At 50.7% G+C, this 70,067-nt stretch overlaps 3 protein-coding genes across 4 annotated transcripts in view; all 3 read left to right on the top strand.

The window, feature by feature from the left end:
• Positions 1 to 1,634, top strand: part of LOC110126405 (mucin-12) — a 64,586-nt gene extending 62,952 nt beyond the window's left edge. Inside the window, exons 11-12 of the mRNA XM_070460677.1 lie at positions 1,058 to 1,146; positions 1,317 to 1,634. Of these exons, the coding sequence (XP_070316778.1) occupies positions 1,058 to 1,146; positions 1,317 to 1,358 (131 nt within the window). The 3' untranslated portion in view covers positions 1,359 to 1,634. The remainder of the gene's footprint in view (positions 1 to 1,057; positions 1,147 to 1,316) is intronic.
• A 28,570-nt stretch (positions 1,635 to 30,204) lies between these two features.
• TRIM56 (tripartite motif containing 56) lies at positions 30,205 to 35,935 on the top strand. 2 transcript variants are annotated; one of them, XM_020876049.2, is made up of 3 exons: positions 30,205 to 30,362; positions 31,243 to 31,364; positions 31,476 to 35,935. In XM_020876049.2, exon 3 carries the CDS (start codon positions 31,477 to 31,479, stop codon positions 33,742 to 33,744), a length of 2,268 nt encoding a protein of 755 aa, XP_020731708.2. In that variant the 5' UTR covers positions 30,205 to 30,362; positions 31,243 to 31,364; position 31,476; the 3' UTR covers positions 33,745 to 35,935. The 2 variants fall into 2 exon arrangements, with proteins under 2 accessions (XP_020731708.2, XP_070316389.1); XM_070460288.1 differs by lacking the exon at positions 31,243 to 31,364.
• Positions 35,936 to 61,286: 25,351 nt separating this feature from the next.
• Positions 61,287 to 68,172, top strand: SERPINE1 (serpin family E member 1). The gene is made up of 9 exons (XM_020876060.2): positions 61,287 to 61,439; positions 62,083 to 62,354; positions 62,999 to 63,232; positions 63,776 to 63,970; positions 64,594 to 64,792; positions 65,932 to 66,032; positions 66,157 to 66,243; positions 67,300 to 67,383; positions 67,722 to 68,172. The coding sequence occupies exons 2-9, from the start codon at positions 62,084 to 62,086 to the stop codon at positions 67,757 to 67,759; spliced, it is 1,209 nt and encodes a 402-aa protein (XP_020731719.2). The 5' UTR covers positions 61,287 to 61,439; position 62,083; the 3' UTR covers positions 67,760 to 68,172.
• Positions 68,173 to 70,067: the final 1,895 nt, after the last annotated feature.

Here is a 70,067-nt window from a genome sequence, read left to right as displayed (position 1 = left end):
CCAACGGTGGGTTAGTGGGACGGGAGGATGACAGAGCCAGGTCAGGACTGGTCAGTGGACCGTGGTTGCGGGGGGAGGGGGACCCATTGGAGGAGCTTGAAGGGAGGGGGACCAGACATGCATTTTGGGTGGCTCATTCAGGAGGATTTGAGGGGGCTGCATGAAGTGGGGAGTTCAGAGAGGGAACAGCACAGTAATGCAGGCCAGGGATGATGAGCCTGAGAGGGGGGACAGTGGGGACCAGGAGGTGTGGACAGTAGTCAGCTTGGTTCAGATGCCAGTGAGCTAGCTGGGCAGGGCCTGTTGTTTGCAGGCTCTGGGAGGGGATGACGGAGACGGGGTGCAGTGAGGAGAAGCCGCAGGTGGGGCATACTGGGGGGCAGTTAAGTGTGGAGGGAGAGATACCCCAGATCTGGCCAGTCTGAAGTCTGCAGAGAGGCCTGTGGCCTACGTGCAGCACTGGGGAGTCAGCTCAACTCAGCCTACACTGGGGGCAGAGCGAGCCAGGAGTGCAGACGGTGGGGGAGGATCTTGAGGGAGGGAGCAAAGGAACATTCAGTAAGATGCCAGGCGGACCTGGAACCCGGTTCTGAAGGTTGAGGAACGAGTTTATCTGCATGACGGAGACAGGGGGTGCTGAACTCATGCCAACTCACACAAGAAGATTTCAGGCACAGCTGCTTCTGTCTGTTGTCTCTACCGTTGCTATGAGGAAGTGTGCCCGTTGACCCCAGGCAGTCTCGCCCTCCTACCCCACCTAAACCAAGTGACTCCTTGGGAACCCACTCACCAGGCCTTGACTTTTGACCGTGGAGCATGTCGGAAGGCAGCTCCCGTCCCCTCCTGTCCCTGCGTCACCCTGGGCCACCTCCCCAGCCCCTCTTCCGCATCCCTGATGAGCTGGGCTGGGGGGAGGACGGACAGGCAGTGGGAAAGGAGTTTAGGCAGCTCCGGGGCCGACTCCCCAAACCCATCCTTTTTACTGCGAACAATCCATCCTGGGTGTCTCTTCGGCTTCCCCCAGGCTCACTCTCACCCCAGTACCTCTCCTTAACAGGTCAGGATCTGAAGGGGGACACGTTTGGCCTTGAAAACATCTACAGAAACTTCCAGCCCTCCCTGAGGAGCGTGGACCCCACTACAGAGGTGACTCAGGAACCCCCAACTCCCCAGCTAGGGGCTTCTCCCCTCCGTCCACTGCCTGGGGCTGCCTGGGGAGGGTGGGCTCCCCTCGGCCCAGAAGCAGCTCACTCCCCCAGACACGACTATCACTGGGGCCCCCGTCCGTCTCACCTCCTCTCTCCCACCCTCCCCAGCTCCACATTCAGAGGCCCACAGTGGTGACGACTGCTCAGTGATGGGGACAGGGACTGCCACTCCTCACTCAGATCTGGGTGACGAGGCTGCAGCCAACAGAACCCTCCGCCGGCCCCAGGCTGCCAAGAGGAACCTGAAGTTTGGAGTCGTTGGGCCTGAGGATGGCCCTCTCAGAGCGAGCGGGCTGGCCCTGTCCTCACTGCTGTGAACACTGCTCCCTTGCCCTCCAGCCAGGAGCCCCGAGGCATCTTGTTTACTCAAATTGTTTCAAATTGTTTACTCCACCTGTGACAACCGTGCAGGAATTTCCTGCCAATAAAGGAACAAGTTTTATAGAGCTGAGCGTGGCCCGAGCAGTCGCCTCCCCTCCCCTGCAGGGGGCCCTGCCAGTCTGGGCAGGTCCTTCTCGGAAGAGCACTGCAGGCTTGGACGCCATATCTGGGCCCCTTCCCGTGCCCACGTGTGGAGCCTGGGGCCCCTTGTCTGCTCCAAGCCCAGGCCGGATCAGGCCCACCTCTGCCCAAGGGTTCTGCGGCAGCTGAGCTTGGGGTCACATCCGGGAGTGCACCTCGGGCCAAGGGAAGGAGGAGCGGGAGTCCCCAGAAGGTGGAAGAGCGAGCATGTTGCCCTGCTGACCTTGAGAGGGGCCAAGGTCACTCCAGATGACCCCAGGGGCTGTGCTTATCTGCGAACCTCCCAGACCCGAGAACTCTCAGCCCTCCTGGGGCTGGTCACTGGCCTGTACCCATGACCTGGTGGGGTACCCAGAGCAGAAGTAAAACCAGCTCGAGAAGAGGGGGGGGGGACTCCACTCCGGGGACTGGAGTCAAAAGCAGGGCACCCTCTCCTCCACCTTCCACTTCCCTCCAGGGCCCCCCTAGTTCTTCCAGGCCACTTTAGGCCCTGTGCCCGACAGATCTGATGGCCTGTGTGCCTGTGCGCTGTTTGACCAGGGAGGGCCTCCCCTTCCCTCTGCCCTTTGACCTGAAACAGGGCCTCTCACACTCCCAGTCATCAGTGAAGCTTCCCATGCTGCCTTAGGTGGGCCCCAGCTCTCCAGCATCTCCGGGATCAAAGGGCTTGGGGCCCGTTTATTTCTGGGGTTCCTTGACCAACGTTTGTTTCACCAGTTCCCCGAAGGGGGAAGGGCAGGTGACAATGACGCTCCTCCTGCTGCCTCTGCTCCTTCAGCTCCTGCCCCTCTCCAGGGTGACTGACCCCCACCCCACCCCACTGCTCTCACAGCCTCAGCCCTGCGGGGTCCTGGACCTGCCCATGCCCAGGGAGGGCTACGTCCTGGGGGCCCAGGCGGGGGTATTCTCAGCCTCCTGCCCTTCTCCTGCTCTCCTCTCCTCCCCAGTGAGGTCCAGAGCAAGAGCCAGGGCTTTAGGCCTCGTCTGAGTTGGCCTCGCGGAACTTCAGTTTCCATTCCAAAAAGGGAGAATAAGAAAGCTGACTTGTCAGGACTGGAGAAGCAGGCAGAACCCCCCAGACAAAACCCCAGGCATGTGACAGATGCTCAGCCAGTGGTGGGACCTGTCCTTACCCTGTGGGTGCTCCCCTTCTCTCCCCTCCACCCTGCCCCAGATGCCCAGGTTCTCTCTTTCATTGTTGTTGTTCCGTGTCCGACTCTTTGTGACCCCATAGACTGCAGCATGCCAGGCTTCCCTGTCCTTCACCATGTCCCGAAGTTTGCTCAAACTCATGCCCCTCAGGCCGGTGATGTTATCTAAACATCTCATTCCCTGTCACCCCCTTCTCCTTTTGCCTTCAATCTTTCCCAGCATCAGGGTCTTTTCCAAAGAGTCGGCTCTTCAAATGCCTCACAACTCTGCTCCCTCAAACTCCTGGCTTGACCATTTATGCATCACCCTATCCCCACCTGGTGCCCCAAGGATGTCACAGAGCTGTCAGACAACCCAGAGCCAGCCAAAAGGCTACTGCTGCAGCCAAATGGGCACAAGACAGGGTTTGGGAGCAAACCCTAAACTTACCTAACCTAACCCAACCTAACCCTAACTCTAATCCTGCCTAGAAGCAGCTGTGTGCCATGGGGCAACTCAGGTTGTCTCTGGCCTCAGTTTCTCCCCCTGAAAAACAATGGTTGGGGTCTCTAGGACTCCTTCCAATTCAGCTTTTCTGGGCTCCTTGGCCGTGGAACTGGGCTCAACTCAGCAGATGATCATGGGTCCTAGTTGGACCCTCCAGGATCCCCTCTGCCCCTCGCCTGCTCCCAGAGAAAGAGGGAAGGGGACAAAGGTCAAAATCAAACTGTGGGCTGCAGGACTCCCACCCTCCTTGGGTTGTCATCCTGGGATTGCCTGGGTGGGGAGGAAAGGGAGCTCGGGGCTCACGCTGGACCCTGTCAGTGTCATTCAAGCAGCCACGTCCTGGACTTTGTCCTGTCCTCAGCTCACTGCCCCAGAAGCAGGGGTTGGGGTGGGGGCCTCATGTCCCCTTGCCCCAGACTGTGGACAGCTCTCCTTCAAGGCGGAAATGGAGTGGGGAAGGGGGAGAAAGTACCCCTGAGCATAATCAGGGAGACTGTGGCCTCCTTGGTCCAAACCTGCCCGCAGGAGGCAAGGTGTTCTTGGGGGCCAACCTGAGAGCTGAGGGGGCCAATGAAGAGGATGGAGGTGGGAAGAGGGGGAGGGAGTCTGGGCAGAGCGGGACAGTGGCTTGGCTTGCTCTAAACGGCAGATTCATCACTGATTTGAACTCTGCCGTCCCTTGGCACAGATTTTCCCGGGATAACGTCATCAGAAGCTATCTTATCTGTAGTAAGAATGACACCGTCTCTCCCAGTCCCGACATTTTCAATGACTTTCAGACAATGGTGGGTCTGGGGCCCCGTGATACGCCCTAGGGAAGATCTTTCCGGGTCCCTCTCATCCCTCTGCCCCCTGCCCTTTTCCTTTATCCCTGCTCCTCCATGCCCTCTTTCTGGCCCTCTCTTCCCTTCCCTCTCCCTTTCTTCTTTTCTTCCCACCTTCCCCCGTCACCCCTTAGACTCTAACCACATTCTGGACTCTGGGACTCATGGCCTCTCTGGCTTCAGTCTCCCTCTCTGTAAAATGGAGCCTTTCAGACTCTCTGCTCCTGGATTCTGTGGTCCTCTCTCTGTGCCCAGCCTCCACGGGTCTGGAGACCCCTGGCCAGCTTTGCGTGGCATCTGATTCGCCCATGTTTTTTCTCTGGGGACCCAGAGCCACCTATACTTCCTCAGGCTACAGGCTGAGGCAGGGCCTTAAGCAACATTGTAGCGGCCTCTGCCTGGCCTTGCCCTGTCCCTGCAGACACACCCGCTCCCACTGCCCTGCCTTGCAGCACACCCCAGTTATATTGGACATAAGACACAAGGTCCTTTCAGCCCAGGGCAGGCATGTCCAGGCTTGCCAAGAGCCTTCTCCTTGCCCACACCCGGCACGAATGGGCCCCAGGACTGGTTGCTAAGGCCTCTGCCTACAGCAGGCCCTTCTGTCTTTTCCACCCTCCCCCTCTCCTCTCCCTGCCCACCCCCCATCCTGCCTGGGCCCTCTCATTTGCCCATGATCCCTGTTTCCACTGCTGTCCTACTCTCGTACTCCAGCTGAGAGAGTCTGGGGAAGTTAGACTCAAGCCTCTATTGCTCCCACACCCCCACCCCACCCGGAATAAGGCCCTCCTCCTCTGAGGAGCTCCCCTGGGGATCTCCACTAACTTATCTCCTCTCAAACCCACGCTGGCAGCAACAGGTGATCAGAAAGGGTGCTCACTTCCCGTGACTGCCTTAACCAATTGCCACAACCCGGGTGGCCTAGAACAACAGGTATTTATTGTCTCAGTCACAGAGGCCAGAAGGCCAAAGCCAAGCTGTCAGCAGGGCTCTGCTCTCTCTGAGGTCGGCGGGGAAGGGTTTGTTCCAGGTCTCTCCCCTGGCTTCCGGTCGTTGGCTGTCGATCTTGGCTTGTGGCCACATCACCCTTTACCTTCACGTGGTCTTCTGTGTCCGTGTTCAAACTGCCCCTTTTTACAAGGGCACCAGTCATTTGGGATTAGGATCCACCCTACTCCAGTGTGACCTCATCTGAGCTAATTTTATCTGCAATGACCTTATTTCCCAATGTCACCGTCTGTGGTACTAGGGGTTAGGAATTCACTGCATGGATTTGGGGAGGGTGGACACCTTGCAACCCGTAACAGAGGCCCCAAGGGGTTTGCAGCATAGAGGTCACTTGACAAATGTGTTTTGAAGCCATCACTCTGGCTCTGATGTAGAGGACTGTTCGGGGTGGAAGCCCAAACGGGAAGCAAGGAGGTGGGTGGATGGGGATGATGCCCAAAACTCAGCCTCTTTGCCCTGGGGCCGAATTGAAACTCAGAGACAGACTTTGGGGTAAATCAAAAAAGAACAGCTTTATTGCTTTGCCAGGCACACAGGGAAAAGGTGAGCTTCTGCCCTTTTAAACCATGTCCCAACCTGGGAGGGATTTGATGAGAAGCTTTATAGAAATGAAAGTGCTAGTTGCACAGTCATGTCTGACTCTTTGCGACCCCATAGACTGTATCCCATCAGGCTCCTCTGTCCATGGGATTCTCCAGGCAAGAATACTGGAGTGAGTTACCATTCCCTTCTCCAGGGGATCATCTCAACCCAATGATTGAACCTGGGTCCTCTGAGCCTGAGCCTGGCAGGCTACAGTCCATGAGGTCACAAAGAGTTGGACAAGACTGAGCAACTAATACTTAATAGTAATGATTCAGGGGTGGGGTTGCTGATAAGGTTTAAGGTGTGTGCAGGTCTGTACTCCTTTCATGTGGTCTTTATTGATTGATTGATTCAACTTAGGTTCTTAGTTTCATCCCTTGGAATCTATGTTGTGGTTTGTGGGCTCTCTAGTTGAGGTGTGTAGGTTCAGTAGTTGTGGCAAGTTGGCTTAGTTGCCCACCCACCACCCTCCCAGCATGTGGGATCTTAGTTCCCCTACCAGGGTTCGAAGAGGCAAAAAAAAAGATCAAACTACACAGCAGTCCTATCTTTAATCCATTTCCTGGTTCTACCAGTTTCCTAGGGCTGTAGCAACGAAGTATCACAAACAGATGACTTAAAACAACAGAAATTTATTGGCTCACAGTTACAGAGGCCAGAAGTCCAAAGCCAAGGTGTCAGCAGGGCCGTGCTCCCTTCAAAGGCAGTAGAGAAGGAGCTGTTCCAGGCCTCTCCTCCTGGCGCTTCTGGTGATTTGCCAGCGATCCTAGGGTTTCCCTGGTGGCTAGACAGTAAAGAATCTGCCTGCAATTCCTGGATCAGGAAGATCTCCTGGAGGAAGAAATGGCAACCCACTCCAGTATTCTTGCCTGGAGAATCCCATGGACAGAGAAGCCTGAGCCTGGTGGGCTACAGTCCTTAGGGTTGCAAAGAGTCAGACACAACTGAGCAACTAACACTTTCACTTCTGGTGTTCCTTGGCTTGCAGCCATATCACTTTGATCTCTGTCTCCATCTTCTTGTCCTTCTCCACATGCATGTGTGTGTCCAAATTTTCCCTTTTGAGAAGGACACCAATCATTTTAGATTATGGTGAGAAATGGGTGAAGCACAAGCTGGAATCAAGATCACTGGGAGAAATACTAATAACCTCAGATATGCAGGTGACACCACCCTTATGGCAGAAATCGAAGAGGAACTAAAGAACTTCTTGATGAAAGTGAAAGAGGAAAGGAAAAAAGCTGGCTTAAAACTCAACATTCAAAAAACGAAGATCATGGCATCTGGTCCCATCACTTCATGGCAAATAGATGGGGAAACAATGGAAACAGTGAGAGACTTTATTTTCTTGGGCTCCAAAATCACTGCAGATGGTGACTGCAGCCACGAAATTAAAAGACGCTTGCTCCTTGGAAGGAAAGGTATACCAACCTAGAGAGCATATTAAAAAGCAGAGACATTACTTTGCTGACAAAAGTCCATCTAGTCAAAACTATGGTTTTTCCAGTAGTCATGTATGGATGTGAGAATTAGACCATAAAGAAAGCTGAGTGCCAAAGAATTGATGCTTTTGAGCTGTGGTGTTGGAGAAGACTCTTGAGAGTCCCTTGGACTTCAAGGAGATCATTTGTCAATCCTGAAGAAAATCAGTCCTGAATATTCATTGGAAGGACTGATGCTGAAGTGGAAGCTCCAACACTTTGGCCACCTGATGCCAAGAGTCGACTTATTAGAAATGACCCTGATGCTGGGAAAGATTGAAGACAGGAGGAGAAGGGGATGACAGAGGATAAGATGGCTGGATGGCATCACTGACTCGATGGAAATGAGTTTGAGCATGCTCTAGGAGTTGGTGATGGACAGGGAAGCCTGATGTACTACAGTCCATGAGGTTGCAAAGAGTCAGACATGGCAGAGTGACTGAACTGAACTGAAATGAACTGAGAAATGGAGTATTTCCTGCCATATCAGTAAACAAGGATGTCACAGTCATCAGAGATAGCAGCTCTCAGCTGTGAGCTCCTGAGTCCTCGGGAAAGGGAGGAATACCTGCTATCAGGCCGCCATCAGACTGCAGCCCTCCCCACCCCTACAGTAAACCCTGAGAAAGGAAGCACAGGACACTGGTCCCAGTAGCTGAGATGCATATGAAAGGAATGATTTTAGTGAGCCCAGACTCTTGCATCTTCCCATATGTGCTCTGTGGCTCAGTCATGTCTGACTCTGTGATCCCATAGACTGTAGCCTGCCAGACCTCTCTATCCATGGAATTCTCCAGATGAGAATACTGGAGTGGGTTGCCGTTTCCTTCTCCAGGGGAGCTTCCTGACCCAGGGATACAACCTCTGTCTCCTGCGTCTCCAGCACTGACAGATGGATTCTTTACCACTGAGCTACCTGAGAAGCCCTTCCCATACATAGTGAAAGTCGCTCAGTCGTGTCTGACTCTTTGCGACCCCGTGGACTGTACAGTCCCTGGAATTCTCCAGGCCAGAATACTGGAGTGGGTAGCCTTTCCCTTCTCCAGGGGATCTTCCCAATCCAGAAATTGAACCGGGGTCTTCTGCATTGCAGGCGGATTCTTTACTAACTGAGCTATCAGAGAAGCCATTCCTATACATAGAAAAGTGCTAAATTCCTTAACTTGGGATATCTGGTTTTCTTTACTTATCAATAATCTTTTGATGTTCAGACTAGCTGCCCTTTGCCACAAAACTTCTGTACAGCCTGGCTCCTGCTCTCGTCTCCTCAGAGCAGTTCTCTCAGGGTTACTGGAGATGCTGCCTCCCAGACTTGAAGTACTAAAAATTCCCACCGAATAAAACATAACTCTCAACTTTTAGGTTGTGAACATCCTAAGGACCTCATTTTAACTTCATCACTTCTGAAGACCTGTCTCCGAAGAAGGTCACATCCTGAGGTACTGAGGGCTAGAATTTCAATATATCATGTTTTGAGGGGTGAAGGGACATTTCAATATATAATGGTTGCCAAGAATAAAAAAGCTAGCTAGCATATTGGGTGTAGGAAACATCACCCCCACAGAGGGCTAGAGGGAGTGCATGTGGTACCATTCTACAGAAAAAATAACACAACATTACTTACATTCTTTCAGTGGGCAATTCCGATGTTTAGGAATTTACCCCACAGGTACATTCAAAAACCCATCCAAGGTCGCTTGTACAAGGAAATTCAGATTCCCTTCAACAAAGAATAAGACCTGACTCTATTGGTTTTCTACCCCACCCTGACAGAGTACCACACATTTAGCGCAAACAACACCCTTTGGTTATCCAATAGTTTTGTGGATCAGAAGTCTGGGCACAGGGATGGTTCTGCTAAGTTCTCAGCTTAGACACTCCTCAGGCTGAAATTAAGGAGTCAGCCAGGCCACGCTCATTGCTGGGGGCTCTGTGGAGGAATCCACTTCCAAACCGATTCAGGTTATCAGCAGAAGCGAGTTGCCAGGAGGTCCCCTCACCCGCAGAGCCAGCACTGGCATGCCCTCACGCTTCAAGTTTCTCTGATTTCCTTTCTGCTCTTTCCTCTGCTTTTAAGGACTCAGGTGATAATACTGAGCCTGCTCTGATAGTCCAGGATAATCTCCCTATTGTAACTGATTAGTCAGCTGACTAGTAACAGGAATCCTGTCACTCTATTTTGGCCAGAAGCAGGACAATCACTTTGGTGAAAGCCTTTGATTAGTGTTTAATCTATTTTACATTCTTGGGCTTCCCAAGTGGCTTAGTGGGTAAAGAACCTGCCTGCAATGCAGGAGACAAAAGAGACAGGTTCGATCCCTGGGTCAGGAATATCCCCTGGAGAAGGGCATGGCAGCCCACTCCAGTGTTCTTTCCTGGAGAATCCTGTGGACAGAGGAACCTGGTGGGCTGAAGTCCATAGGGCTGCAAAGAGTTGGACATGACTAAAAAGACTGAAGCAACTGAGCACATTCTTGGCTAGTCAAATTCCATGAAATATTTTCAGTTGCATTTATAAAATTAATGCATTAAATTTCCTATTTAAAGATTTCCATCTTTTTTGATGAATAAACAAAAGCTTTCCAACTACCTGAGAAACTCCATAAATTTAATTCAATTAAATGTGTTTTTTAAAGCTTTCTCCACACTTAATTTTACAAACCCAATAAATTAAATGCACCTATATGATGACCCCTGGAGAAGGAAATGACAACCATTCAAGTATCCTTGCCTGGAAAACCTCATGGACAGAAGAACCTGGCAGGCTACAGTCCATGGGGTTGCCAAGAGTCGGACATGACTGAGCACCTACACCGCACAGAAAAACGTGATGAATCTCAAGTTCTCTTAAGTGTTCTAACACTGTGTACAACCTCAGCAAGACTTTAATGTAAAATTACAAGTCTAAATCAATCACTCAGTTATATGCTTTAAATCAAGGTGGACATTCCAATAGGCCAAATTTGCTTGAGTGTTATAAACATATTAAATCCCAAATGTAAGGAGATTATTTGATCCAAAAATATTAAAACTAAAGATCTGAACTTCTTTAGGATGACTGATGGTTCAGCAGGAAAAGAATCTGCCTACAATGCAGGAGACACAGGAGACACAAGTTCAATCCCTGGGTCAGGAAGATCTCCTGGAGGAGGAAATGGCAACACACTTCAGTATTCTTGCTTGAAAAATCCCATGGACAGAGGAGCCTGACCAGCTACAGTCCAAAGGGTCACAAAGAGTTGGACATGACTGAGGACAAGACAAGTGTAATTCTATTAAATATCTGTTCCTGGGATTAAACAACACCCTTCCCTGTAGCAGTTAGGATATTCTAAAATCTGCTGTAACAAATATGTCCCAAATGTATAATGGCTCAACCACAATAGAAGACTTTTTTCCTTGCTTATATAACTGTGCTCCTGATTGGCAGGTAGCTTTTCTCCATGTGGTGATTCAGGGATCTAGGTTCCTTCTTCAGAGGCTTTGCTATTCTCTTAGGTCTCCTCACCATGTGTCTCTACCTGGAAAGGCAATCAGTACCATCAGGGACGTTGTATGGACCAGGTCTGGAAGTGGCATCCATCATTTTGCTCACATTCCATTGGAAGGGACTTAGACATGTGTATTTACTAACTTCCCTGAAATCCAGCTCCTGAATTGAGTGTGAGCTCCCTTTCTTACTGCTGCACAATTGGACATTATCCCCACCTCCCTGAACACTAACAGGACCTCATCCCCTACCCCTAACTTCTTGCTTCGTTTCTATGTGTATTAAGTCCTGATGCCAAATTTCTAGGCTGTGAGACAAGCAATGTGGTTGAGGCACCAAGGCCCTTCCAGAGAAAAGTGGGTGAACTCATAGAAGTTGTGAGAGAATGAAGGACCCCCTAGAATGGGAAGGAGAATTATAGTTTCAGGAGACTAACTTCCCTTTCTCTCCTTAAGATCTCAGGGAGGACAGGGTGTCTGGGATGGAAGAGGCTGTGTATCCCAAGAGGACCCCTAGTGCCAGTAGCTATGGAAGAGCTATAAAGTGAGGTACTGAGGCTCTGGAGGTACTGAGGAGGGGGCACACTCATGCAAAGCAATTGGAACAACCCCCAGTAGGCTAGCAAAGGAACCAGATTTTATAGTCCAGGACTACTTGTATTCTGGGGCCTTACAAAGATTCTTCAAGGGTGGAAGGGAAGCAACCAGGGTCTGTGGAGGGGATTTCAGGCTCATCTCAATTCAAAACAGATTAGAAGAAAAGGAAAGAGAGACCCAAATATTCCTGGAACAATTACTCTCGTGGCAAAGGCCATGACTGCAGGGGCCACAACTGGTGTTGGTCATCTCTCTGAAGGTGATGGTCCGACCTGTCTTTCTGTTCTCCACTTGTACTTACCAAGGGGGAAGAGGAGACAGACCACAGTGCTGGGAAACTCTCAAACAGAAACACCTTGGAAGCTCCGATAGGTGCAGCCCTGTCTCTCATTCCAGGAAGCTAGTGCCACCTGCCAGCTCAGTTTCAGCACCAAGGACAGTGCCCTAATCACTTTCGGTTGGAGCTGAGATCCCCTAAAACACTGGACTGAACTTGCCATTAAACAAAATGCTCGTGTAAGATTCACTGCATCCCATTGTTACAAAAAAACGTATGTTTTTAAGCATATAGAATTTTCTTTTAATATACAGTGTTATGAGTATCTCTAAGTTCTTATTTTTATCTGCAGGTTCTGATTTGTTAGTCCATATCATCTCTATCTAATAAATAAAAACAAGAAAAACAACTTCATTAAATTTTTCATGGTTCCAAGACCTTTCTCCAGTTAATGCCCTATGCAAGCTTCCATTTCTCACCTGCCAGCCTCTCCCTCCTCCTCTCCTCTGGGATATAGATTCTGATAAGTTTGGCCTCCAGATGACAAGAGGGAAGTCTGAAGCCAGGAAGCATGCCAGTCCCTGACCTCCCCCATCATCATTTGCTGAGCCCCAAGGATGCCACAAGTGTGGAAGGACCGCACATGATACAGATACGCACTTCCTCATGCAAGAGAACTAAGTTCTCTTTCTGGATATGGGCTCATGTGTCTTTACATTGATCTGAAAAGATAGAGTTTTGGGTTCTCTTTCCAGCTTTCTCATCAACTCCCTGAGTTACACTTGGGAAAAATTATATTTGACCGTTTGGACACAATTTTGCCTTCTGTTGTTTAAAAACTAGGTTGCTTGTAAAGCATCCCTTATGGATGTCATTTTTAACATTTTTAGGATGTTTTATTACTGTTCCTTCCGTGCAGCTCAGGATTTATTTTGTTCTGGAAGGTGTCTCCTATAGGCCATCCGAGTTAGACCTTAACGTAAGGAAGAGGCTAAGCTCTGCTGCCCCCTCATGGACATTTGGAGCATCTGCAGGCATCCTTCAGCTTCTCCATGAGAAATCTTTAGCCTTCACTTGCTACCCAGATCCTAAAACTGGGCTGTCTTAGTCCATTCTGACTTCTATAACAGAATGCCAAGAACTGGGTGACTTAAAAGCAGCAGATAGTTATTCTTCACCATTTTGAAGGCTGGGGAATCCAAACTCAAGGAGCTGACAGATTCTGTGTCTCGTGAGGGCCCACTTCCTGGTTCAAAAACAGCTGTCTTTTTGCAAACCTCCCCACATCTTCCTCTCTAGGACCTGACTCATCCTGGAACTCCAGTTCCACTTCCTTCAGGAAGTCTTCTTTGATACAACTCTTCACAATTAGTAGCTCTCATCTATGTTTTCCTGTCTTAGCTCTGGCGGCTATAACAAAATACCATACACTGGGTGGCTTAAACAACGAATTTTTATTCTCCCACAATTCTGGAGGCTGGAAGTCCAAGATCAGGGGGCTGACAAGATCGCTTTCTGGTGAAGGCTCTCTTCCTGGCTTGCAGAAGACCCCTTGCTCGCCATAGGCTCACAGGACCTCTTCTGCTGTGCATGCCCACCCCAGAGGTGGGGGAGGGGGCAAAAAGGCAAGCTGTCTGATGTCTCCTCTTCTAAGAGCTCGAATCCCACCGGGCCAAGGCCCTGCCCTCATGACCTCATCTCACTCCACCTCCCAAAGGCCCCATCCCCAAAAACCATCACATTGGGTGTGCACAGGTTTTCAATCCACAGCACTCCCTAACACCGCTATATATACTTCTTACATCACATTCATAATTTTCCCTTACGTCTGTCCCCTCAGGGTGAGGTCTTGTCTTTGTTCCCCTCTCTGCTCCCACAATGCTTGACATAGTGCCATGTACACAGAAGATGCTATTAATGCTTGTTAAATTTAATTGAATCAAGACTCATCTCCACAAAGTCTTTAAAAGCATCTCCTGCCGCATTCATCCATCCTTCTTCAGCCTCCTCCTGGGCTGTGTCAACGTGACAAACCAGAATTCTTATTTGTTCTCTAATCACGTCATACATAGGTATCTCCCATCCCACAGAAAGCACCGTGTTTGAAGCCCTAGAACCAATTCAGGCCATGCAAGTACAGGGCACTTGTACTTCCTTCCCTCTCATAGCCAAGACTTGCCCTCATTGGAAAAGAAGGAACGGTCAGAAGAGCTTCTTCTTTCATCACGGCGGGGGCTGGGATTTGGGGATAAGTAAACATCCTCATCTTCTTCCTTCTCCTTCTCTGGATCTTTCCAGATCACTTTCAGATACTCAGAGACCCGGAATGGGTCAAGTATAAAATAAAGCTGGAAGTTCAAAAACTATCTCCTGATGATAAACTAAGACTAATACCACTAGCCCACTCTCAAAATGTGTACAGACGAGGGAGATTTTCCAAAGCTTCCCCTAAAATGCAGCTCTAAAAGATTATAGTATAATCTTTAGAATAATATCAAATGTCTGGGCATTTAGAACCCGAGAGCTTTTACTAGACCCAGGAAGACGTGACAGTTGTGTTTTGCTGCTGAGAGTGATGTGACTGTCGATGGCGTTTAGATTACACCCCCGGGTTGGGCAAGCCTGATTCATCTGTGATGATATGGCAGGCGGCAGGCAGGGAGCTGGCGGCTTCCTAAGTCGGGCTGCCTGACAAGAGGCAGGGCTCACAGGGGAGCCTGGCGGCTGAGGAAATTTACTGTGCGTCGTAGCCAAGAAAAGTGGAATTGGACCTGGGCAATAATCAGCCTGATTAGCTCAGTGCCTCCTGGAGAGAGCCAAGGGCGGGGAGGCAGTGCGGGGTGGGGGTGGGGAGGACAGGTCAGCCAGCACCAAGGTGGAGCCCCAAGGGCTGGGGTTTGCTAAGGTCAGGAGCAACTGGGGCCCAGAGAAGTGTATGGAGCAGGAAATTCAGAGAAAACAAGCCCCAGGCCCAGTCGTGGGAATGAGGGTGACTCAAGAGCAGCGATCAGGCTGAAGGCGAGGAATGGGGATGTGTGGGCGTGGTGGGGGGAGCCAGGATGGAGGAGGAGGGTAGTGGGCAGAGCCGGGTACCCACAGCACCCTCTCACTGGGCCCTGGTCGAGGGGTCGCTCCCGGCCAAGTTAAAGGCTGACAATCCACCATCAGCCTCAGACCCCACCCTCAGAGACTCCTGTGTGTGTTCAGAGCAGAGATCAGCAGCACTGATCTTGGGGGAGGTCACGAGGTTCTTGTGCTGTGACTGCAGGAACCCCAGCAGCTCTGGTTTGCAAGATAAAACGGCAGGCTGCGGACTCTGCCCTCTCCCTCTCCCACCCTGTTTCTTGCCATTGTTTAGTTTTTCAGTCGTGTCTGACTATGAAATCCCAGGGACTGCAGCATGCCAGGCTTCCCTGTCCTTCACCATCTCCCGAGGTTTGCTCAAACTCCTGTCCATTGAGTTCGTGATGCCATCCAACCACCTCATCCTCTGCTGTCCCCTTCTCCTCCTGCCCTCAATCTTTCTCAGCATCAGGGTCTTTTCCAGTGAGTTGGCTTTTCACATCAGGTGGCCAAGGTATTGGAGCTTCAGGTTCAGCACCAGTCCTTCCAATGTACATTCAGGGTTGATTTCCTTTAGGATGGACTGGTTTGATCTCCTTGCTGTCCAAGGAACTCTCAAGAGTCTTCTTCAGCTGCTGGCTCTCTCATGCCTGGGGCTGAGCTTCTGAGGTGGGGAGGAGGGGGAGGAAGGTACAGATACTCAGCTGTTTTCTCATCTTCCTCCCTTACTGGAATGGGGCTGTCTGCACTGCAGAGACTGATGCTGAGAATATCCAGACCTGGGATTCGGTCCAATAAGTCAGGGACGCCTGATTTGATGCTAGGGCAACCAAGCATTTCCTGTGCCTTCCTCCCCTCTTAAACTTGGAGAGCAGGCTGAGCCCAGGAAGCCTGATGCTCTTCTTGGGAACAGCCCCTCCCTCAGCCTGGTTAATCCCCCCAAGACTCACTCACCAGGCACCGGATCAAGATGCCTCCCCACACACACTCCAAGGAGAGGCTAACTCCCCTGCATTTGTTTCCCGGGGCTGCCATAACAAAGCACCACAAAGTGAGCAGCTAATGCACAGAAATGCATTCTGTAGCAATTCTGGAGTTCAGAAGTGGCTTCAAGATCGCGGTGTCGGCAGAGTTGGTTTCTTCTGCGGGCCTTGGGGAAGAATCTGTTCCCTGCCTCTCTCCTGGTTTCTGATGGTTGGCTGGCAATCTTGGCATTTCTAGGCTTGTAGAAGCATCACCCTTTCTGCCTTCGTCTTCAATTGGCATTCTCCTTATGTGCACCCAAATTTCCCCTTTGTATAAGGGCACTGGTCCTGTTGGATGAGGGCCCAGTGGACTCCACTGTAACTTCATCTCAGTTTAGCTAACTATATCTGCAAGACCCTATTTCCAAATAAGGTCACATGCTGGGGTAGTGGAACTTAGATCGGAGTCCAAATAGGAATGGGGTGGAGGGCAAAATTCAATCCACAGCACGGCTCTCCTCTTGCAACTGTTCTTACACTTGGGTGAGGATCAGAATCACCATCGGGGGCCTCCCATTCTCATAATCGTTGCCTATTTTTCTTTGTGTTGCTTGTCATTTTAAAATTGATTTGCAGGAGCCTATTGATTATGAATCCTCCATCAATTTCAGATATTGCAGGTGTTTTTTCCAGCTGGACACCTGTATCTTAATTGCCTCTACAGTGCCCTTTGTTGAACAGAAACAATTTTTTTTGTCTTGTACATGGTTTGTGTTTTGAGGCTCCAAAAAGTCTTCTCCTAAACAAAAATCTCAAAGATAGTTTTCTGCACAATCTTCTGTTAGTTTTGTAATTTTTTCACATTTAGGTTTGGACCTAATGGGAGTTCACTTCTGTATATGGTGAGTCAGAGGTATGCATTAGCTTCCCATTGCTGCTGTAACAAATTACCGTAAATTTAGTGACTTAAAAACCATGCGCATTTGTTATTTTACAGTTCTGGCGGTCAAAAGTCCTAAATGAGTTTTTTTGGGGGGCTATAATCTAGGTATTAGCAGGGCTGTTCTCGTCTAAAGATTTTAAGGAGAATCTATTTTCTTATATTTTCCAATTTCCAGAGGCCAACTGCATTCCTTGGCCTATGGCCCTTTCCTCGATTCCAAAAAAGAAAAAATGATGCTATGTTTCTCTCCCTCTGACCACAGGTAAGGTTTTCCACTTTGAAGGAATCATGTGATTAGACTGGAAGCAAGATAATGAAAGTAGCTCAGTTGTGTCCGACTCTTTGTGACCCCGTGGACTATTCAGTCCATGAAATTCTCCAGGCCAGAATATTGGAGAGGGTAGCCTTTCCCTTCTCCAAAATAATCTCCCCCTTTTACAACTTAATCACTCTAGGAAATCCCATCTGCCATAGAAAGTAACATTGTCACAGGTTCTGGGTTTTAGGATGTGGACATCTTTGAAGTGAAAGTGAAGGTGTTAGTTTTTCAGTTGTGTCCGACTCTTTGCAACCCCATGGACTGCAGGCCACCAGACTCCTCTCTGTCTATGGAATTCTCCAGGCAAGAATACTGGAGTGGGTTGCCATTCCCTTTTCCAGGGGATCTTCCTGACCCAGGAATCAAACCCAGGTCTCTTGCATTGCAGGCAGATTCTTTACCATCTGAGACAGCAGGGAAGCCCATGGACATTTTTGAGAAACCATTATTCAGTGAGTATGGGATCCAGCTTGATTTTTGCTCCATTTGATGAGATGGTGTTCCCAGTGGCATCTGCCAACAGCCAACTCCCCTATCGATTTGTGGTGTCTTATCTTCCATATGCCAAGTAGCTGCATTCACACAGATCTAATTCTGACTTCTCACTTCTGTTCCATTGCCAGCACAAGTATCAGTGTGGTGTTGGTTGTTGTTTTTTTGTCTTTTTTTTTTAACCTCAGTTTTATTTTTTTTTCCATTTAGTTTTATTAGTTGGAGGCTAATTACTTTACATCATTGCAGTGGTTTTTGTCATACATTGAAATGAATTAGCCATGGATTTACATGTATTCCCCATCCCAGTCCCCCCTCCCATCTCCCTCTCCACCCGATCCCTCTGGGTCTTCCCACTGCACCAGGCCCGAGCACTTGTCTCATGCACCCAACCTGGGCTGGTTTATCTGTTTCACCCTAGATAATATACATGTTTCGATGCTGTTCTCTTGAAACAGCCCACCCTCGCCTTCTCCCACAGAGTCCACAAGTCTGTTCTATACATCTGAGTCTCTTTTTCTGTTTTGAATATAGGGTTATTGTTACCATCTTTCTAAATTCCATATATATGTGTTAGTATACTGTAATGGTCTTTATCTTTCTGGCTTACTTCGCTCTGTATAATGGGCTCCAGTTCCATCCATCTCATTAGAACTGATTCAAATGAATTCTTTTTAATGGCTGAGTAATATTCCATGGTGTATATGTACCACAGCTTCCTCATCCATTCGTCTGCTGATGGGCATCTAGGTTGCTTCCATGTCCTGGCTATTATAAACAGTGCTGCGATGAACATTGGGGTGCACGTGTCTCTTTCAGATCTGGTTTCCTCGGTGTGTATGCCCAGAAGTGGGATTGCTGGGTCATATGGCAGTTCTATTTCCAGCTTTTTAAGAAATCTCCACACTGTTTTCCATAGTGGCTGTACTAATTTGCATTCCCACCAACAGTGTAAGAGGGTTCCCTTTTCTCCACACCCTCTCCAGCATTTATTGCTTGTAGACTTTTGGATAGCAGCCATCCTGACTGGCGTGTAATGGTACCTCATTGTGGTTTTGATTTGCATTTCTCTGATAATGAGTGATGTTGAGCATCTTTTCATGTGTTTTTTTGCCATCCGTATGTCTTCCTTGGCGAAATGTCTGTTTAGTTCTTTGGACCATTTTTTGATTGGGTCATTTATTTTTCTGGAGTTGAGCTGGAGGAGTTGCTTGTATATTTTTGAGATTAATCCTTTGTCTGTTGCTTCGTTTGCTATTATTTTCTCCCAATCTGAGGGCTGTCTTTTCACCTTGCTTATAGTTTCCTTTGTTGTGCAAAAGCTTTTAAGTTTCATTAGGTCCCATTTGTTTATTTTTGCTTTTGTTTCTAAAATTCTGGGATGTGGGTCATAGAGGATCCTGCTGTGATTTATGTCGGAGAGTGTTTTGCCTATGTTCTCCTCTAGGAGTTTTATAGTTTCTGGTCTTACATTTAGATCTTTAATCCATTTTGAGTTTATTTTTGTGTATGGTGTTAGAAAGTGTTTTAGTTTCATTCTTTTACAGGTGGTTGACCAGTTTTCCCAGCACCACTTGTTAAAGAGGTTGTCTTTTTTCCATTGTGTATCCTTGCCTCCTATGTCGAAGATAAGGTGACCATAGGTTCGTGGATTTATCTCTGGGCTTTCTATTCTGTTCCATTGATCTATATTTCTGTCTTTGTGCCAGTACCATACTGTCTTGATGACTGGCTTTGTAGTATAGTCTGAAGTCAGGCAGGTTGATTTCTCCAGTTCCATTCTTCTTTCTCAAGGTTACTTTGGCTATTCGAGGTTTTTTGTATTTCCATACAAATTGTGAAATTATTTGTTCTAGTTCTGTGAAAAATACCATTGGTAGTTTGATAGGGATTGCATTGAATCTATAGATTGCTTTGGGGTAGTATAGCCATTTTGACAATATTGATTCTTCCAATCCATGAACACGTTAACCTCAGTTTTATAAAATATTTTTTTTAAACTAGTAGATTGAGTCCTCCTTTTCAACATTTTCTTACCCATATAAGGACTTTATTCTGCCATATAAATTTAGGATTACACTTAACAGCTTAACTTGGGGAGAATTGTCATCTATGCAGTGCTAAGTCATCATATCCATGAGGATAGTATATTTTGCCTTTTATTCAAAACTTTAAAGTCCCTCAAGGGAGTGTAAGCCTTTTCTCTAAGGAGTAAATGTTTTGATCATCAACCTCCTGTGTGTGTGTGTTGACTTTTCCCCACATCAACAAGCAATTCTTTGACACCAACTGGGTGTGTCTTACTATTCAATTCAATTCTGACACTGTCTACCTGGAGTCTGATTCTGCAAGTAAAGTGTTCACTCCCACAAGGCTGCCCTCCACTTCAGATGCTAATCCCAAGTCCAGGTTGTCATCTATACTTCTCATCAACTAGGTATAAATCAGAAGTTCCCATGACTTCCTCCTTAGGTTCAATTAACTTGCTAGAGTAGCTCAAGGAACTCAGGAAACATTTATTCAATAGATTACGGGTTTATTACAAAGGATAATAAAAGATATGGATCAATAGCCAAATGAAGAGGTACACAGGACAAGTTCCTGAATAAAGGAGCTTCTGTCCCCATGAAGTTTGGAACTGGCCCAGCAGCATGTGGAGAAGTTCTGGTTCACCAACTTGGAAGCTCTCCAAGCCATGCCCTTTGGGGCTTTTAAGGAAGTTCCATTACGTAGGTGTCATTGATTGAATCACTGCCATTGACAGTTGATTCAATCTCCAGCCCCTTTCCCCTCCGGAGGTCAGGGAGGTGGGACTGAAAGTTTTAACCCTTTAACCACCTGGTTGGTTCTTCAGGCAACCAGCCCCCAACCTTAGGTGGGGTCCAAAAGTCACCTCTGGAATCTAACAAAAGACACTTTCAAGGCTCTAATCACTTAGGAAATTCCATAGATTTTAGGAGTTCTGTCCCCAGAACTGTGAACAAAGATCCAATATATATTTCTCGGTCTAATCACATTGCAAGAGGTCACATAGGTCTCACTGATGGCAACATTGGGCGGGCATTCCCCACTTGTTTTTCCACTAGGTACTTTTCCTGGATCTTACCACCTTCTCACACTTGGAATGGTGAGTGACAGCTATTTGTCTGAATCCCTTGAATGATCTGGCTAACCTTAAAAGGCTTTAAATACTGAGATTTATGACTCTTCTCCCTCTGCCCTGGGCAGTGTGAGGGAATGGTTGCAAGTGTCTCTGACGTTTAGGGTCAGGAAGATAGGATAATCCAGAGAAGATGTGGGGAAGGGAATAGGAAGACAGCTAGGGATCCAGGAGGCCGACACGCCAAGAGGAAAGAGTTTCAAGGAGTGTGGATCTCCTCTGCCAGACGCAGAATAAGAGGAGCACAGACGAGGTGAAGGTCGTTGGTGACCTTGACCAGAGCCGCTTCCCAGGGAGCATTGAGAACAAAAGCCCAATTGTAGTCAGTTCCAGAGAAAAAGGAAAACAAGACGGAGAATGGTAGGGCAGGCGAGGTCAGGCGGGGGACTGGTTTTCTTTTGTTTTAAGACAGGAAATATGCTAAAGAAGCATCCAGGGGCGAGAAGAAAGGTGATTCTGCAGGGAAGAGGCAAAAACAGAAGCCACGTCCTTGACTAAGTGGTGGGGGGTGAAACCCAGCCGTGTCCGGCTGAGCCAGATTGAAGCCTGAGACCAAAGGAAAAAAATCAGTAATACTGATTCCGTCTTGACTTAAATTTTCGATAATTTGTTCATGATGTATTTTTGCATTCATTATAATTATTAAAATATCATATATGTTGATTAATGACATCTGGGGGGTTCTTTTAGATTATGCACCTGAGAAAGGAATCTTTGAGAGAGACATTCTAGTATAAGAGGGAGTATGCAGGAAGGGGGTGTATAAGAATAAGAGGGCAAGGGCCTCTGATGATTGGCAAGGGCAGCCCACAGGTTGACAGGCACCAGCAAAGCCCAGAAAGAAACAAGGAGAGGTGGTTTGTACCCTCCGTAAGGCGATGGACCGTGTTCCAGAATGCAGCTTCAGCAGGGATAGAGCTCCCCCTGATGGGCCTAGGAGGGAACGACAGCTCAGAATGGATGGGGCGGGGAGCCTAAGGCTCGCCCTGGCTCGCTGAGACCAGAATGGACCATCCCGCTCCCTCCCCGAGAAGGGGCGTGGTCCCAGAGGGAGAGAGGAGCAGTCGAGAGCTGAACAAGTTTCCAGAAAGGAGTGATCAAGAGTTTGAATAGTCAGAATAGTCATAGGTGCCTCCTTGAATTTTGGCCTGACTGTTTGCATAGGTGCAGCAAGAGGTGAACATTTAAGCCAGTCAGCCTCTTCAGGTATGCAGTATTGCACAAACTAAGATGAAAAGCTTACCTCTTATGTGCAAATGTTCTAAAGGAATCTTGGCTTGGACCTTTAAAAGTCTTGATTATTTGCCCTTTTCTCCTAAGTCTAGGATCAAGGCCAAGAAAGTCCCTTCATACATGTCACCTGCAGCACCTATGAGTGGAAGTGAAGTTTTATCTCAGAGATGCTCCCAACATTTTACAAGGCTCTGACTATCAAGGAGCAGTCTTCTTTACCACTGTGAGGCTGGGATCTTAAAAAAAAACAAAAAACAAAAACGATTTAAAAAAGTATTACTGAAGTTGAGGAGTGTGAAAGATAAAAGGAACCGACTATCAACCTGGGTTGCCAGGCAGGTTTTGCTGTCACTGGGCATCTGATCCCAGGGTCTTTGGTGCTGGCTATGACGGCTGGCTGATCAGAGATCAGATGGAGTTTGAATGACTTAGAGCAACTTTAGTTGCTATAAGACTGAGTGATTCCAAGACTCACAGCAACAAGAAAACTGGGACTGCGTTGCCAGCTTGACATACAGAAGGTGAGCAGGCATTTGGAGACTGCGACCTGACTTGCTTGGACAGTGGGAGGTAGGATTCCTTTGGAGCAAGAGATAAGCATCAGTCATGCCTCTCAGAGAAAGTGGACACCTCCAGCCTGATGGGTTTAGGATACATACAAACCTAAAGCAGCCAGCCAGCCCATGTTGTCGCAGGGCCCCAGCTGGGGTCTGCCTCTATAATTTTACTTTTAAGTGACTATTATCTAATAATTTCATTTGAAAATATATTGGAAGCATAACTACTTCCAGAATGTAATGGTTCTTTTTAAGAAATTAAGGAAACGATACCATTCACCATTGCAACAAAAAGAATAAAATACTTAGGAGTATATCTACCTAGAAAACTATAAAACACTGATGAAAGAAATCAAAGAGGACACAAACAGATGGAGAAATATACTGTGTTCATGGATTGGAAGAATCAATATTGTCAAAATGGCTATACTACCCAAAGCAATCTATAGATTCAATGCAATCCCTATCAAACTACCAACAGTATTTTTCACAGAACTAGAACAAATAATTTCACAATTTGTATGGAAATACAAAAACCTCGAATAGCCAAAGTAACCTTGAGAAAGAAGAATGGAACTGGAGGAATCAACCTGCCTGACTTCAGACTATACTACAAAGCCACAGTCATCAAGACAGTATGGTACTGGCACAAAGACAGAAATATAGATCAATGGAACAGAATAGAAAGCCCAGAGATAAATCCACGAACCTATGGTCACCTTATCTTCGACATAGGAGGCAAGGATACACAATGGAAAAAAGACAACCTCTTTAACAAGTGGTGCTGGGAAAACTGGTCAACCACCTGTAAAAGAATGAAACTAGAACACTTTCTAACACCATACACAAAAATAAACTCAAAATGGATTAAAGATCTAAATGTAAGACCAGAAACTATAAAACTCCTAGAGGAGAACATAGGCAAAACACTCTCCGACATAAATCACAGCAGGATCCTCTATGACCCACATCCCAGAATTTTAGAAACAAAAGCAAAAATAAACAAATGGGACCTAATGAAACTTAAAAGCTTTTGCACAACAAAGGAAGCTATAAGCAAGGTGAAAAGACAGCCCTCAGATTGGGAGAAAATAATAGCAAACGAAGCAACAGACAAAGGATTAATCTCAAAAATATACAAGCAACTCCTCCAGCTCAACTCCAGAAAAATAAATGACCCAATCAAAAAATGATCCAAAGAACTAAACAGACATTTCTCCAAGGAAGACATATGGATGGCAAAAAAACACATGAAAAGATGTTCAACATCACTCATTATCAGAGAAATGCAAATCAAAACCACAATGAGGTACCATTACACGCCAGTCAGGATGGCTGCTATCCAAAAGTCTACAAGCAATAAATGCTGGAGAGGGTGTGGAGAAAAGGGAACCCTCTTACACTGTTGGTGGGAATGCAAATTAGTACAGCCACTATGGAAAACAGTGTGGAGATTTCTTAAAAAGCTGGAAATAGAACTGCCATATGACCCAGCAATCCCACTTCTGGGCATACACACCGAGGAAACCAGATCTGAAAGAGACACGTGCACCCCAATGTTCATCACAGCACTGTTTATAATAGCCAGGACATGGAAGCAACCTAGATGCCCATCAGCAGACGAATGGATGAGGAAACTGTGGTACATATACACCATGGAATATTACTCAGCCATTAAAAAGAATTCATTTGAATCAGTTCTAATGAGATGGATGGAACTGGAGCCCATTATACAGAGCGAAGTAAGCCAGAAAGATAAAGACCATTACAGTATACTAACACATATATATGGAATTTAGAAAGATGGTAACAATAACCCTATATTCAAAACAGAAAAAGAGACTCAGATGTATAGAACAGACTTGTGGACTCTGTGGGAGAAGGCAAGGGTGGGATGTTTCAAGAGAACAGCATCGAAACATGTATATTATCTAGGGTGAAACAAATCACCAGCCCAGGTTGGATGCATGAGACAAGTGCTCGGGCCTGGTGCACTGGGAAGACCCAGAGGGATCGGGTAGAGATGGAAGTGGGAGGGGAGACGGGGATGGGGAATACATGTAAATCCATGGCTAATTCACTTCAATGTATGACAAAAACCACTGCAATGTTGTAAAGTAATTAGCCTCCAACAAATAAAAATAAATGGAAAAAATAAAGAATGTAATGGTTCTTTTTAATGATACTTGTCTGGGAAATAATGCTAAGTATTCTGTGAGATGAGATGGTTAGATAGCATCACTGACTCAATGGTCATGAATTTGAGGAAACTAGGGGAGATTGTGAAGGAGAGGGAAGCTTGGGGTCATAAAGAGTTGGACCCGACTTAGCAACTGAACAACAATGTCCCGGGAGACCTGCATGTCAGTTTCCTCTGGAAAACTGAGGGGAGCTGGCAGAAAGTAAAAACCAGGGGAGACATCTTCATATTTCAAAAGGTTATTAGCTTTTGCTATTCAACAAAAAATAATAATAATAAAATCTTCATAACTTGTTTGGAGAATTTCAATGTTCTTCGTTTGTCATTATAAAAATCAAGGGCCATTTTGTAACTTTTTAAAGTATGTAGTTGTTACATGTATGGCATTTTGTCTTTAGTGAGAAACTCCTTTTAAGGAAAGGTTTTCTCTTTGAGTTAAACATCTTGTTTAAATAAATTTCTCATTTAAAATTTAATTAAAAAAATAAAGACATTCTCAGATAAATACAAACGGACGTCGTTGCTAGTCAACCTGTTTTACAGAAGGAAGTCCTTCAGATTGATAAGGAAGGAACCTGGATGGTAGGTTTAAGTCACAGGAAAGAAGAATAAAGGGAATGGTAAACTCGTGGGTAAATCAAAACACTGATCTATATCTTTCCTTCCCTTACTGTCTTTTAAAAATGAAGTTGTTTAAATAATTATTATAGGGCTATATTGTCAGGTTTGTAACACACGTAGATGTAATAGATTTGACAAAAACAGAATAAAGAAGGGGAAGAAATAGAACTACATTGCTATATTTTATTGGATTTAAGTCATTATAAATCTGAAATAGTTTCTCATAAGTTAAAAATTCATATTGTAGTTCCTAGAGCAATCACTAAGAAATGAGCTTAGAAACATAGAAACAGTGGAATTAAAATAATACAATAGAAATATTGTAAAGAATTTATCAGTTACACCTTATATATATATATATATTCTGACTGATCTGTGTCTTTGTTGCAGCATGCAGGGGCTTCTCTGATTGGGTTCTCTAGTTGTAGCCCCTGGGCTTAATTATCCCACTAAATGTGGGCTCTTAGTTCCCTGACCAGGGGTAGAACCTGTGCTCTCTGCATTGGAAGGTGGATTCTTAACCACTGGACCATCAGGGAAGTCCCAATAAAAATATTTTTAACACAAGAGAAGGCAGTGTAGAAGGAACACAGTTTCTCTGTGTTAATGGGACAGTTCTGTGTTGATTGTTGTGGTGGTTGCATGGTGGTTATACTTGTGATAAAATTGCATAGAACTAATACCCAGTAACAGGGGGCTACCCAGGTGGTGCAGTGGGAAAGAATCCACCTGCCAATGCAGGAGATGCAAGAGATGGGGGCTCTGTCCCTGGGTTGGGAAGATCCCCTGGAATAAGAAATGGCAACCCAATCCAGTATTCTTGCCTGGAAAATTCCATGGACAGAGGAGCCCGGCAGGCTACAGCCCTTGAGGTCATAAAGAGTCAGACGTGACTGAGCGACTGAGCACACACATACACAACATATGCACACACACTTGAGTACACGTGAAACCTGTGAAATCTGAATGAGGTCTGCAGTCAAGCTCACAGCATCACGCCAATGTCAATTTCCTTATTTTTATATTGTACTATCGTATAGCATAATTGTGTTGGTAATTATTTAACTGTATACATTGGCAAGACTCATTGAGCTCTACATATAAATTGATGATTTTCATTGGACGTAAATTATACCTCAGAAAGCTAATTTAAAAATATAAAACAATTTAAAAAATAAACAAAAGAAACTATAAAACAGTAAATACTACAGTCACCTAAAGAAGGAGGAAGGAAGGGAAAGAGGGGGGAAGGAACACACACCCCACCAACCACAGCCATGACAATAACAATACTATCATTTACATCCTCAGAGACATAAACGATAAAAGGAACTCATGAATTAGCATTGTGGCAGCAGATTTGAAAAAGCACAAGGACTGAAAGTTTAAGTTAGAGAAAACCTCCCATAAAGTAGTAAAAAAAAAAAAAAAGAAGAAGAAGAAAGAAAAAAAATAAGATTAAATATAAAATTAGAAGACCATCTGGGAGATGCAACATCTGAATGATGAAAGTTCCAGATGGGAAAACGGAGAAAGCAGAGGGGAGAGAATCAACAAAATACTTCAGGAGAATTTCCCAACCCTAAGATGCATGTGTATTGTGATTGACAAGTAGACAAAAAGTACATGTACTCTATAAATACAACTATGTCAAATATGTATAAATATATGTATACAGTTGTGTAAAATATACTTACATGGACAGAGACCAGAGGAAATACACATAGGAAAAAAAAAGTTATTTTGTTATAATGATGATATGAGTCTTTTAAATTTTATTTTAAATTATGAATATTTATATAAATTAAGATAAAAAACCATTGCTTTTAATCTCGCCCCCAAGTGCCTGCAGAACCAAGTCCAAATTTGCCTAATAAAAATTCTATAATGGCTCTCCATTACCTTAAGTTCTTTCAGGATTGTCAACAAGAAATTGTGAAGTTTGTTCTGCCTGCATGCTCCCATCTCCTGCCACATCCCTCCACCCACCTGCGACTCCCATCTTATCAGAACAGCCAGCAGCAGAGGCTTCTTGAGGAACCCCCAGCATCTGGAAGGAACTCCTCCTTCTCGCCAGGTCTCCATGGTAACACTTAACCACTTGGTTGTAAGCTGAGTTATCCCTTGATTTGGATGCCTGATTTCAAGCAGAAGAAACCAATTTCCGGGGTCTGCTGCACACTGTAGGCACTTTAAACAATTGTTCAATGTTTGGGGTGAGGGAAGGGTGGTGATTATAATGCTGCTTCTTTCATGAAGACTTCCTGATGGTGGCTGACCACACAACCACCACCACCTCCGCCATTCCAGGAGAAATCAAACTTTCCCTCTGTGTTGCCACAGCATTTTGTGTGACCTTGGGTGACTTATTCTATTATTCAGTTTCCTTATCTGTAAAATTGGGGCAAGAATGCTACCTACCTTATGAGGTTACTGTGAGGATTAAATCAGGTTACGTTTGGTGCCTTAGGGGTAAAGAACTCACCTGCCAATGAAGGATATGTGAGTTTGATCCCTGGGTCGGGAAGATCCCCTGGAGAAGGAAACGGCAACCCACTCCAGGGGTATCTTAATTCCCCAACCAAAGATCGGACCCGTGCCCCCTGCAGTGGAAGCACAGAGTCCTAACCACTGGACCACCAGCGATTATAAACTGCCCATGGGTGGGGAAACTATCTTGTTGATCTTCGTATATTGCAGATATATATGGCATGCTGTCTAGCAGCTGCTGTTGTTGTTTAGTTGCTGTCATGTCTGACTCTTCTGCAGCCCCATGAACTGTAGCCCACCAGGCTCCTCTGCCCATGGGGTTTCCCAGGCAAAAATACTGGAGTGGGTTGCCAAGCTCTCCTCAGGGGGATCTTCTAGACCCAGGGATCAAACCCACGTCTCCTACATTGGCAGGCGGATTCTTTACCACTGAGCCACTAGGTACCATCCAGAAGATCTTCCTTGACTGCGCACAGACAAGCACACACGGGGTCTGTACGCATATGCAGGTGTGTACACACACTTGGGGACACACGTGGTCAGCATGTTTTTCTGTGCTCATCATGGCTGACCGTCCAGTCTGCAGCATTCGGCCGTGATGACCGCCTCCCCCTTCTGGAGGTGCACCATCCTGCAGCCAAGGCTCATGGGACCTTCCCTCTCTTGGATTTCCACCTGCGTCTCTGGAAGTACCCCTCAGCCTCTTCTCGCCCCAGGCCCTTCCCCCACTTGCCCTTGAACATGTTTTCCTAGTGCATCTCAGCCCTGCTCTTCTCACTTTGGACTCTGTTGGGCAAACTTCATCAAAACCAGGGATTCATTGGAAAAGTCCGGAAAAGTCACAAGCCTGGGTTATCACCTGCCGAGCTCTCTGTGCTGACCTCCGGGCCTGCAAAACCCAAAGGACTTCCTACTCTCCTTCTGTCATCTCCAGTGCAGAGCCAATTACAAGACCCCAGCTGTTGTCACCTGCACCAGCTTGCTCACACCTGAGGCTCCCCCCGCCCCCGCCCCTAGTGGCGCTGTGTCAGCTCAGATCCTCCGCTTTCCACCTGGAAAACAAGCTCCCCTCTGTTCTCTTGGCTGATGCCAGAGTAAGTTCTCACCGGTTGTGTTTCTTCCTGAAATCCTGTCCCTGGGAATAAACGGATGCCTACTTGGGTAGCTGTGTGATGAATCAACTATGGCAAGGTGTTAACTGCAGAAACTAGGGGATAGACATGGGGGTGTTTGCTGCAATTCTTTCAACTCCTTTGTGCTTCACAATTTCCAGAAGGTGTTGGGGGAAATATCCTTCAGTGGCTTATTTTGGCTTTGGGGATAAATCTCAAACTCTGTCATGTAGACCATAAGACTCTGTGATCCAGCCACTGCTTCCTTGGTGACATCATCTGCTACTACCGACACGTTCCTTTCCCACACATCATTCCTTTTCTATTTTTTAACTTTTTAAATTTTGTATTGGGATACAGCCGATTAGCAATGTTGTGTTATCACAACATTGTGATAACAGGTGGACAAAGGGACTCAGCCATAAATATGCTCGTATCTGTGCATGAGTGCTCAGACATATCCAATTCTTTGTGACCCCATGGATTGTGACCCGCCAGGCTCCTCTGTCCATGGAATTCTCCAAGCAAGAGTACTGGAGTGGGTTGCCATTTCCTACTCCAGATGATCTTCCCTGGAAGATAGAACCTGCATCTCCTGCATCTCCAGCATTGGCAGGTGGATTCTTTACCACCGCTCCACCTGGGAAGCCCATATACATGTATCTAATCTTCCCTAAACTCCCCTCCAATCCAGGCTGCCACATAACATTGAGCGCCCTATGCTATACAGTAGGACCTTGTTGGTTATATATACATGGCAGTATATACATGTCCCTCCAAACTCCCTATCTCTTCCCCCATCCTTCTGCCTGGCAACTGTAAGTTCTCCCACAAACCATCCTGAATTACTCGGGAACCCCAGCAGAGTATGTGGTGTCTCATTCCTCTGGGTCCACGAACCTGCTGTTTCCAATTCCTGGAATGCCCTTCCCTGCATTCTTCTCTGGTGATCCCCAGCCCCTGTGCACTCTTCTGACTCATCTCAAGGGACACCTCCTCCAGGGAGCCCTCGTCCATTCCTCATTTCGAGCTCCCTCCCGAATCTCAGCAAAGAATTGTGGTAGAAGGGTCTCAACTAGGGCTGGATTTGCAAATTTGCGGCAGCCCTGGAAGCCTGGCCTGAGGCCGGGGCTCTGGTTACCCTGCGTCTCCGAGAATCACCTAAGATCTCTCATTTCTTCCCTCGGAGGATATATCCTCAGGCAGCTGCCGTGCCCTTGCGACAGACACACTTAGCAGGCTGAGCAAATCCCCAGGCTCAAACGGACAGGCCGACCTCGGAGACTCCAGCCGCGAAAGCTGACCCGGCCCCCTTCACGAAGCCCAGGAGCCTGCGGGCGGGGACTGCGCCCCGCCGGTGGGGGAAGGCCCCCCCGAGGAAGAGGTCCAGGCTGGGGAGGGAAGAGGGCGGGGCCTGCGGCGGTTCTAGTCCGTGTCCCGGGCCTGGGACGGAAGTTGCAGAAGTACAATTAGTTTCAGTTTTGTTTCTCTTTCAGGAGCCCGGCAACAGCCGCATCAGGGCCTCCGAGGGGCGGGGCGGGGGGGTCCCCCAGCTCTGGGTCCTGGAGCCCAAGCTAGGTAAGGAGGGGGCTTGGGGGGCGGCTGGAGGGAGGGGTGGACTGGAGGGGGTGGGGGAAGGGAGCCGGCCGGAGGAAGAGGAAGGGAGGGGAGGGGGACGGAGACCCAGAGGGCGGGAGCCGAGGGGAGGCTCCTCTCTTCGGGGCCAGAGAGCTGAGGTCTCCTTGGGAAGACCCCCCCCTTCCCACTCTCTCAGCGCTGCCCACCACCCTCCCCCGGCCCCTACTTTCTGGAAGTTTGGGGAAAACGCCCCAAGTTTCTTTATCAAGTATTTCACTGGCCACTGTGCCGGATGCTGGGGGCATTCACAGACGGAGCCTCACGTGACTCCGACCCTCCAGAGGCTCCTCGGAAAGGAGGAGGCCTCCGGCAGCAAGACGGGCGGAGAGAAAAGGGCTGGGGGAGCCGGGGCTCGGACCCAGAGTCCGAGGAGCTGGAAGGAAAGAGCCTGGCAGCCCCTTCCCCTCGGCCTCCCCTCTGACTTCTCCAGAGCCCATTGCGGGGCAGTCGGGGCAGGAAGTGGGGGGGCCCCCAGTTCCTGTGATGGTGCTGCTGCTGCGGGGAGGTGGGGGGGGGGGGGGAGAGTGGTTCCAGGATGCAGGTGTACCCGACCCTGGGACTTGGGGCCCCAGCAGTTGAAGCCTGTTGTTCCGCCCCACCTGTCAGGAATCAAGGGGACTCTGCCCACCTGGACCCTCAGCTGTGTCCTCCCTGCCCCCCCACCCCAGCCCGGCAGCTCTCACCCAGCAGGGTGCCCAGGGCCTGTTCACACCAGACTCTCACCCCATGTGCCACAAGGCCTGTCAACAGCGGGGCGGGCAGGGAGGGGCACCCATCATTACCCCGTGGGCTCTCTAAGGCCCAGCCTTTTGGTCTCCAGATCTCACAGGGCCTGACACGCGCCAAGGCAGCCTTTACTTTTTCGCATTTCTGAATGTCTGTACGGAGGAGGGAGGCAGTTCTTTAGCTCCAGAGACGGCAAGAAAATTCCCAGCCATTCAGGTTAGACCCCAGACCTGGTGGGGCTCTTGAGTATGGGGGAGAGGTGGGAGGGCAGAGGGTGGCCACTTCAGGAGTGCCCTCTGACCTCTGACCTCGACCTCTTGCTTGCAGAATGGTTTCCCAGGGCTCCTCACCCTCCCTCCTGGAGGCCCTGAGCAGCGACTTCCTGGCCTGTAAAATCTGCCTGGAACAACTGCGGGTGCCCAAAACGCTGCCCTGCCTGCACACCTACTGCCAGGACTGCCTGGCACAGCTAGCCGAGGGCGGCCACCTCCGATGCCCCGAGTGCCGTGAGTCTGTGCCCGTGCCGCCCGCGGGCGTGGCCGCCTTCAAGACCAACTTCTTTGTCAACGGACTCCTGGATTTGGTGAAGGCCCGGGCCGGCGGCGACCTGCGGGCAGGGAAGCCGGCCTGTGCCCTATGCCCCCTGATGGGGGGCGCCAGCGCCGGGGGGCCAGCCACTGCCCGCTGCCTGGACTGTGCCGATGACCTGTGCCAGGCCTGTGCCGACGGGCACCGGTGCACCCGGCAGACCCACAGCCACCGAGTGGTGGACCTGGTGGGCTACAGGGCGGGGTGGTACGATGAGGAGGCCCGGGAGCGCCAGGCGGCCCAGTGCCCCCAGCACCCCGGGGAGGCCCTGCGCTTCCTGTGCCAGCCGTGCTCCCAGCTGCTGTGCCGAGAGTGTCGCCTGGACCCTCACCTGGACCACCCCTGCCTGCCCCTGGCTGAGGCTGTGCGCGCCCGGAGGCCAGGCCTCGAGGAGCTGCTGGCCGGCGTGGACAGCAACCTGGCCGAGCTGGAGGCCACCCGGCTGGCCGAAAAGGAAGCCTTGGCCCGGCTGCGGGAGCAGGCGGCCAAGGTAGTCATGCAGGTGGAGGAGGCGGCCGAGGGGGTCCTCAGGGCCCTCCTGGCCCAGAAGCAGGAGGTGCTTGGGCAGCTGCGGGCCCACGTAGAGGCTGCCGAGGAGGCTGCTCGGGAGCGGCTGGGGGAGCTGGAGGGCCGGGAGCAGGTGGCCAGGGAGGCGGCTGCCTTTGCCCGTCGGGTGCTCAGCCTGGGGCGCGAGGCTGAGATCCTCTCTCTGGAGGGGGCGATCGCCCAGCGGCTCCGGCAGCTGCAGGGCTGTCCCTGGGTGCCTGGGCCCGCTCCCTGCCAGCTGCCCCAGCTGGAACTGCATCCCGGGCTCCTGGACAAGAACTGCCACCTGCTGAGGCTCTCCTTTGAGGAGCAGCAGCTGCTGAAGGACAGCAGGAAGGATGGAGCCCGAAGCCCGGGAGGTGACGCAGCCCAGCCCCAGAGCAGGGATGGAGTGCAGACCCCAAATCAGGACAGAGCGCAGACACCCCAAGAAGATGAAGCCCAGCCCCTCAAGGCGGAGAGAGCTGAGACGCCCCAGGAAGATGGAGCCAAGACCCCCAAAGAGGGCAGAGCCCAGACACCCCAAGAAGATGGAGGAACCCAGGCCGCAAGGGGCGGCAGATCCAACAAGAAGAGGAAGTTCAAAGGCAGACTCAAGTCCGTCTCCCGGGAGCCCAGCCCCGCCCCCGGGCCAAACCTGGAGGGCTCCGGCCTCCTGCCCAGGCCCATCTTTTTCTGCAGCTTCCCCACGCGGATGCCGGGGGACAAGCGCGCCCCCCGGATCACTGGGCTCTGTCCCTTTGGCTCCCGGGAGATCCTGGTGGCCGATGAGCAGAACCGGGCCCTGAAGCGCTTCTCTCTCAATGGCGACTACAGGGGCGTGGTGCCCGTGCCCGAGGGCTGCTCCCCATGTAGCGTGGCTGCCCTGCAGGACGCCGTGGCCTTCTCAGCGGCCGCGCGGCTCTATCTCATCAACCACAACGGAGAGGTGCAGTGGCGCCGGGCGCTGAGCCTCTGCCAGGCCAGCCACGCCGTGGCTGCCATGCCGAGCGGGGACCGGGTGGCGGTCAGCGTGTCCGGCCACGTGGAGGTGTACAACATGGAAGGCAGCCTGGCCACGCGGTTCATCCCCGGGGGCAAGGCCAACCGGGGCCTGCGGGCACTGGTGTTCCTGACCACCAGCCCCCAGGGCCATTTTGTAGGGTCTGATTGGCAGCAGAATAGCTTGGTGGTCTGTGATGGGCTGGGTCAGGTGGTTGGGGAGTACCGAGGACCCGGCCTGCACGGCTGCCAGCCGGGCTCCGTATCCGTGGATAAGAAAGGCTACATCTTTCTGACCCTTCGCGAGGTCAACAAGGTAGTGATCCTCGATCCAAAGGGCGCACTGCTTGGCGACTTCCTGACGGCCTATCATGGCCTGGAAAAGCCCCGGGTGACCACCATGGTGGACGGCAGGTACCTGGTCGTGTCCCTCAGTAACGGGACCATCCATGTATTTCGGGTCCGCCCTCTTGACAGTTAAAGGGCTGGGACCGGGGAGGGACTGGGTGGTGGGGGGAAGGAAATGACGGGGGGAAGGCAGGCAGGGCCGCCCAGGACATGTGGCGGCCAAGGACATTTTCTCAGACGGCAGTGGTTGACAGCTTTTCACAATGTGAAGTGCCAAACCCGTCTGCAGTTGCAGGGATGGGGACCAAGCAGGGTTGGCATGACCATAATTCTCAGATGCAGAAGAGGAGGGGTTGGAGAGGTACTGGGCATTAACGCCTCTTGCTTTTGAATTGGGGGGAGTGACTGCCACTGCCGCTAGTATAGAGTCTAGGTTTCCAAGATATGTAAACTAGTTCTGATTTGCGTTCTTCTTCAAAACCATTCCTGATGGGGTGGCCCGGGGAGAGGCTTGGGGAGGTGGGTAGAGATTGTCCTTGGAGCCAAGAAGGGCTCAGGATATGTTGGTTATGTACTTTGCCGAAGAGAGCTGAGAACCCGTTCTTCAACTGGAAGGGGACAGGCTAGGTTAGCAGGGGCCTGAGGTTTTGAACCCGGCAGTCAATGAATGACATCTTTCACCACAGAGATGGAAGAGCTGAGGTCATTCATTGCCTTTAGCCACAGCCGGGAAATTGAGGCTCCTCCTCCAATAGTGGCATCCCCCAGTGAAGAATGAGGTGGGCTTCATGGGGGACCAAGTATAGACACTACCCCAGGGCAAAGGATGTTTACCTTAAAGCCCGTGAAGAGAATGTGCTGTTAGAAAACAGAACCTGGTAGGACTGGAGTTTAAAACACAGGGTTCCTAGTGTGAGAGAAGGGGACACCCTGGGGCTTACCCCAATCCTCACCTCCAAGCCATCCTGAGGTCACACCTCTGTAGAATATAAAGTCTCTTCTGTTTTGATGTCTTAATACTTCCTGGAGTTTGTTTTTAGCCCCTTCTTAGTTTTCCAGCACAATTCCTTTTGAGAAATTCTGGCTGAACTAAAGTGTTAAAGGCATTTGTTTGTATTGCTATTATGGGTGGGGAACACACCTAATCCTAGAGGCCAGGTGTGGAACTCAGGGGCCAAACCAGTTGGAAGACCTGAGAAGTCAGGAGTGGTGCTGAGATGGGTGGAGGAGTGGAAATCGCATGGAGGGATCATGTCAGAAGTGAGCCGTGACCACAGGCCCTTTGCATGGGCCGTGGCAGTGGTGGAATGGAGGTGGCCATGGTTAGCTAGGGGCTGTTGAGAGATGACCAAAGGGAATCTTAATGTAAGGATCATGGACCATGAGTGGTCATGGGAAGCAGAGAGATTTTGGACAAGTCCAGATGGAAAGTACAGGACTTTAGGTGGAGGGAAAAGAAAATATTTTTCTAGGGAGAGCATTGATTTGTTTCGTGAAGTGAAGGGGTAAATAATCAATGTCAAGTGTATGGATTCAGTTATAAAATTTTGAGATGTATGCACAGCAAATAATAATGACGATTAAAGGAAAAATCGATGAGGGGAGGAAATTACAGAGCGTTGATCTGAGAGCTGAGTCTCTAGGGTATACAGTGACTTAAAGAGATCTACTTGGTCAAAGGACCAAATAAGTTGGGTCCCCAGAAGGGAATCCACACGGGCCAGGACACATAAAATGAAAAATAAAATCAACCATTTGCATTCGTCAAAAAAATATTTTGAAGCTCTATCATGGGGAAATAGGCTCCTGGCATGATAAATGCTTCCTGGAGATCGGTTTGGCAGGACTTGACAGGAGTCAAAGAAATGATTGTAAGATGAAGTTACTTCACATTGGGGAATACATTCTGGGAAAAGAATTGAAAAAGGAAAAGAATTTGCAGATAGGTATTTGTGACCACGCTGTATGTAATAGTCACTGACAGGAAACAGCTCAGTTCTGGAAGGAATAGCCAAGTTGATTGTGGTCTAGCAGGACAATGAGTTACTGCCTTTATGACAACTATGAGAACTATTTAGACGAGTATGATGTTCTGTGATGCAATCATAAGCAAAAAAAAAAAAAAGCTTTTGGATTTCTGATCACATCATTATAGCAACAAGGTAAAAGCATGTCTGAATAGTTTACTGCGTGTGAAACAGGTGCAGAATGTGTAAATAGTGACAAGGGAGGTTGGGTTCTTTTTGAGTTATTTCATGTTGTTATTCATATATGCACATTTCTACTTCAGTTACTATTGTCCATTAAATAACACATATGCTTAACTACTTGCTGCAGAAAAATACACCTCTATAAATGATATTCAAGAATAACTCCTGGATTTGCAAATGAATGTCAGAATAAAGGAGACTGTTCTGGTGGGGGTAGGGGTAAGGCAGGAGCGAAGGGGAGAATCCCAGTGGGTCTGGACCCAGCAGGGAGGAAAGGCCAGCAGATCAGGGGTCTATTTGGTGACTGACCATGGAATCTTCCCTGGGAAGGTTTGCAGTAGTCAGGTGGTCCCCATGGATGATATGTCATTGTGGAGTGTCCAGAGGCAAGAGACGGTCTTATTGAGTTCACCAACTCATTCAGACCAACTGGAAACCGAATTGTGGTTCTACGGAACCGGGTGGTATAGGATGAGTTGCACAAGTGGGGAGACTGTGTCTGCCTTCTTTACATCCCTCTCTACAGAGTCAGCACAGTGACAGCTCCTAGTAGGTGCTCAGTAAACATCTGTGGAGTGAATTCATGTCTAGTAAACAGTGGGACCCACTAAGGTGTCCAAAAGCTTGGCTTGTGGGAAATCTCCAGTAGGGGGCACTGTGGACTCAGCCTATCCTAATCCTCCAGGAGTGTGACTCAGCTTTGAGTCACAAAAGAGATGAAATCGGGGTGTCCTGTTTATATGTCCTGGGGCGTTCTGGCCTCTAAGGGATAAATACCTTCAGGTTAGAACAGCAGTTTTGCAGAGCTGCATGGGAACCGCGTGCAGAGAGCTGGGCTGGTGGAATGGCTCCAGCCAGGAGGTGGGAATAGAGAACTTCAGAGGGGAAGTACCACCTGGATACAGGAAGAGAATCCCACAGAGGTTCTGAAGATGAAGCAGTTGTGGGGGACACCATGAGAGCCCTGGGAAGCCAGGCTTGGGGCGATTGACAGAAGTACTGCGTTTTCCCGGTGAGGGGCTCAATCGAGGTGGGAAGGCACACAGCAGTGGGGAAATGTGAAATGGATGGGAAGTATAGCATTGAGCATCATTTTGGAAGGAAAATCCCCAGCCTCCCAACTGTGACCTGGGAATCCTAACAAATCCTGATGCCGAAAGCACCACCCAGCACCGGGAGAAAGAGTTCTTTGTTTCAACTACAGATGTTAAGAAATCAGGAACATCATGAAATATATGACATCCCCCCATCCCACCCCCGCATTAGACTGTGACAGTTAGCTTGATCCATCATTCCTTTTCCTGTTTGGGACTTCCCAGATTGTGTACAAAAGGAGGATGCCATTTAGATAGAGAAAAAGGGAGAAGGGAACCTCGTTTGTATTTTTGTGCCTGCAAAAGGAAAATGAGTGAGGCAGCGGAGATCTGGGTTGAATGCTGGCTTCCCTTGTGGCTCAGCTGGTAAAGAATCCGCCCGCAATGCGGAAGACCTGGGTTCAATCCCTGGGTTGGGAAGATTCCCCTGGAGAAGGGAAAGGCTACCCACTCCAGTATTCTGGCCTGGAGAATTCCATGGCCTGTATAGCCCATGGGGTCGCAAAGAGATACAACTGAGCGACTTTCACTTTCACCTTCTTCCAACTAAACAACTGTGTGATATTGGTCGAGCTCCCTAACCTCTCTGGACCTGTTTCTACATCAGTAAAATACCCATCATAACATCCACCATGCCCACCTCACAGGGTTGTCGTGAGGACTGGCTGAGCGGCATGGAGAATTTTGTACACCCTAAAGCTCAAACTGGAGGTCTTGTTAGAAAAAATCTTAACCAACTTGTATTCATAGTACTGAGTTAATGCTTTTCTGTCAGGGTAAGCCTGAAAGGGGATGTGGTATGCATGTAATGTGAAGGAAAGGCTCGAGAATGTCTGGGTAGAGCTGTTATCTGCTTCTCTGTTGGAGGAGACTCTTCAGTTCTGCTTTCCAGCGTTTATTTGAAGAAGCCATTTGCTAAGTCTCAACAGTTACCACAGGTGCAGAAGAGACCAATGGCCAGCTTGCTGAGGCTCAAGTTCTGCTCCTAAAAGCCAGCTGAGAATCCGGCTATACTAACCTGTATACTAACAAGTAGAAGAAATGGCAAGAGTAGCCCAGTTTTGTTTTGTTTTGCTTTTGTAAGTTAGAGAAGATAACAATTTGGGAGGGAGTCGCTCTCCTTTTGCCATAGTCTTATTATTACTGTATCTATAAAGCCATTCATAGAATATTCTACAGAGATAATATTCCACTGGGGCCGATGTCCAAGAGAGAAGTCAGAAGTCTTCCAAGGAAGTTGATGAGGTTGGTGACCAGAGCTGGGCAGGGTGTGAAAAGTGTGTGCCAGTATCAAGGTATTTTGATCATCTCTCCCGAGCTTCCTTGGTGGCTCAGCGTTGAAGAGTTCGCTTCCTGGGTCAGGAACATTCCCCTGGAGAAGGCAACGGCAACCCACTCCAGTGTTCTTGCCCGGAGAATCCCATGGACAGAGGAGCCTGGTGGGCTCCAGTCCATGAGGCCTCAGGAGTCAAGACACAACTTAGTGACTAAACCCCCACCTAGACGGGTTAGCTGAGAACTGGAACCACCTGGAAGTTAAGTGGGCGGTTGGACGGGGGTGCAGAGTTCTGTCTGGGGGAGACAGTAGCCTTGGACTGATGGGGGCAGGGAGCTGCCAGAGACACTGCTCAAGAAGTCGTTCCCAACAGGAGAAAGAGCAAGTTCAGATGTAGGCTTAGAAAAACAGGCAACTTGACCCAAGGCAGCAGATCAAGCCAGCCCAACTGGTTCATGAATGTAGTTTAATGAATCCGAATGGGAACAGAAATAGATGAAGGGACCACACAGTGACTAGAAGAGTAGAGAGTGCTCAGCAGGGTCTGGCTGACCTCACCCGAAGCCCAGGGAAGGAATCGGGCCAGGCAGAGAAGGGCCGTAAAGGCAACTGGGAAGTAGTTTGGGGAGGCTTTGGAAGGCAATCTGACTTCTCTTCGGAGGGTGTTTTGAGCTGGTTGGGTTAGCAGCCAAGAGAAATGGGATTGAAAATAGAATTGGGGCCTCCATACCCTTGGTGTCGGCCCAGCAAATATTTCTTAGTTGCCACTGGCCTGAAGAAGCTATGTTGTAAACGCTTTCATTCCTTTGTGTTACTTTATACCTTTTTCCCACCCACCCCCCTTTTCTTAATAAATGCTTTTGAAAAATGTGAACCTTTTCTCAGATGGTTCATGCGTGTGGGGAACAATCAACACCCAGGTAGGGAAGGGAATCAGATACTTTGGCCCTCCCGGCTGTGACTGTGAGGATGCTACCCGGAGTCCTTGGAGACATTTCAGGCACAGGGTGATTGGCCCTGTCATCATCTGTGGTTCCCTGTCCTCGTCCTGGGCCACTCCTGCGTCTGTAGAACAGGGGGGCCCTCTGGGCAGAGGTCTGCATCTTCCAGGCTCACGTTCTGTGGGAGGGAGCCAGCAGGTGATCTGGCCCAGCAGGATCCCTGACGTTGTGTGTGAAGGAGGTGAGTGAGGGCGCAAGGCAGGGTGGCTGTGCACATCACTGGTCTCTGCTTGTTTTCTGGTTTGCGGGCTCCACCTGACCTGCTGCGTCTCTGACTCCAGGGTGGCCCCTGCAGGGCTGGGAGTATCCACCTACTGGCTAAACCTACCCCCTCTGACCTGCTCTCCAAAGTCCCTCCAGGAGTCCTTGAGACTCCCCTCTGAGTCCTGAGCAGGAAGAAGGAAGATCTCCGGTCCTTACTTCTTTTTTTTTTTTTTTTTAGTTCTACCACTATTGCTACCAACCCGTCTCCCTCCACCCTCGGGCACACATGCTCAGTCATGTAACCCCATGGACTGCAGCCCGCCAGGCTCCTCTGTCCGTGGACTTTTCCAGGCAAGAACACTGGAGTGGGTTGCCATTTCCTTCTCCTGGTCCTTACTTCTAATTCACTCCACCTCTGTCCTCCCCATCAAATGCAGGGGTCAAACAGCCGTTCCCGAGGGTCGCCTCCCTGAGCTTCACACCCACTGACTGCTGGAATGGAAGTGGTCACCACCAGCACTGTTAACAGACGCGGAACCCGAGACCTGGGAGGTTTGCTCACTAGAGGCAGATTTTGTTTCTGACCCCAAAGCTGCAGATTCGAGCAGCTCTGAATCCTAAGCCTGTGTCTGTTTCCTCGTTCATCGATGAGAGAGCTGAACGAAACGAGATCCGAGGTTCTTCCCTGAGCTAACAGGCCAGGACCCATCCCCAAACGGTCCAGAATCTAGACACAGAAAGGGAAGCTTGGCAGTGCCCCGGGCACCCCAACACCATCTTAATGCTCCTTGCCAGAGCACCCCCTACCCCAGATGGAGCAGGCATGACAAGTGATAAGAGAATGCTCTAAGTGGCCTGGTGGGGAGGCAGGAGGTGGGGATGAGGGCCCACCACTGCTGTGGTGACAGCCTGAACAAGAATTCTGCAATTCATCATCTAATGACTCAGCCTGGCTCTGGACCGGCGCCTCTGTGAACCCTGGGGAGGGTGACTCAGCAGCTGAGGGGGCCGGGCGCGGGAGCGCCTGCAGGTCCATGTGAGCGCTGAGTGTTGGGAGAACGGCTTGTTCTAGCTCCAAAGCCCCAAGGCGGAGCGTCTGCGCCTGTGGTCAGAAACACGCGGCCTAGGTCCCCAGCCATGCAGCTGAGCCTCCTTCCTCAAACCTGGGTCTCTCCTTGAAAGGTTGTTGCTGAATCACGCAAAGAAACCGGGGTTCTCGGCCTCTGGAGGAGAAGAATTCAATCTGGGGCCAGAGACGAGGCTGGATCGCTCAGAGCTTTTGTGTAATAAAGTTTTATTAAAGTATAAAGGAGATAGAGAAAGCTTCTGACATAGACAACAGAAGGGGGTAGAGAGAGTACCCTCTTGCTAGTGTTAGCAATGGAGTCATATACTCTCCAATGAATCCAAAGAATGTCTGGAGGTTGTAAAGACCTCACCAGACCTACTCCCATAATTTACATTTTAAGATAACAGAATTAGCCAGAAGGTTTAATCCAAAGACTGTCCTCAGGCAGGATACATTATTGTTTTATAATCCTAAAGACTGTAGAGGAAAAAAGTAAAAAGTTTGTCCCTTCTTCCTCCTTGAGTATTCCAGACCTCTCTCCTTGGGGACCCCTAGACTTCTTATCAACCTGCCTAGGAAATGACCCTCTCATCCTCTGCACTGGAGAAGTCACCGCCCCAGAGGCGGCAGGCCCGTGGCGTCTGCTCACGGCCGTGGGCCCGTCTGCGAGTGGCCAGGCCACAGACTCTGCAGGGTGGGGAAGCGGGGCCGTGTCACAGGCCAGGCACACAGCTGGACAGATGGTCACAGCATCTCTCTTCATCACTGAGGTCTGGGGAGCAGGGCTCCGGGGTCTTGTTTTTGCTTCCGGGTCAACTCAGAAAATGTCTCTTTCCCTTCAGAAAGGGTAGCGTCTATTTTCTCTGCTTTGAACCCTACATTAGGTACAGTCTCATTGGGAGAAAACAGCCAAAGCAAGGAGCCAGCGAACAGGCCCTGAAACCAGTGTAGAGGCTGGTGGTCCACGCGCAGGGTGGCTGCACTCAGACCGCTCGCTTCTCCCCTCCAGCACCCGCTTCCCTCCCATCTCTGGCCGCCGGGACCACTTTCTCACCTCGGTTATTCACACGCATCCTCACCTGCAAAACCCTTCAGGTCAAGAACTTCTGATTCACACTGAACCTTCCATAATCAGGTGTTCTGTAAATACTGGTGAGTGAAAACAGCAAATGAGTGAATTTGCGCTAAAACCTCATCCCTATCACTCACATCATTGGATCGAACTAGGGGAGGAGCTGGAAATGTTGCTGGGGCAGGCCTGGAGGCAAAAAGAATTTATCCCTTTTCCTTAGGAGGAAGCATGAGTAACAGTGAAATGATCACAAAAAAAAAAAAAGATCGTAATCTCACTCCTCTGTACTTTTTCTTTGTTTCATAGCACTTTGACCTCCCAACACACTGTTTCATAGGATTATTTACCCTGCTTATGGTTTATTGTTTTGTCTCATTCCCCAGTGTCTACCCCAGGTACAATGCAAGCCCTAGGATGGGGCATTTTGCCTGTTTTGTGCACTAACACATCCTATGCCTGTAGAATAGTGTGTGAGATGCAGTAGACTCTGATTGAATGAATGCACAAATGAATGAAGGTTATGTGTGAACATTTCCTCTGAGAGACAGGTCTCTCCATCCGCTCTGTATTTATTAATGTATATTAAAGTCCAGCAGGTACGTATTATTACCATGCTTGATTTCAAGATGGGGATGGTGAGGTTCAGTTCAGTTCAGTTCAGTTCAGTCGCTCAGCCGTGTCTGACTCTTTGTGACCCTATGAATCGCAGCACGCCAGGCCTCCCTGTCCATCACAAACTCCCGGAGTTTACTCAAACTCATGGCCATCGAGTTGGTAATGCCATCCAGCCACCTCATCCTCTGTCGTCCCCTTCTCCTGCCCCCAATCCCTCCCAGCATCAGGGTCTTTTCCAATGAGTCAACTCTTCGCATGAGGTGGCCAAAGTATTGGAGTTTCAGCTTTAGCATCAGTCCTTCCAATGAACACCCAGGACTGATCTCCTTTAGGATGGACTGGTTGGATCTCCTTGCAGTCCAAGGGACTCTCAAGAGTCTTCTCCAACACCACAGTTCAAAAGCATCAGTTTTTCGGCATTCAGCTTTCTTCACAGTCCAACTCTCACATCCATACATGACCACTAGAAAAACCATAGCCTTGACCAGACGGACCTTTGTCAGCAAAGTAATGTCTCTGCTTTCTAATATGCTATCTAAGTTGGTCATAACTTTCCTTCCAAGGAGTAAGTGTCTTTTATTTCATGGCTGCAGTCACCATCTGCAGTGATTTTGGAGCCCCCCAAAATAAAGTCTTCCCTCCTGCACCCACGCAGCAGCCGCTCCTTGGAGGTGGGGTAGCTCCTCTCAATGGTGAGGTTAGATTAGGTAAATGGGATCACCAGGAGCTGGTCAAGGAGCTGGGCAGAGGTCATTGCCAGCCACGGCTGGCCTGGGGCCAACTCCCTACTACTCCCTGGTGAGGTGAGGCACACGACGCCTTCCTGGGAGCCACATCTACTGCTGGCCAAAATCTTGGCTTTCTCTGCCCACCGAAGCCAAATGAAAAATATGGAGATGGGTTTGGAGGAAATAGAAAGGTGGTTTTAATTCTCAGCTGGCAGAGAGGGGAACCCAGAAGGCTCATATGCCTCAAGAACTGTGCCCACCTTTCATGAGGAGTCTGTGTGTATGTGTTGGTCGCTCAGTTGTGGCCAACTCTTTGCAACTCCACAGACTATAGCCCGACAGGCTCCTCTGTCCGTGAGATTCTCCAGGCAAGAATACTGGAGTGGCTTGTCATTCCCTTCTCCAGGGGATCTTCCCGACCCAGCGATCGAACCCTGGTCTCCTGCATTGCAGGCAGATTCTTTACCAGTTTGAGCTACAGGGAAGTCCTTTAGGCGAGGAGTCTAGGGTCTTATTTAAGATGAGGGCTCGCAGTTGGGGGTCAGTGAAGAGGACCAAAGGTGTTTGGATCTTGTCAACAAACAGTCATAGGCCGATGTCAGTAACCCAGTAATTGAGTCTGGCAGTTCCATGGCTCTGTGGCCTTCTTGCTGATGTGTAATTACAAGGGGAAGGATATTGTAAGGATAAACACCAGATACAGGATGCATTAGGCATAGAGTCAAAGGAAAATAGGTGCAAAGTGTAGCTCCTGCAGAGTTAGGGGGCAGAAAAGCAAACTCAGTTATAGACATGCTGATTTAGGAGCAGCTGAAGTATGGACTGTAGCCCGCCAGGTTGCTCTGTTCATGGGATTCTCCCAGCAAGATAGTGGAGTGGGTTGCCCTTTCCTTCTCCAGGAGCTCTTCCTGACTCAGGAATCGAACCTGGGTTTCCTGCATTGCAGGCAGATTCTTTACCGTCGGAGCTACTAGGGAAGTCCAAGGTAAAAAAAAACAAAAAACAGCTGGCCCCCACCGCCGGCACCCCACAGACCACGTGGGAGGCTCCCAGGCCCAAGCCCAGGGCAGGCAGAACTCCCCAGGTCACTTGTCTGTGGGAGCTGAGCTGGAACCTAGGGAGGGGCCTACACAACCCTGGGCATGAGGGCTCCAGGCACTGTCTCCTTCACAGGCCGGCCCTGCCGGGCTCAGGCAGAGGGAGCCAGGCTCCTCTGTTCCCTTCTCAGCTCCTATGCCTCTGTGGTTCCCTTCCAGAAAAAGTCTTTTATAGCTGAAAAGAAGCTCTACTCTGGGGCAAAGGTATCTCTTGGAGGGGTGCGATGGTGTCATGTGGGAAGTTAGTGGAAAGGGAGATAGAAAGTAAAACATCTCCCAGGAGAGATGGACTGGGGTGTGGTTCCCAGGAAGGCATTGCAAGCATCATCGCCCCCAGGGAAAGTGCTAGGAGTTGGCCCCAGGCCAGCCACTGGCTCCTGTGTGATCCCGGGAGAAGAGAACAGAGACCAGAGAACACCAGCGGCAGGGGAAAGGCTGCCGAGACTTGAAAACACGCGCATCCACGTTCAGGGAGACCCTGCGCCATTGGTCTCCTCCATTGGAGGCCTGGGGGAGGCAGCGGGAGGGGAAGGGAAGGAATCTGAGATGTCTGAGCATCAGCTGTAGTCCATCGGGGGAGATGGAAGCTGGATTGGGGTTTGTCAGGGAGAATCTGTGCCCAGATGTTGAGAAGCAGTGCCACGCCCCGCGTGTGGGTTTGTGCCTGTGGCCGGGCCCGCCGGGCATCTATGTGGGTTTGTTTAGGTGAGGTGTATGCCTGCTCTCTGGTGTGGGGGACTTGCTGTCAGGGTGTTCCTGGGAAGGGCATCCTGCCAACTTTTGCCTCATTAGAGAATCAAGCCTGGAATTTCCCTGAAGCTCATTTCCTACCACTTAATCCTTAGCACAGGATCACAGGGGCCAAGTCTGTCCCCCACACGAGGGCAGATTCTGGGAGTAGGCGAGCAGCAGAGCCCTCCAGGAGTGCCCCCACGTCCCGTCCACCTCTCCACCCCGAGGCCCCTCTCCTAACACACGGTCACAGGTGCCTTCCCTCCTGGCTTCTTCCTCCTTCTCCTGAAAGAATGGGAGTCAAGGCCAGGAGATCCCCATTTAAGCCCAGCTCCACCGCTGGCTAAGCAGGTGACCTCGGCAGAGGCTCCTTCCCCTCTCTGAACCGCCGCCCCCCATCTGTAAGATGGATGCGGGACAACAGCAGAAGGGCTCTCAGGTGAACAAGCAAGATGAAGAACGTATAAAAATAATTAAAATAGATGACCAACAAGGACCTACTGCATAGCACAGGGAATCCTGCTGAATAGTCTGTAACAACCTAAATGGGAAAATCTGAAAAAGAATAGATACATGTATAACCAAATCACTTTGCTGCACACTTGGGACTGATGCAACATTGTTAAACAGCTAGGCTCCAATATAAAATATTAATAAGCAATTTTTAAAAATAAAAAAGATGAAGGATGTAAACGCACTCAGACAGTGCCTGGCACAATCCTTTTAGAGACAAAACACCCCTTGCACCCATCACTCAGGCCACTTATGCAGCGGGTATTTATTGGGCCCTGCCTCTAAGTAACCAGTGAAAACAGCAAGTGCAAAAATGTCTGGGAATGGGATTTCCCTGGAGGTCCAGTGGCTAAGACTCTGCATTTCCAGTGCAGGAGGCCCAGGGTTCGATCCCTGATTGGGGAACTAGATCTCACATGCCGAAACTAAAGATTCCGCATGCCACAACTAAGACCTGGTGCAGCCAAATAAATTAATTGAAAAAAAAATGTCCAGGGAAGGCATGACCAGGGGGAAGGTAACCTGTCATCTAGACACAGTGGCTTTAACACGGTGCTTCATCACAGCCCAGCACCTGCTTCTTGGCTATATGTGTGCACTCTGGATCAGCTAATCTCAGGTGCCTGCAATGCAGGAGACCTGGGTTTGATCCCTGGGTCAGGAAGATCCCCTGGAGAAGGAAATGGCAACCCACCCCAGTATTCAAGATTGGAGAATCCCACGGACAGAAGAGCCTGACAGGCTACAGTCCAAGGGATTGCCAAGAGTCAGACATGACCGAGGAACTAACACTTTCACTTTCAACATAAAGTGGACGCACAAAGAATAGCTTACAGACCCCACATTCTGGCTTGGACATCCCCAGGTACGTGGACTCATCTCTCCCGGGAGCCTCAGAATGTGGCTTTAGCGTGGAAGCAGAAGAAAGCCGGGGTGCCAGATGATCTTAATGGCTAGATGACAGTCTGGGGCATCCTCGCCACCTCTGGACACACCCGTCCTGGGTCCTGGCCACTGCAGTTGTGGGAAAGTGAAAAGTGAAAGTGTAAGTTGCTCAGTCGTGTCCGACTCTTTCCAACCCCATGGACTGTAGCCCACCAGGCTCCTCTGTCTATGGGATTCTCTAGGCAGGAACACTGGAGTGTGTTGCCATTCCCTTCTCCAGGGGATCTTCCTGACCCAGGGATCAAACCCAGGTCTCCGTCACTGCAGGCAGATTCTTTACATTCTGAGCCACCAGGAAGCAGTCTATGGGATGCGACACCAATTCTCCTGCATGGCCTGGAGAACTGGCACCAAGCTGGGTCTCCTTGGATCTGCCTTTATGAAGAGAAGGAACTTTCCCCTCGTCTTGGCATCTTCCTTTGAGCAGAAGACTGTGTACTTACCTCGCTTAAATGCAATCACAACCTTATCTGCTCCTCTGAGGTTTCACCCAGGTCTCCTTAATTGGATTTGGGATATTCACAGACAGACAGTCTCCTAGGTAATTTCTACAGAGGGCTAATGTCCTCTCCTAAACTGAGTTTCTTCCTAATTGAATTCTCAGAAGGCGATGTTAACTTTAAGGTACTTGGCCGTCTGGCCCAAGTCCCGCCCACATGGGGCAGTATCAGAGGACACAGGCAGAAAGTTTACACCCAAACAGTTCCTACCTCTAAATGATATACAAGACGGTAGGGAAAACAAAGCAAACTCATGTGAATAATCCAGTGCCAAGTGAGTGTGTGGTTGTGTGCGTTGTACGAGGGATCCAGTTCAAAGGAGAGATAGCCCAGGGTGGCCCGGAGGAGGCTGGAAGGCTTTGGGGAAGAAGCAGAAGCTGAGGCATCTGGGGAGTCTCTGTGGACAGCTGACTTTCGTAAGAAAAGCAGGGGAGGTGGAACATTCCAGAGGCAAGAAATGGGTGGGAAAAATGGAAATCAGATGGTCTAGATGGAAAGGGGACAGATGTGGCCGATTCAGATCCTGGCTCCCAAGACAAACGCCTTCCCGGCTCCCTCTCTCACTCCCACCACTCTGGGTCCTCTTCCCCATCCTTGAGCTGGGCTTGCTGAGAGTGTCAGGGAGGCTGGGGGCAGGGGAGCCCTGGCTGAGGCCTGTCTCCTCCACCCTCCCCAACATACACAAACGCACGTGTGTCCAGACGCAGCAGAACCAACGGTCTGCCGGACAGGAAAGCCCTGTCAGAGGGCAGGGAACCTCCACCCCAGGCCCCGAGGGACAGCCCTGGGCCGTCCACCTGCTGCACAACTCACCACCTGATTCAGCCCGGAAACCAGCCCCCACCCCATCCCCTCACCCCCGGTGCTAGACACAACACGACCTCTTCGCCTCACCTACCAGCCCCTTGGGATTCTCAGAAGTAGTAGCAGGGAGTTCCCGAGTCAGGGGCTTTCCATCTGGCTCCCACCTCCACCCCCATTTCCCTGAGTAAGCTACCAGCACACGGAAGATGGAGTCTGGCATGCCATTTCTGGAAAGAGGGAAGGCTGGAGGAGAAAACCCCTCGGAGCCCCACTCTGTTGGTTCAACTTTACATCCAGACATTGACACACCCAGAACAGAACGGTTTCTAAAGCAGGAACTCAGAGGAACTTCCCTAGTGGTATAGTGATTAAGAATCCCCCTTCCAATGCAGGAAAAGCAAGTTTGATCCCTGGTTGGGGAACTAAGCTCCCACACGCCTCGGGGGCAACTAAGCTCAGAAAAGAAGCCAGTGAGCCACAATGAACAAGTCAGAAAAAATAAATAAATAAAATGGGAGCTCAGAATGAGAAGGGATGCCCCTTAATTTCCTGCTGTCCCCTCTGAAGGAGCTAGACCTGGCTCCCCCGCTTCCCCAGACCGCCCGGTCCTTAGAGCTGGCCCGTGTGGAGCCGAGGACTCAGGAGGAGGGCAAGGTCTCTGCCCGCAGGGCCCCCAAGACTCCTGCTGACCCTGGCATGCCCGAGGCTGTCTGGGTCTGGGGCCAGCCTCGCAGAGTGGTGAGCTGGCAGGCCAGGCTGCATCCTGGGGAAGAGGGAATGGGCCCCAGGGAGCCGGTTGTCGGTCTGGACTGTGAATAATGAAGGCCTCATCAGCACCCCAGAGCCTAGGGGCAGAAGCTCCCAGCATAGGGACTGACTAAGAGAGCAGGTCTGGGCGGGTGGGCAGGGATCAATCGGCGAGGCTGTCAGGCTACACACACACACACACACACACACACACACGCATGCACTCTTGAGCAAATCTCCTGGCCTTCTGTTTGGGGTCCTTCTACCCAAATCACTCTCTACTTCTCCAGGCTGTCATACTCCCCCACACCCCTCGGCCCAATCCTAGAGGCTGGGGACCTGGACTTCGCCTCACCTGGCCCAGGCCTTGGCTGCCTGCCTGGTTTCATGTGTCACTCAAGAGGCATTTGGCCCAACCCTCTTTGGCCCTTATCTTTAGAAATGCCCGTCTTTCTCTAGAAATGGGCCCTGGGTCCCTCCAGGGCTAAGCCATATCTCCAGCTCCAGCACTTTTATATTCTCCCCGTGAGCAGAAAACACAATGAAAGCATCTCTCCAAGAATGCCAGCAGAAGATAATTATGATAATGGCCTTCAGTCTTTATATCTGAAGCACCTTCTGGCATCTCCAGCCCTGAACTAACTTCTCATCTCCTCTGTCCCTTCTCCACCCAGTTCAGGGTCGAACCGGAAGTGCAAGGTAGCAGAAAACCAGTTCAGACTGCTCACGGAGCAACTGGCTCACAGTTCAGCACACCCAGCCTCCTCCCCAGCCCACCGCCAGAGGCTGCAGCTCCCTGTCACCAGGGGACCCAGCCTCCAGGCCTTGCGGAACACTGACCGCCTGTCAGGTAGACTCATTCGAGTGTGATAAAAGGAGTCTCTGCCTCCAACAGCCACCCCAGGGCATCGGGGGCCTAACATTTCATGTCATAGGCTCATCGGGTCTAAAGGTCCTAGTCACAATTTCAGAAGCATCCAAAGAGCTGAAAAAACAAAACAAAGTCCAGTATCCCAGGATTCCAGTTCAAGATTCCAATAATCAGGGTTGAGTCTGGGTCTCAGGACTTTTCAGAAGCTCCTGGGTGGGTCTAAGGTGAAGTAGGGAGTGAGAACTGCTGGATCAAGGCACAGAATGTCATAATTCCAAAGCAAGTGTGACTCAGAAGGGTTTAAAATGATGAATCCTTAAGACCTGAGTGGGAATCAGTTCCTTGCTTGGTAGCAGATCTGAAGGGAAAGAGGGGATGAGACCAGGATCGGAAGAGTTCTAAAGGAAAGAGTCAAGGGTGATGAATTGGCATTGACATATATACACAGTTGATACTGTGTATAAAAGAGATAATGAGACCCCACTATATAGCCCAGGGAATTCTACTCTGTGCTTTTGGGGGACCTAAGTGGGAAGGAGATCCAAAAAAAAGGAGGGATATATGTATATGTATGGCTGATTCACTCTGCTGTACAGAGAAACTAACATAACACGGTAAAGCAACTGTCCTCCAGTAAAATTTTGAATATAAATACCCCCCCCCAAAAAAAGAATTAAGGGCAATGGGAAGGTGGCTGTGTGATGCACAGTGAGGGAAGGGCCTGGTCCCACTCTGGGTTGGGAGGTTTGGGGGACAGGCATGCAGGGGGACAGCTAGGGGGACATGTGAGGCACTGAAAAATAGGATGGAGGCTAGTTTAGAGTTGAGGGCTCTGGGGCCAGCTCCTCTCTTTAGCTGAGTGACCTCAAGCAAGAAATTCAACTCATCTTTGTGTCAATTTCTTCATCTGTAGGATGCAGACAGCGTCATTCCCCGACTCTGAGCTGTAGGAGAATGAACGAAGGTGATGAGAGTCAGAGCCTGGTATGGGACTTCCCTGGTGGTCCAGGGGATAAGACTGCGAGCTTCCAATACAGAAGGCATAGGCTTGATCCCTGGCCAGGGAACTAAGAACCCACATGCTGCATGGTATGACCAAAACAAAAACCAGAGCCTGGCAGACAGCAACCATTCAGCATATGTCAGCCCGTAGTCTGGGGAAGAGAGCACCTCCTAAAACCCTAACGAAAAGGCACACAGACCCCAACACTTTAGGAAGGAATTAATTTGCAGATCAGAAGCCTCCTCAACACACTCATGGGGCAATCACAAACCCAGGCTGCTGGGCACGAGTCTTCAAAGACTCAGCATCCATCCTTCATCCAGGCTTGCCCACACGGGCCTCTGGGGTGCTAGGGGCCCTGCAGTCCTGCTGGGGTGCTCCTTTCTGTCCTTTCCATATGTCGGCTTCTTCTCTGGTTCCGGGATTTGCCTCATTCTTGCTCTTTCTAAATGCCAGTCAGGTCTGGGTCCTGAAATAGGAAGGAACTTGCCCCTCTGGTATCACACACAGTTGAGGTTTCAGTAAGGGGGACCCCTTCCAGGGTCCAAGGAGGGCTCTTGTCTAACACTCAGAAATTAATTGTCCAAGGAGACACACGTGTTGACAAAGCAAGAAACTTCACTGGGAAGGGGCACCTGGGTGGACAGCAGGGTGGTCAGGGAACCCAGGAGAACTGGCCTTCCATGTCGCTCACAGTCTTGGGTTTTATGGTGATAGGATTAGTTTCAAGGCTGTCTCTGGCCAACCATTCTGACTCAGGGCTCTTCCTGGTGGCGCATGTATCACTCAAGCAAGATGGATTCCACTGAAGAGGATTCTGGGAGGTGAAGGACACAGGACATCTCCTTTTGACCTTTCCCAATCTCTTCTGGTTGGTAGTGGCTGGTTAATTCCATGTTCCTCACCGGGACCTCCTGTCATAAAATAACTCACACAAATGGTTACTGTGATGTCTGGCCAGGGTGGGTGGTTTCAATCAGCGTACTTCCCCTAACAGTGGGGGACTCTGGGCTGGCCTCCACCCTGACCTGGTTATGACCTCATCCCTCCCCAGTGAAGCTCCTGCAGGTTCCAGCTTCTGCAAATCCTACCTTAGGATCAAGAATTGTCTTACTTGATTTCCAGCAGCCACCTGGCCATTTGGGGGCTGTGGCTGTCCCCGTATAGGTGGGCTTCTCTACTAGACGCTCCTTTGGTTCTCCTGGGATCCTCCTGACCTTGGCAGGAGACCCTGTATCCCCACCCTGGGGAGCACATCTGCCTAAAGCCAGAAAAGGAAGCAGGGACCATTTCTCCCAGTGGCTCCAAAGCAGGACCAGACCTCTGGCCTTCTAGTCCAGTGCCCACACCTGGAAGACAATTCACACCGGGTTTTCCCCAGAGTTGTTTACCTGATTGGGGCAGGAAAGCCCAGTCCCTTCCCTTGCCCCCTTGCCCCTGGAAGGTGACTCTGTCCCCTGCGCATTGTTTTCTTTCCGGTGGAATTTCTGCTCTTGAGGACTCAGTGTTTTGCGTCCCTCCTGCCGCCGCCATTCCTCACATCCTGGTTTCCTCCTGTCCAGACAGGACTGGCTACCGGCCAGGACTTTGGCCATTCGTGGAGAGGACAGCAGCCGAGGATGCAAAGGGTGGAGGCAGGAAGTGGGAAGCTCTTTGGTCAGAACCTCAGGCCTCTTCTGTGGGGCCTGCAGTGTGTATCCCATGGGTGGTGCGTCCACTGTGGGTGGCGTGTTCCCCATGGGTGGGGCATCCACTGTGGGTGGCATCTCCCCCATGGGTAGCATGTCTGCTGTGGGGGTGGCCTGTTCACCATGGGCAGTGTGTCCACGGTGGGTGGCCAGTCCATGGGAGGACCAGCCCTCTCCACTGTAGTGGGCAGTGAAGCCCAAGGAGCAAGCCTGGAATGTCCACACAGATGCGAACAGACCCTACAATCTTGGACTTCCCACTCCTAATTTAGTTCCTCCCTGGATTGAGTACAAGACCCCCTGTCTCCAAGGAAGGCAGGGAGCCCAGAGAGTCAGGCTAAGCTGAGGCTAATCTCCAAGGTGGTCTCAGAATATGGCATAAAGGGTGAAGGTGGGGGTGGGGTGGGGAGCAGGCAGTTGCCCAGCTTGTGCCAACTCCTCTGCCCACGGCACTTCTTGTGAGGTTGTGCAAGGTGGGGAGGTGGGGAAGGTGTGTGTGGAGGGGGATACCTCACTCACACCTCCCCTCTGCTGACCTAGGCCCTAGCCCACAGGCCAGTTCCAGGAAAGAGCCCAGGTCTGATTCCTGAATGTCAAATGCATCCCAGGTCAACCTGGCCTTCCAGCCATGAAGCAGAGGGGCCCCAGAGCCTTTGTCAGGTCTAGGCCACCTCATATCTGCCACCTCCCCTCACTCCAGCAGCCCAGCCCCTCTCCCCAGGCAGAGCTGCCTTGTGAATAACAGTTACTCGTTAGCCTGCATCAGCCTTTACTCACAGGGCCCTGTTAGTTCCTGACACAGATGGGAGTTGGGGGCATAGCAAGCATACCTCCCCACCTCCCACACAACCCCCCACTGCTAGGGACTCAGGAGTAAGCCGTGTTATAATTCTGGGTCCTGGTAATAGGAGAGACAGCAAGCATTGCCAGCTCTGAGCATCTGCTTTAGATAAAATTTCTTAACTCAGTAAAGATGCCTTTTTGGAGTATCTGCGGGAAGCCTGGTCCTACCCTGCTGGTGCCAGACATGGGCTTTCCTTGTCCCAGAGGCCCGGCACCACCTGCTGAGTTTCAGGGCTTCTTCCCTGAAGACCTGATTAGCTAATCTCTTCTATCACAGGGGTCCTGATCTCTACCCCTAGGAAATCAAGGGGCTCGAGAAAAGACACACACACATTTTTTAAAGTTAGCTGAAGCCTACTGATTTGCTTTCTTCCTAAGGATAGATACAGTTGGCCTTTTCATTTACACCATCTTTTGAAAGTCTAATAAGATAGTTATGAAAGTGGATCATTTCCCCCTTTTTGCAGAAGAGAAAAGTAAGATTCTGGAGAGTAAAAGAAGTTGCCCAGCCAGCTGAGATAGGAGGGGAGTTTGAAGGGGAGAGTGGATACATGTGTGTGTATGGCTGAGTCCCTCTGCTGTCCACTTGGAACTATCACATCATTGTTAATCGGCTATAGACCCAATACAGGGGCTTCCCCGTGACACAAGTGGTAAAGAACTCACCTGCCAATGCAGGAGATTGTAAGAGATGTGGGGTCGATCCCTGCATCAGGAAGATCCCCTGGAGGAGGGCATGGCAGCCCACTCCAGTATTCTTCCTGGAGAATCCCATGGACAGAGGAGCCTGAAGAGTTGCAGTCCATAGGGTCGCAAAGAGTCAGACACAGCTGAAGCAACTTAGCAAGCACACCCCAATACAAAATAAAAAGGTTAAAAGCAAAAAAAAAAAGAAGTTGACCAGAGTCTCCTGCTTTTCCTCAGGCCACGTCTGCCTCTTTCTATAGAAAGCATCTTGTTCAGACCCATGGTGTCTGTCTAGGGAGACTGAGGCACTCTGGAGGGAAAATGATTTGCTCACGACCACACAGACAACTAGAGCCTGACTGTCTGGTCACAGTGATGACCACGAGAGTCCTGAGAGCAAACACTTGTGGCTCATGAGTCTGATTGAATACAGTTTTCCCTTGGTCTCCACAGGGCACGGGTTTCAAGGGCCCTGTGTTAGCTCTTCAGTCGTGCCCGACTCTTTGCAACCCCATGGACTGCAGCCCACCAGGCTCCTCTATCCACGGGATTTTCCAGGCAAGAATACTGGAGTGGGTAGTCATTTCCTTCTCCAGGAGATCCTCTAGTCCCAGGGATCGAACCCAGGTCTCCTGCACTGCAGGCAGATTCTTTACCCACGGAGCTACCAGGGAAGCCCAAGGGCCCTGCAGATACCCAAATCCGCGGTTACGCTGCTGCTAAGTCACTTCAGTCATGTCTGACTCTTTGTGAGCCTATAGACTGTAGACCAGGGATCGAACCCAGGTCTCCCGCATTGCAGGCAGATTCTTCACCATCTGAGCCACCAAAGAAGCCCAAGAACATTGGAGAAGGTAGCCTCTCCCTTCTCCAGGGGATCTTCCTGACCCAGGAACCAAATCCAGGTCTCCTGCATTGTAGGCGGATTCTTTACCAGCTATGCTACCCAGGAAGCCCTCAGACTTGCTAGACCCTTATATAAAATGGTGTAGTCTCTTGATGAGGGTGAAGGAGGAGAGTGAAAGAGCCAGCTTAAGACTAAATCCTTAAAAAACAACAACAACAACACTAAGATCATGGCATCTGGCCCCATCACTGCGTGGCAAATAGAAGGGGAAAAGATGAAAGATTTCCTCTTCTTAGGCTCCAAAATCACTGCAGGTGGTGCCTGCGACTGGGTGGCTGAACAACAGCAGCCTCCTGCTCTGCCCTTTGTATTCGCAGGTGACCAATCTGTGAATCTTGTATCTGGGATTCAATCAACTGTGATGTGATTGGTTGGTTGCATCCAGAGATGCAGAACCTACAGATACGGAGCCCTGACTGTGCTCAACAGGAAGGGAAGGGGAATCTTCCAGTGATGGATCTCCTTGAGACTCCTTTCCCAATCACGACAGGCTCTCTGAAGTCAAGAGGAGGCAGCGACCAAGATCCGGGAGAGAAAAAGCAGGACTCCCGAGGGAGACGTGAAGGACAGGAGCAGTGACCACGAGGAGCTGGGTGCTCTGGAGAAGGGAGTGGGTTCAGGAAACCGGGGCTCACAAAGTGGGGGGTGGGCAGAGGCAGGAAGCGTTTCTAGGTGGCCTCCAGCCTGCAAGGGGGTAGAAAGTGGTGCTTAGGACTGCGACTGCCTTGCAAGCTCTTTGAAGGCACATCAAACACGTCCCAGAAGAGACCCAGAGAAGCTTCTGAATGAAGCTGAGCTGGTGGAGGGGAAGGCAGTTATCCCCTGGCCCCCACCCCCACCCCCCAACCACACTAAGGTCCTTCTGTTGCTCTTCCTTCACACTCTGCATCACTCCCCACTGGCCCTTTCAGTCGCCCCAAACGACCCAGAAGGGCATGGGAAGGGTTCTGGGCCCTAACTGATCCAAGCAAGCCAAGAGCCCCACTGCCTTCCTGCTCACCAAGCCCGCTGAGGCCGCCCTGGGTGACTCAGATAGAGAGACATGTAGAGAAGGCCTGCTTTCATATGGTAAGGAAGTAAGAGTGGTCAGCGACTTGGGACGTCCCTGGCTCCCCGATGGCAAATTCCATCTGTGTTGCATCACTGGGCTGCTTCATTCCTGGGACCTCCGCCACCCACAGGTTCCCCACTGACCCAGGGTCATCGTCTCTCTGGGCGTCTGCCTGGCTCAGTAAATGGGTTGTGTCCAGAGCCAGGATGCAGATTCGAGCAGGAACATCTACTTCAAGAACCTTGGGGGGTGGGGGGAGGCTACAGAAAGAACAGACCTAGAAGAACATGAAAGCCCATGAAGAGAGCATAACAGAGATAGGATGGATGCCTCAGCAGAAAGGGTTGCTGCCCAGCGATGGAGATGGGTGGAGAGGGGATGGGGACATTGTCACCCCTTCCCGTCCTGGGCTCTGTGACCTGCCCCCCTCTGACCCACCCCAACCGTGCTGCCCTCTGCTTATCCCTCACAACCCAGCATCAGTCCCTCTTCCTCCAGGAAGCCCTCCCTCCACATTCAGAGCTACACCCTGATAGCCCGAGTCTTACCGCTTTGTATACAGATGGTTTGACAGATGGTTCTAATTTAACCATTACATATATATTAATCTGTCCCAGGACGTGGGTCTGTGCCTCTGGGGAAGGAAGAATCCTGTGTTTCTCTGAATCAAATCACGGAGTGTTGATTGTCAATAACTGGCAATTTCGGGGAAGACTCACGTAGCAGGAGGGTAAAATTAAGCAGAATGTGTCCAGAGAAAAGTGCTAAAGGCAGGCTCAGGAATGCAGGGAATGAGGAACGAGTTCTGGGAAAGAGGAAAGAAGTGAATCAGAGTTAGACCTCAGTGTGCGTGGAGAGAGAAGTGGGAGGAGGTTGGGATCAGGCTAGGGTGGTCCTTGGTGGGTCCGGGGTCTCCCAGGCCTGCGCTACCTCATTCTGACAGCCACTGGTGAGCTCTGCGGGGACACCTACCCCAGAAATCGCTCATGCCATCTGCCCCAGGCTTCCTCCTGTGACCACACTGGGTCCCATTTGCTCCCTCTGCTTCTTTCTCCCAAGAGAACAGGCACTTTCTTGTCCTGGGGGCCGGGGAGGGTCTCTGGGGCCCATTGAACACATTGTAAGAGGCCCTGCCAAGAGAATACTGTCCCCCAGTGACCTTCCCCCAGACAAATGAGGATAAATGAGACATGGCGATGGCCACAGCAAAGTGAAGGATAAGCACAGAAATGACTGTAAGGAAAGGGAATTCGTGTAAAAGGGGTTCAATTGTTACGGAGTGTTAGAGAGGAATCAAAAAGACACAGGGGATGAGGGTAGCATAGAAGGGGCCAAAGAACCAAGACTAGAAGAGTAGGTCAAACTCAGCCTAGCTTTTACGAGCTGATAAAACAAGCCCCCCTACTTCCTGGTATGTTGGAGGGTTCAAGACATGGGTCACGTATCCGTGGGGTCCACATGTGACCCTGCAGCCCAGAGAGGAAAATCTTCCCAGGATCTAAAGCCTGAAAGGGGCCTTCCCTGACAGTCTAGTGGTTTAGAATCTGCCTGCCAATGCAGGGGACACAGGTTCTATCTGTGGTCCGAGAACTAAGATCTCAGATGTTATTGAGCAACTAAGCCCTTGCCCCCCAACTACTGAAGCCCGCGCTCTAGAGCCCATGAGCCACCACAATGAGAAGCCCGCGCACCCCAACCGGAGAGTAGCCCCCACTTTGTCACAAGTAGAGCAAAAGAAGCCCGCACAGCAGCGAAGACCCAGCACAGCCAAAAATAAGCAAACAGTTTAAAAAAATAACAAAGCTTGCAAAATCAGCCAGAGGAGAGCATGTCAGGACTCAAGTGAAATCGGGAGCTGGCCTGAAATGGACAGAGGGGCTGGCAGCCTTTCTCTTGGGTAACCAGCCAGTCCGCTTCCTAAAACCTTCCATCCACTCTGCTTATCACTGAGAGAAGTCAAAATATGTAACCCAGGCACTTGCCTAAGGCAAGAATTAACAGCTCAAGTTGTCTGGGTTTCTGTCGTGCTTCTTAACATGCCAGACACTTACAGTATTTCATTTCATCTTCTCACAACAACACTGAAGGGTGGGAATCGGTGTCTGTCTAATGAAAAACTTTTGTCTACCTATCTACCTGCACATAAAAACCCCGAGGCCCACAAAGTTCAGTTTTGCCCAAAGACGCATAACTAGCTAAGTGTCAGAGCCCTGACCAGGCCAGGCCAATGGACACTACTGTCCTCTCACTTATGGGAGGTCGCTGTGTGGCCTCACACATATCACCCTGCAGATTCAAAGGAACGGACCAGATGGTTCTTAGAGCCCTCCTGCTCTGAGACTCTGTGATGTAAGTGGAGAAGAAAAGCTTCCCATGGCGGAGGCATGCAGGTTTTTCTGTTTCGGGAATGTAAGATAGATGGTGAGAGGTGGGGGCCGGAGAAGGCAGAAAGGAGAGGGGCTCCATGGAATAGGACTGGGGGAGCAAATGAGGCTTGGCGCCACTGTGCGGAGGGACCCTGGATGGGCCGAGACTGTCCCAGGACTGTGATCTTCAATGAGAAGAGGCTGACACAGAGCCCTGGCCTCTGCTCACTCTTTCGAAGCAGGGAGAGTGGGGCTGGCTAGAGCCCAGCCCAAACACAGGCTATTTTGGGCCTTGTGATGTTTGGAGAGCAACCAGGCCAGAAATAGCGCTGTGAATTAGCAGGACCCCAGCCTCTTGCCACCCCCGGCTCTCCCAGTGAAATCACCAAGAATCGGGAGGCCGGCTCCAACATTCCAGGCAGCCTGTGTAACTGACAGGAGGCCCCTCCTCTCCCCGCAGGAAGGCCTGGAGCAGAGCCTTTGACTGTAAAAGGGATTCTGCACATGAGGGAGAGGGAGAGGGAAAGAGGGACTGAGTCACGGACAGCAGAGTGGGAGAACGGGGAGAGATCTCAGGGGGCTGAGACTAGAGGAGATCACCGCAGGGTGGGGGGTAGGTAATGAGGGTCCCCAGAATGGAGGTCCCAGGATGGAGGAGTGAGCAGAAGCGATAAGAGCAGGGGAGTCTCGGAAGCAGAGAAAGGGAAAGTGAAAAAGCGGCGGGTGACTGGGACTCAGAGAGCAAACAGGGACAGCGGAAGAGCAGAGAGCAAAGAGGGCAGCCAGAGGGCAGGAGGTGAAGAGCTGGAGGGGAGACTCAAGGCAACAAGGGAACCAGGGCTGCAGGGGTGGGAGGGGGCGGGGGCGGGCCTGGGGACAGTCACGGAAACCTTGCGTCTGGTCTTGTCACGAACCACCTGCTGAAGCGCAGTTGGAAACAGCTTTCCTAGTTAGCTACAACTGGAACTTCCCCGAGAAATCCACAGCAGTGTAACTCATCCTCTTATCTCTGATTCTCCCGGACAGAGATCAGTTATTTCAACAGCAGGGACTTTTGACCCCTTACAAAAGAGCCAAGGCTTAAAAGAAGTGATGGGGTCATAGCTGTTAGTTTGGGAGATCAGGGAAAGGATAGAAAGTGACATCCCCTTGAGTCAGGCTAGGTTCTGAGGATATTGCCGGGAGGTCTACTTTAGGGCCTGCTTCCCCGGTGGCTCAGTGGTAAAGAATTCGCCTGCGAAACAAGAGTGTCAGGGGATGCGAGTTTGATCCCTGGGTCGGAAGATCCCCTGGAGGAGGACATGGCAACCCACTCCAGTATTCTTGCCTGGAGAATCCCATGGACAGAGGAGCCTGGTGGGCTCCAGTCCACAGGGTCACAAAGAGTCAGACACAACTGAGCACTCATGCATGTACTGCTTTGGGACAGTGGGCCATTGGGCTGCCCCTGTGGTGGGGAAGGTCTCCCCAGGGCAGACCGGGGGGAGGCGAGGCCATTTCACAGAGAGGAGCAGCAGGGGCCACAATCAAGTCTGAGTTCAGATCATATGGTGGCCCCAGCTGCTCAGAAAGACAAAAGGACACCATCAGAAAACCCAGCATGGGACCCAGTTCCACTAGACTTTGCCTCCACTTCCAATCCACACCCAAACACTTAGAAGGTTTCCCCGGTGTGGGAAATGACCCCTTAGTAAGTCAGCGCTTTCTGTTTCCAAAGTAGAAATGTGCCCCTTTTCTCCCCAGCAGGACACAGAGCTGTTCCCAGGAGCTGCCCAGGAATGGAGTGGCTTTTCTGGAATGACCTCAGAATCATTCAGGTCCAGGGATGGGGACAGAAGTGGTCACGTCCTTGGCAGGGCCCAGGTGGTCCCAGAAAACAGCAGGGCCTTTGTGGCTGAGGCCTGGCAAGGAGACAGCAGTAGCCCACGAAGGGAGGGATGAGGTTCACCTGAATGGCTGGGGAGGCCGGGCAGCGGGGCGCCTGGAGGGCAGGTCCTGCTGCCTCTGGACCTGCTGCTCTTCCAACCTGGGGCTTGACACTCCCAACCCAGACTCCCAGGACCCTGTCCCCCTGTGGTCCCCAAGGGTGTAGGGCAAGTCACTGGGGCCTTTCTGGGAGTCGGAGATGGCTTGGGGATCGGACTTCTGCTTTCTCCATCCGAGAGACAGCAGACATAACTGCTCTTCCTCCTCGCGGCTAACCACTTTCTCAGGGACTCTGAACCAGACTAAGAAAGAAAGACATAAACAAGAAGCAGTGACAGATGAACAGTCTGGTCCTGGGAACGGGTCAGTGACCCTAACTTTCCAGCTGAGGTTTCCCCTTCTCTCCCGGTTACCCGCACCCCCACCTGGATCCCAGGAGCAACGGAGAAAACAAAGGCGGAGGCAGAGTGAAAACGGGTGAAAACCAGCTGTGGTTGCCCTTGGTATCTGTTTACTGAAAAAATCCAAAACAAACATCCCGACACATCCACCCACTTCAGCTTCCTGTGATGCTGCTGTCCGCTGTCTCCATGGATACCCCCAGTTGAATCCCACCACCCACACAAAGCATGACAGTGTGTGGACCCTCAAGTCAAGGGCACCCAGCCCCCCAGGACCCCTTCAGCCCCACCCTGTCCATGACATCCAGCTACACAGTCCAGGGTGCCTGACCCCACCAGCAGCCCAGTCTTACTCACTAGCCTCTAGCCAATATCCATCATCTGTAGAATCCTTGGGTTACTTTTTACCCCAAACTCCAGTGCCTTAGCAGCACACTCCACAAACCCGGCCATGAATTAACGCTCTTAATCTCATCCCTCCTCTTGCCACTCGAGCCCTCTCAATGTCTGCATCTGGAGGAAAAGGTGAAGGGGTATTCCTCCGCAGCCGCAGCAGGCAGTTCAGAGAAGTGAAGCCTACACACTGAGGGCTTTATCCCCGGCCAAGGCTTTACCCTTCTGCCCCGGGAAGCCACCACCCCACCCAGCACACCTCAAAACCCAGCCAGACAGAGCTGTTGACACAAAGAGAGCCCCGGGGGCACCAGGAGAGTCTGGACACGTGGGGGAGTCAGCTGTGCATCACCCGACGGCGGCCGGGCGGGCGGGCACTTGGCAGAAAAGAGAAAGACGGGAGAGAATCCTCACGTCCTAGACAGTCAAAACCCAGACAATCAACAAGGCACGCTCCGTGCCCTCTGGCTTCTGGGATGCAGCCACAAGGAGGGTGGGGTGTTCTCCCCAGTTTAACCAGAGCACCAGGCTGATGGACAAGGAATTTGTAGGATCTTTAGCTTCTTTGATAACTATGCGCTGGTCTGATTCTCCCAAGGACAAAGAGGAAGTGTAAACTCTCCCCACGCTGAGCTCTGGGAAAGGTAAACACTGGGTGCCAGGGGTCAAACTGGCTTAACATCCTGAGATCGAGGGCAGCAAGATCAAGGGCAGCCCCGGGGCCCAGGGCAACCAGGGTTGGCTCAATTGTTCCAGAGCCCTCTCTCTCTCTCTCTCTCTCTCACGTACACACACGGATGAGTCCCACAGAGGGAGGCCCTGAGGGGGCCCCCCGGCCGTTCAGACAGATTTCCCCAGCCAAAAACTGGGCGGGGCCGAACCATGAGTTAATCGACTTCCGGCCCACAGCTGGTATAAAGGGAGGCAGCAGCCTGCACTGGAGCAGAGCTGCGACTGGGTGAAGGGCCAAGAGCACGGTCCAGAGAGCCACACCCCCTCTTCAGCCGAGGCAGGGCTACCAGCGTCAACACCCGCAGCTGCAGCAGGAACAAACCGCCCATCCCAAGGCACTTTGAGAAATTCAGGTAAGAGCAAAGCCAACCCTCTCCAGCTCCGTACCTCCGGCTAAGGCAGAGAGCTCCCATCTGCAGAGTCCCTTCTGTCCGTGGTCCCCAGTGTTCCTCTTTCTTCCCCCGACCTGGAGACCTGCAGCCCTGAGTTGACTCCCGCGGTGATCACACGGGAGTGGGGAAGATGGTCAGGATGCCCCAACAATCCCACCACCCAGAAGCAAGGGCCTCGCCTCTCTAGGACCCTCTCCATGGAAGACATTCCTACCTTCCCAGCTCAGGAAAGGGGTTTTTCACGCCTGCTAACTTGAATAAAACAACAATTGTTGAAGGCATTAGAAAAGAATTAGGAAGCATCGTGTAAATCACAGATGTTATTGTAATTTAGCATTTCAGCCTCCTGGAAGGGAAGGGAGGTGCCACCGGGCTCCAGATTCCCACAGATGAAAACACACTCAAGATTCCCCAGGGTTGAGACAGACGGGGAAAAGGCTCAGGATCTAAACCCACCGCGGTTTCTATCTTGCCCACTTGTTCACGTATCACAGGCCAGCGGCAAACACAGGAGCCTGGCCGTGGCTGGGCTGCCATCACCCCTCCTCCCTCTCTGTCCTTTCAGAACTATCCACTTCATCCAATCTTTTCCCACTGATTCCAGGATGCGGATGTCTCTGGTCTCTGCCTGCCTCGCCCTGGGCCTGGCCCTCACCTTTGGTGAGGGGTCTGCCTCCTACCAGCGCCAGACTCCGGCAGCCAGCCTGGCCACAGACTTTGGAGTGAAGGTGTTTCAGCAGGTGGTGCAGGCCTCCAAGGACCGCAACGTGGTTTTCTCACCCTATGGGGTGGCCTCAGTCCTGGCCATGCTGCAGCTGACCACAGGAGGAGAAACCCGACGGCAGATCCAAGAGGCAATGCAATTCAAGATTGAAGGTGAGAGACGACGGGGCGGAGGGGGAGGCGGGCACTCAGGGAGTCTTCCCAGGACAGGGGTGTAACTGACCAGAAGCAGAGGGAGGGCTGACCCCGGCTTAGTGGGCCAACTCCTGTCCCGCCAGCCCACAGGGACGGACCGCTGCATCTTCTTCCCACCACATCCTGTGTCCTTTGGCTCCTGGCTAGTCACAAGGTGTATGAGCCAGCGGATCCGGTGTAAGATGGCCCTGCCTGCACTTTGTGATCTTAACCCCTCAGAACCTCAGTTTTCTCACCTGCAAATTGGGGACAATCAGAGTATCCACCACATGGGGCTGTTGTAAGGATTAACTCCAAAATGATGCATGTCAAAGGCCTACCTAGCATAACTATTATTGTTATTAAAAGAAGACGGTTAGGGTTTATAACTTAAAAACAGATAAAAATATTCTAAGCGAAAGCAAGGGTTAGGACCTGTGCTTTTTGAGGAAAAGAGGGAGATGCAGGAGAGATTAAGATTTGGAATGAAATCTCCCTTCAGAGACCCTTGGGGGAGCAGAAGAGTCCTGTCCTTGTGGGCAGGTTTGGGGGAAGTTGGCCCTGCTGGGAGCCCTGGGTTCAAGGGGAGCTTAATGTGTCTTTTTCTCCCTGTTTTGGCCCAGAGAAGGGCATGGCCCCTGCCCTCCACCGACTGTACAAGGAGCTCATGGGGCCATGGAACAAGGATGAGATCAGCACGGCCGATGCCATCTTCGTGCAGCGGGACCTAGAATTGGTCCATGGTTTCATGCCCAACTTCTTCAGGCTGTTCCGTACCACGGTCAAGCAGGTTGACTTCTCTGAAGTGGAGAGAGCCAGGTTCATCATCAATGACTGGGTGAAAAGACACACGAAAGGTGAGCAGGTAGAGAAAAGAGGCCAGTCCCAAGGACCTGCAGAGATTGGGATCCAAGTCTCAAGGGTCCTGACCCCTCCCTTCCAGCACCTTCTGCTCTGTAGACAGACGGTAAAGTGCTTTAAGAATCAAAGCATCTTGTTTTTTCCATAATTAGACTTGCCCTCTGAACCACCTCTAAAGGCATCCCTAAAAAGTACTATGAGATGTTATAAGAACAGTAATAACCCATGGCAGGGGGAAAACACAGTCCTTCAAGATTACAGCTTAGGGAACAAAGAAAGGGGAAACTTACATTTCCAGGTCTGATCCTAGACAGGATCCCAGGACCAAGACAGTGTGGTGAGCCGGGGAAGGCTTTCTGAGACACTTAGGAAGATGGAACTGGTTGAAAGCAGTTAGACTGGGTTCACTAAACCTTACCCAGTCTGTCTTCTGATGGGATCCCTTCTGACACACATCCATTTGAGGACTGGGAGCTCAAGGGAACCATCTAAAAGGATTAAAACAATATCAGCCTCCTGATCACCTTGATTTCCCATAGGCATGATCAGCGACTTACTTGGTGAAGGGGCTGTGGACCAGCTGACACGCCTGGTCCTGGTGAACGCCCTCTACTTCAACGGCCAGTGGAAGATGCCCTTCCCAGAGTCGAACACCCACCACCGCCTCTTCCACAAGTCCGACGGCAGCACTGTCTCTGTGCCCATGATGGCTCAGACCAACAAGTTCAACTACAGTAAGTGCAAGACTCTCCCTTCCTCAGGTCCCACAGTGACTGATCCTCATCCCTGGGGTGGTCCCCTCCAAGGGAGGAGAAACCCTGGAACACACCCCAGCTGTGACGAAGACTTCCCAAGTAGGAGACACGGGGATTATCAGAGCAGCAGAAAGTAGCTTATATCTTGTGCAAGATGAAGCTGAAATCCAGAAATTACCTGAGGATCCCACTTGACCATCTGATACCATCTCTCATCTTCATGTGGTTCTGGTGTGATAACCTGGGCTTTCAAATCCTCCTGGGGAAGAGCTATGTGAAAGCTGAGATTCAGGAGGTTGGGATCGGAATAAATTAATAGCTGGAGACTGGGGAAAAGGGTGTGAAGGTAAAGATGGCCAACCAGAGACAGAGAACCCCCAGAAGACACTGTGAATTGGCAGAAGAGAAGGCAAATGGAAAGAAACAATGAACAGGGGAGTGGTGGTCCTGGTGGGTGGGTGGGGAGCCTCAAAAGCTAGGATGGAGAGTTGGCTTTCAGAGAGGATGGAGGGGCCTGGAGGACTAACGGGAAAGCCAACGCCGGGTTAGAATCAACAGGAGCTGGAGTTATTGCCAATGCTCCATCTTGGTGTCTTTCCCAGCTGAGTTTACCACCCCCGACGGCCGTTACTACGACATCCTGGAATTGCCCTACCACGGGAACACTCTCAGCATGTTCATTGCTGCCCCCTATGAAAAAGAGGTGCCGCTCTCTGCCCTCACCAGCATTCTGGATGCTGAGCTCATCAGCCAGTGGAAAGGGAATATGACCAGACTGACCCGCCTCCTGATTCTGCCCAAGTAAGCCACCCTTTGCTCTAGTCCCTTCTGCCTCCTCCCTCCCCTCTCCTCTGGCTCCCTGCTGTTGCCACACACACCACCCCACACCACACCACCCCCTCCCCCCGCCATGTGGAGTTTCCCAAACCTGACGTCTGTAGGGCAGGGAGCTGCTGCGTGGGTGCAGATGGGACACACTCTGGCCTGGGTTTGATTAAGATTCTGCTCATCTTCCCTCTGTCGGTGGAGGGCAGCGGGGGTGGGGGTGGGGGTGGGGTTGTTTTTAGAGACCATGCCACGCCCACCACCCCCTGAATACCCAGCAAAAGCTAGCCAGAGGAAGAGCTGGAGAGATGATAGGAGGTGGGAGGGCCAGGGAATACATTGGTCATCACCCTTTTATGAATACCCCTCACTCCCACCTCCATCTCTTCAAGTCAACATTCACACAATGGAGACAAAAGGAATCACTTGTGCAGATGAAGCAAGCCTGAACTCTGGCTTCTAGCTGGCTTGCCATGAAGCAGATTTTAAAAATTCTTCTGCAGAAGTGAAGAGGGTGCTGGAGGCTGAGACTGGGTCCATTACAGAATTGTGGGGAAGCCTCCCACTATGCCGACCCCACATTTCCAGATGCCATAATGCCAGGCTTAGGGAAAGAGGACAATTTAGTTGGTTAGACGCCCTCTCTCTCTCTCTCTCTCTCTCTCTCAAAGAACGGAGGTAATTAGTCGTGCCCTGGTGGGAGGCAGAACGAGCTCCCCAAAGCTTCGCTGCTGGAGTCCTCTTTGGACTCAACTCTCAGAAACACAAGCTACAGACCAGATCTCTGTTCAGCTAGCCTTTGCAGGGGAGCTTGCCCTTCCCCACTCCCGCCCCAGTGAGACTGAACACAATTGTGCTGCAACCACCGCCTCATTTGAGGAAAGTAATTAGTCAGAGGTTTGAGGGGGTGGGGAGCTTGCAGAAGAAATGTTCCTTAGTATCAGAATCTTTCCAGCAAGGAGAGAGACCTTGCCAACAGATTTGAAAGAAAAACAAGCCTCCCACTTCTGCGTTCACATCAGTCCCCCTCCTGTCATGTGTGTGTAGCGGGGCAGGGGTACCTGGTAAGGCTAGACGTGGCCTGAGCTGGAGCTGTGTCCTGCTGCTGTCTGTAGGTTCTCCCTGGAGACTGAAATTGACCTCAGGAGGCCGCTGGAGAACCTGGGAATGACCGACATGTTTAGGCCAAGCCAGGCGGACTTCTCCAGGCTTTCAGGTTAGAGGTGCCTTTCCTTTTCCTCCCCTGGTGGACAGTGGGGTCTCCCGGAGGACAGAGGTGCTTCCCCTCCCCACTCCTCAGGACCAAGGCTAATGCGCTCTGGGGTCCGCCTTCATTTCAGATCAAGAGTTTCTGTACGTGTCGCAGGCGCTGCAGAAAGTGAAGATCGAGGTGAATGAGAGTGGCACGCTGGCGTCCTCCTCCACAGGTGAGTTGGGCTCAGGTGAGACCTGGTGAGTCTCAGCCCCAGGCTTCCACGAGGGGCCATGATCTAGTACCCACACCCAGGGTGCACCGGGAAGACCCCACTGCCCCGGTCTATCTACCAGGCCTCCCCGGGTAGAACAGGGCTTCCTGTGTGGAGAGCATTACCTGATCCCACTAGAAAATGGGCCCACTTTCCCCGGGACCCCTGTCCCTCGCCCCTGGCTCTGAAGTCCCCCTGAATGGGAGGTCCTGGCTTGCTCTCAGAGCGGCCAGTCGACTTAAAGGTGCTGGCTTCCGACGTGCCTTGAGTTTAGATAAACCTGACTTCGAGTGAGTGGGCTTCCCTTGTGGTTCAGATGGTAAAGAATCCGCCTGCAGTGCAGGAGACCTGGGTTCAATCCCTGGGTTGGGAAGATCCCCTGGAGAAGGGAAAGGCTACCCACTCCAGGATTCTGGCCTGGAGAATTCCATGGACTGTATAGTCCACAGGGTCGCAAAGAGTTGGACACAACTGAGCGACTTTCTCTTTCACTACTCGAGCGAGTAGCTGCTAGATCTCCACCCAACTGCCTTGGAGGACACCTTGACACTTTTAGGGTTCACATTACGGGCACATGAGCTCAGTTGCTCTGCGGTTTGTGGAATGCTCCCGGACCAGGGATCAAACCCATGTCCCCTGCATTGGCAGGCAGAGTCTCATGCACTGTGCCACCAGGGAAGTCCCTGCTATGATTATTTGGCTTCCCAGGTGGCACAGTGGTAAAGAATCTGCCTGCCAATGCAGGAGACGCAGGTTCGATCCCTGGATTGGGAAGATCCCCTGGAGTAGAAAATGGCAACCCACTCCAGTATTCTTGCCTGGAAAATCCCATCAAAACAGAAGCCTGGTGGGCTACAGCCCGTGGGGTCACAAAGAGTCAGATATGACTGAGCACACACAACAAAGCCTCCCAAACCACCCCACTCCCCAGCGCTGGTGTCACTGAGTCACTTGTGACCGATCCAGGCGCCAGCGCCCATGTCCCTCTGTTCTAAGATTCTGTCCTGTCTCTTCCAGCCCTTATAGTCTCAGCCCGAATGGCCCCTGAGGAAATCATCATGGACAGACCTTTCCTCTTCGTGGTGCGGCACAACCCCACAGGTAAGCCGGGGACCCGAGAGACCCCGCCACTCTCGGCCCCCCTCCCCATTCTCCTGGACTCAGGTACCATCCACGCAGGTGTAGACGCCCCCACCTTCCCCAAGAGGACTCCAGGCAATGAATCACGGCTGTGTTCCCCTTCCACTTCTTGGAGGGGAGTGCTCTCTCCAGACAGGGTGCTTGTCTGTCCCTCAGTCCCAGCTTAGTCACTAGAGCAGCTGGGCCTCTGAACACTCATTCATATCCCCATTATCTCAGTTCATCCATAAACACCCAGCTGGGTGAGCTGTCCCCCATCTCCCCCCACTTCTCATCTCCTGTGATGCTTCCATCCTCAGGAACCGTCCTGTTCATGGGCCAAGTGATGGAACCCTGACCGTGGGGAAGGCAGCCCTCATCTGGGACAGAACTGGAGATGTCCAAGAGGAAGAAAGTCCAGAGCAAAGAATTTTTATTAATTCATTTTTCTGGAAAAAGAGAAGATGTTTATTTATTTTTTTCCATGGTAAATTCTTTCGAATCTGCCTCTTAGGCCTAACTTTGGGCTCTCTCAGGAGGGGCAAAGAGGACCTTTTGAGTTAAACCCTCCAATGGAGACCCTGGGAGAGACTGGGAGGCGTAACACCCAGCCAGCCTTCCAACTGGACTGCAGGACTCCCAGGACCGCTGGCCCAGCTGCTTCTGCCCATCGCTCTGCCTGTTCGGGTCTTGGGTCCTGGATCCCACCGAGGCCCTGGTAGGATGGCACCACAAGGCTTACATGAAGGAGCGTTTGTGTGCTCGCTAGAACTGTGTTCCGGTCACGTTGCCGTCACTCTTGCACGGTCTGCCACTGCTGAGAAGGCTGACAGCAGGCCCGAGAAAGCCAAGGCAAGAAACACTCTCTCATGCCAAGGTCCATCCTCCCCCAGCTCCGAGGTTCGAGACCCACGCAGGCCTGGCTGCTCCCTCCCCAGGAAACAGTGTGCATATATTATTTTGGAGTGTAGGTGACTTGTTTACTCAGAGAAGCAGGTTTCTGCTTCACACACACCTTATGTTGCAGAAACAGAAGGAGAGAGACGAGGTGTGTGCCTGGCTCTTGGCTCCCGTCTCCTGGTGGGGAGGGTGAGATGCCAGGGGTGTGCCTGAATATTTATCACATCCTTGTCCTTGTGCGCTTGGGAGAGAGAAAGGTCTACCGAGAAGGCATGTTGTTTAACCGTGTTCACCGTGGGTCTATGTCCCTGCATCTCAGGGGAGGCCTCTTGACTGTCCCTCCCCTCGCCCAGGTGGCAAGCCTCCCGGGGCTCACGCTGCCACCTGGTGGTGGCCCAACGCCCCCGCGCCTCTCCTTCCCTCGATTTTCCACCCGATGGAGCCGCGTCCCTGGCAGGACCATCCAACTTCGGCTCACTTTCAGAGACCGAAAGGATGTGGCGGGTGAAGGGAGACGGAGAGGTTTCAAAATTTTCCAATATATTTAGGAGCAGGAGCACAAGGGGCTCCACGACCTAGCAGGACAGAACTTTCCCCAATTACAGGGTGACTCACAGCCACGCTGGTGACTCACTCCAATGTGTCATTTCCGGCTGCTGTGTGTGAGCGGTGGACACGTGAGAGAGAGAGAAAGAGACAGCGTGCTCGGGCTCAATTACCTCCGGCAGATAATCTTTCTGAAAGCCAGCTAGCTGAGGGGGTACAGAGGGAGGACCGACTGATTGAAGAACTGCACATAGATGTCGAATGAATGTAACCTAATACAACCCTAATCATCCCGCTGTGCCCTTCAGTGAAAAATCTTCCTTCTTTGTGCGTATGTTGTTTTTTTCCTTTTTTCATGATGCACTGGACAATGACAGCCACACTCAGTACCCCCACTTGTGGGGTCCATGGCTCTTGAAATTGCTTTTTCACTTTTGATATAGAAGCAAGTAAAAATTAAAAAAAAAAAGTTTAAAAAAAAATAATAAATAAATAAAAAGAATATTCCAAAATAGTCCTTGGCCTTGACTTTCCTTGTTTACCACAGCACAAAATCCAGACCCTATCAGTTCACAGACCTGATGAAACACACACTGGCAACGGGCAAGGCATACTGTGCCCTGGGCTCCACAGGGCTGGCCGCCGGGGCCCGCAAGAAGAACCCGGGGACACTGTGTAGGATGTACTTCCCCCTTTAGGCATCATCCTCGAAAAGAAAAGAGGGACTTCCTTGGTAGTCCAGTGGTTAAGACTCTGTGCTTCCACTGTAGGGGGCATGGGTTCCATCCCTGGTTGGGGAAGATCCCACATGGCAGCCTGACATGGGCAAAAAAAAGGAAAGAGGGTTCCCCAGACACCTGCCACCCACCCAGACACCCCTTTTCACTGTCCCTGTCACTTCCCATTCTGTTCATTTCCTTCCCCATCAAATGTTCCCATCCTCCCCACACCTACCCCACTCCCCATTTCTCAAAACACAAATTAAATCCATTTCCTCCACTGTGGATTCCCAGTGGATCCAGTCAACATCGTCACTGTCTACTTGGAAAGTACTCACCTTCCTTTTTCCTGGTGTGTAAGAGTGCTTGCATGCATGTATGCCCTTTAATTTGGGGTGTGTGTGTTATCCTCCCCACTGCCGATATCAGGTTCTTTGAAAGAAAGCTCTTTTGTTACATAGATTGTTAATATCCTCCTTAAAATGTTATCCTGAACAGACC

Source organism: Odocoileus virginianus, chromosome 33 (genome assembly GCF_023699985.2).
Source record: "Odocoileus virginianus isolate 20LAN1187 ecotype Illinois chromosome 33, Ovbor_1.2, whole genome shotgun sequence".
In the NCBI taxonomy this organism is placed as follows: Eukaryota; Metazoa; Chordata; class Mammalia; order Artiodactyla; family Cervidae; genus Odocoileus; species Odocoileus virginianus.
The sequence above is the reverse complement of the archived record's forward strand: the minus strand, read 5'-3'. Positions and strand labels throughout refer to the sequence as shown.

Bases quoted from the DNA above. Each gene is read 5' to 3' on its own strand.
- SERPINE1 (XM_020876060.2), top strand. From the start codon at position 62,084: ATGCGGATGTCTCTGGTCTCTGCCTGCCTCGCCCTGGGCCTGGCCCTC. The intron at 63,971-64,593 runs GTAAGTGCAAGA...TGTCTTTCCCAG, and splicing joins GACCAACAAGTTCAACTACA to CTGAGTTTACCACCCCCGAC. The intron at 66,033-66,156 runs GTTAGAGGTGCC...CCTTCATTTCAG, and splicing joins GGACTTCTCCAGGCTTTCAG to ATCAAGAGTTTCTGTACGTG.
- TRIM56 (XM_070460288.1), top strand. From the start codon at position 31,477: ATGGTTTCCCAGGGCTCCTCACCCTCCCTCCTGGAGGCCCTGAGCAGC.